Consider the following 58967-nt stretch of genomic DNA (forward strand, 5'->3'; position numbering starts at 1 on the left):
GCTGAACTTCGGCAAGACGGAGCTGCTCTTCCTCCCGGGGAAGGACTGCCTGTTCCATGATCTCGCCATCACGGTTGACAACTCCATTGTGTCCTCCTCCCAGAGCGCTAAGAACCTTGGCATGATCCTGGACAATACCCTGTCGTTCTCAACTAACATTAAGGCGGTGGCCCGTTCCTGTAGGTTCATGCTCTACAACATCCGCTGAGTACGACCCTGCCTCACACAGGAAGCGGCGCAGGTCCTAATCCAGGCACTTGTCATCTCCCGTCTGGATTACTGCAACTCGCTGTTGGCTGGGCTCCCTGCCTGTGCCATTAAACCCCTACAACTCATCCAGAACGCCGCAGCCCGTCTAGTGTTCAACCTTCCCAAGTTCTCTCACGTCACCCCGCTCCTCCGCTCTCTCCACTGGCTTCCAGTTGAAGCTCGCATCCGCTACAAGACCATGGTGCTTGCCTACGGAGCTGTGAGGGGAACGGCACCTCAGTACCTCCAGGCTCTGATCAGGCCCTACACCCAAATAAGGGCACTGCGTTCATCCACCTCTGGCCTGCTCGCCTCCCTACCACGGAGGAAGTACAGTTCCCGCTCAGCCCAGTCAAAACTGTTCGCTGCTCTGGCTCCCCAATGGTGGAACAAACTCCCTCACGACGCCAGGACAGCGGAGTCAATCACCACCTTCCGGAGACACCTGAAACCCCACCTCTTTAAGGAATACCTAGGATAGGATAAAGTAATCCTTCTCACCCCCTCCCCCCTTAAAATATTTAGATGCACTATTGTAAAGTGGCTGTTCCACTGGATGTCATATGGTGAATGCACCAATTTGTAAGTCGCTCTGGATAAGAGCGTCTGCTAAATGACTTAAATGTAAAAATGTAAATATTACCATCAGCTGTTTCCTGTATCTATTACCATAAGCTGTTTCCTGTATCTAGTAAAGGTGTCACACACACCTCTCTTTCTGGTCTATTTTAGCGCCACCCACACACACACACACACACACACACACACACACACACACACACACACACACACACACACACACACACACACACACACACACACACACACACACACACACACACACACACACACACACACACACACACACACACACACACACACACACACACACACACACACAGAGATCTATTTTAGAGTAGCGTTGTTGTATTTTTAGTGTTAAAAGGACCCTGACAAAGCGACTGAAAGGGAAACAGACATATTTTAGTACAGACAGTAACCTGGGAAGACAGGGAAGTTTAAAGTTGTGAAACGCCTGCCGGAATGAGTGAATGATGTAGAGAGAGGAGAAAGAGAGACGGGGAGGGTGTTTGGGTGTTGTTTTAGAGAGATGATATAAACGTTGGTAGTAGATGTGACAAATGAGAGGTAATCTGAGGATATTGTACACACACACACGTACACACACACACAATAATAATAACTATATTTGTATAGCGCTTTTCAATACAAGTAACAAAGTGATTCACATCATAAAACAATGAAAAAAAAGTACAAACAAATAAACAAAAACAAGAGGAGGGAGAAAAAAACATAGCTTATTAAAATCATTCATTAAAAGCATCTCTATAAATGTGTGTCTTCAGCAGGGATATAAAAAGATGCACTGAATCTGCAAGCCTTGTGTAGTTTTAAACAAGCGAGTTGACTCGTCTCAATGGTTATGTGTGTGTGTAATAATAATAATATAGCGACACACACATAAACAAACATTGAGATGAGTCACACGCACGCACGCACGCACTCACGCACACACACACACACACACACACGCATTGAGACGCGTCAACTCGTTTGTTTAAAAATACACATCAGTCACTTCGGTGCCAATTGCAGAGGTGCAGAGGTGTAACAGAGTCTATGTGTACTCTTTAAAAGACACCCACAAACACACTTGTAATCACTGTTAAATATAGCTGTTAGTTACTGGAGGTTAACGTTAGCCACATTATTCAGTACTTTGTCTGCGTGAGTCACAATGTTTCCCTGTAAATAGCCATGGACGGATCTCTACGTCTTCGCTGTTAATTCAGATGTAGGATCTTCATTTAATCATTCTGTTGCAGGTGATTTTAACTTAAGGCTTTTGAGGTTTGAAATTTCCACTTTGAAATGTCCGACTTGATTTTCCCTTCAGAGAAACGTATCAACCCCTACAAAAAAGTCCATTAATTATAGTCCATTAATTATCGTCCTTATTAATTCACATCTTCTGTTGCTGCAGGATTATTTTCCTGCTGTAGCAAACTGGCTCAAAGTAAGATCCTACATTTTTATGCTGTCAAGGAAATAGTGGTGGGGTGTAATGGCGAGAAACATAGAGGCGGGGGTGAGAGGGAGAGAGAGAGGGGGGGGTATGAGAGGGAGGGAGCGATAGGTAGAGAGGAGGGTGAGAGAGTGAGAGCTAGGAGTAAGAGAGAGAATGAGACAGAGAAAGAAAGAGATGGGGAACTGAAACGAATTCAATGGAGAGAGGGGGGGTTATAGGATCCTTCGGACCATAAATAGGACCATCTGGACCTATTGATGTTCATGGGGAATTAACCCCAACCTGAGAGAAGACAGACAGACAGACAGACAGACAGACAGACAGACAGACAGACAGACAGACAGACAGACAGACAGACAGACAGACAGACAGACAGACAGACAGACAGACAGACAGACAGACAGACAGACAGACAGACAGACAGACAGACAGACAGACAGACAGACAGACAGACAGACAGACAGACAGACAGACAGACAGACAGACAGAAGGAGACATAGAGACGAAAGGGTTTGGAGGTTCACTGGGTATAGAGAGAAAGAGAGCGGGCGGATTGAAAGGAATTGAGGTAAAAGGAAAGTGTGAATATTATAGAGAGCGAGGCTCCCAGCCTGTCCTGTGACGGGGAGAGAGTTAAAAAAAGAAAAAAAGAGATACAGCGAAAGAGAAAGAGAGAAAAGAGAGAGAGAGAGAGAGAGAGAGAGAGAGAGAGAGAGAGAGAGAGAGAGAGAGAGAGAGAGAGAGAGAGAGAGAGAGAGGGAGGGAGGGAGGGAGGGAGGGAGGGAGGGAGGGAGGGAGGGAGATATAGCACGGGATAGAGAGAGGAAAGCAGGATTACACTCCGACAGTGTCGGCAGTCGAGCGGAGCCAGACAGGAAACTCTTTGACTGTGTGAGTCAGAGCAACAGGAGTTTCAGATCCGACACGCCAAACCACCATTAGTCCGTCTGTCCATCTGTCCGTCTTCCGGTCCCAGAGACATCTGGAGCTCTTCCATATGGGAGTTTCCTCTGGACTCTACTGAACACATCAGACCTGAGGAACACAGACTGGAATACCAAGACACACATCGGAATACTCACCACGCTCCACAAAGAAACCACAAGGAATATTAAGATCAGGGAGATTTACACTTACTCCACACACTAGAACACACTACAAACACCGGAGACGCAAACACATTGGAATATTAACCACGCTTTATAGAGAGGGGACAAGAAGGAGAACACACTGGAATACTGACAGCACTCCCCAGGGACTCGGGAATACAATAACAAACCAGGAGTGGAGGAATACTCCAGGAAGAAAAAGGACGGAAACTTTTATCTTTTATCTGATGACCTGAATAACAGTCTATCCGCATGGGGAGGACCTGTACATTCCTGGAGAGAGAGAGGCAGAGGAGGAGGTAGAAAAAGAGAGTGAGAGAAATAGAGAGGTGTTATGACCAAGGTGGGGGGTTCAGAACAATTTTTTCACTTTTTAAAACCTTTTCACACTGCTTTCTCTCCTCCGCTGAGCGGACTTCTCATCGCTCTGATCTCTCCTCACCAGACCAGCAGGGAGCGAGGGAGACAGGCAGACTGACAGAGAGCTAAGAAGCAGGTTCCCACACACACACACACACACACACACACACACACACACACACACACACACACACACACACACACACACACACACACACACACACACACACACACACACACACACACACACACACACACACACACACACACACACACACACACACACACACACACACACACCGGTTGCCCCTGTAGTCCCTCACACCTCTCCCCAGTGTATCGCTCCAGTCAGGAGGAAGAGTGTATAGACAGCTTCCCTCCTCTCTATGTCATCCCCATCTTGCTTTCTCTCCACCCCCATCTAATTTTCACTGTCCTCACCTCAGTCCCACTCATTAACACCAGCTATCGTTCGCCTTCACACATGAACACACACACAGTAGCACACACACACACTCACACGTCCATATGCTGGCACTCTCCTGTTGAGTTGTGTTCTCTCCTTCACAAGAGCATGCCACCACCTCACGCACACACTTTCATACACACACACGCTCTCTCACACACGTACACACACAGTTTGAACACACACTCCTCCTTGCTGAAAGAGGATAGAGGGAAGTGAGAGACAAGCGAAAGGAGAGAGAAGACAAAGCAGGAGAAGAAGAAAAAGGGAGAGTGCACCTAGAGAAAGATGAAACAGCACAGGTAACACGCAACCTAGGTGTGTGTGAGAGAGATGGGTCTGTGAAAGTAGTGTTTCTGTCAAAAAAGCTGGGTCCTATGAGGGAGAACGGAAGAGGGAAGAAAGAGAAGAGAGTATGAGAGGTAGAGAGATAAAAGGGGGTATAGAGAGAAGAGACAGACAGACATTCCCTGAGTGCAAGATGTGTCGTAGTGGAAATGGCAGCTTATTAATATAATTTTACACTTTTCCAGAGGTGTTGGTGGATCTTAAAAGGTTGGGTTTCTGAGTTTTTCCTCTCTCTCTCTCTCTCTCTCTCTCTCTCTCTCTCTCTCTCTCTCTCTCTCTCTCTCTCTCTCTCTCTCTCTCTCTCTCTCTCTCTCTCTCTCTCTCTCTCTCTCTCTCTCTCTCTCTCTCTCTCTCTCTCTCTCTCTCTCTCTCTCTCTCTCTCTCTCTCTCTCTCTCTCTCTCTCTCTCTGTGTGTGTGTGTGTGTGTTTCTGATGCCATTTTCTTGCATTTTTAGTAGTGCCATTCACTGTCCCGTTACAGCTGTGTGCAGAAGGTCTAATGTGTGTGTCTGTGTGTGGTTATGATTGGGTCATCTCTGTTAGCGTATCCCACAGTTACTAAGTGATGAATGGCCATGACAAGTCTAATATACATGTCAGGCTGTATAACTGTTTGTTACAATCACAATTACATCCTATCTGACAGGACACAACACTGTCTTTGTATGTGTGTGTGTGTGTGTCTTCTGAAGTGTGTGTGCATGTCTGTGTGTGTGTGTGTGTGTGTGTGTGTGTGTGTGTGTGTGTGTGTGTGTGTGTGTGTGTGTGTGTGTGTGTGTGTGTGTGTGTGTGTGTGTGTGTGTGTGTGTGTGTGTGTGTGTGTGTGTGTGTGTATCAATCAAATTTCAATCAATCAAATGTATTTATAAAGCCCTTCTTACATCAGCTGATGTCACAAAGTACTGTACAGAAACCCAGCCTAAAACCCCAAACAGCAAGCAATGCAGGTGTAGCAGCACGGTGGCTAGGAAAAACTCCCTAGAAAGGCTATTACTAACCAGGTATGGCCTGAACATAATCAGACTTAATGTAAAGATAACAGTTTTGAAAACACAGCTTTTCCCAAAAAAGTGGTCTCTTGGCACAACTTACCCTGGGAACGGGGTAAGATGAGCATAGGGACATGCTTAGTTGAGCTGCCTCGGGGTAAGTGGGTGAGGATGTCCTGTGACAGTGGGTGATGATGTCCTGTGACAGTGGGTGATGGTGCTGGTTGATCAAAGTGTAATTCATGGAATGGGGTATTTTGTATATCTTGAATGTATGCCTATACATTCAGATATAGATCTTTCTGTTCAATATCACTTAGTCTTCCACTTCATGAAGAGCAATTCATGGGCTGGTTCTCTGGATTTGAGCTTACTAAGCCCGTGAAACTGGTCCACAAGAATCTTGATGTTTAGCAAGATCAGACTATATGTCGTCCTGCTCTCGAGAACCCAAGGTGGCATTTTGCCTTATCCCTAGGGTTCTCAGCTGTAAGTGTCGCCCACAGCTGGGACCATGTGAACTACACTCCCAACGTTCAGTTTTAACGTTTACAAAAGTCAATAATCGTCTTTTACGATGCGATTTTACTTTAACATCAGTCATTTCATACTTACTGTACGTACACTGTTTTAAAACTTTTTTTTTACACAGCCGACAGTATTTTTCAGTTGCAACACTTTTCTGGCGTCCGTCTTCACAGGTGTTCATCACCACCCACTGTCACACACAGTCTTCTGTCTGTCTTCCGTAAACAAGCGCTGTAACATGGAAATATGGCTATGAGGGAACCTTATAACACTAGAGTCTCAAAACAACATGATTGTGTAATGAAACCATGAAATGCACCTAAGCTGAGATCTGGTGTTTGGAGGGTGTTTGAATGTAAACCCTATGTAAGTGTTTTACTACAGAGAATGTGTTTAAAAAAGAGAAATATAGTACTCTGAAACAAGTTATACTTCAACCTGAATATTTATGTTTTTAAGACGGCGTTGTGAAAACAGGCAGCATCAAAATACCAAAACTGCAAATGGTTTATAGCCTAACTGCCCCAAAGCGATATAAAAAACAGTATAAAAACAGTATGGGAATGAGGTAGGTGAAAATGGGTGGGCTATTTACCAATAGACTATGTACAGCTGCAGCGATCGGTTAGCTGCTCGGATAGCTGATGTTTGAAGTTGGTGAGGGAGACAAAAGTCTCCAACTTCAGCGATGGGGTTTTTTTGCAGTTCGTTTCAGTCACAGGCAGCAGAGTACTGGAACTGATATGAGATAAGGCTGGCCAAATGAGGTGTTGGCTTTAGGGATGACCAGTGAGATACACCTGCTGGAGCGCGTGCTCACGGATGGGTGTTGCCATCGTGACCAGTGAACTGAGATAAGGCGGAGCTTTACCTAGCATGGACTTGTAGATGACCTGGAGCCAGTGGGTCTGGCGACGAATATGTAGTGAGGGCCAGCCGACTAGAGCATACAAGTCGCAGTGGTGGGTGGGTATGGCGCATATTTTTGTGTGTTCTGTTACGCCCGATGTCATGCCTTTTATTTCTCTATTGGATAGATTAGGTGTGAGTGGCTAGCCGTTCCCAATAGGCATGGATCATGCTTCTCCACCCGGACTATAAGGTGCTTTAGTGACAAAACGGATGGCACTGTGATAGACTGCATCCAGTTTGCTGAGTAGAGTGTTGGAAGCCATTTTGTAGATGACATCGCCAAAGTCGAGGATCGGTAGGATAGTCAGTTTTACTAGGGTAAGCTTGGCGGCGTGAGTGAAGGAGGCTTTGTTGCGGAATAGAAAGCAGACTCTTGATTTGATTTTCGATTGGAGATGTTTGATGTGAGTCTGGAAGGAGAGTTTGCAGTCTAGCCAGACACCTAGGTACTTATAGATGTCCACATATTCAAGGTCGGAACCATCCAGGGTGGTGATGCTAGTCGGGCATGCGGGTGCAGGCAGCGATCGGTTGAAAAGCATGCATTTGGTTTTATTCGCGTTTAAGAGCAGTTGGAGGCCACGGAAGGAGTGCTGTATGGCATTGAAGCTCGTTTGGAGGTTAGATAGCACAGTGTCCAATGACGGGCCAAAAGTATATAGAATGGTGTCGTCTGCGTAGAGGTGGATCAGGGAATCGCCCGCAGCAAGAGCAACATCATTGATATATACAGAGAAAAGAGTCGGCCCGAGAATTGAACCCTGTGGCACCCCCATAGAGACTGCCAGAGGACCGGACAGCATGCCCTCCGTTTTGACACACTGAACTCTGTCCAAAGTAATTGGTGAACCAGGCAAGGCAGTCATCCGAAAAACCAAGGCTATTGAGTCTGCCGATAAGAATATGGTGATTAACAGAGTCGGAAGCCTTGGCGAGGTCGATGAAGACGGCTGCACAGTACTGTCTTTTATCGATGGCGGTTATGATATCGTTTAGTACCTTGAGTGTAGCTGAGGTGCACCCGTGACCGGCTCGGAAACCAGATTGCACAGCGGAGAAGGTACGGTGGGATTCGAGATGGTCAGTGACCTGTTTGTTGACTTGGCTTTCGAAGACCTTAGATAGGCAGGGCAGGACGGATATAGGTCTATAACAGTTTGGGTCCAGGGTGTCTCCCCCTTTGAAGAGGGGGGATGACTGCGGCAGCTTTCCAATCCTTGGGGATCTCAGACGATAAGAAAGAGAGGTTGAACAGGCTGGTAATAGGGGTTGCGACAATGGCGGCAGATAGTTTCAGAAATAGAGGGTCCAGATTGTCAAGCCCAGCTGATTTGTACGGGTCCAGGTTTTGCAGCTCTTTCAGAACATCTGCTATCTGGATTTGGGTAAAGGAGAACCTGGAGAGGCTTGGGCGAGGAGCTGCGGGGAGGGCAGAGCTGTTGGCCGAGGTTGGAGTAGCCAGGCGGAAGGCATGGCCAGCTGTTGAGAAGTGCTTATTGAAGTTTTCGATAATCATGGATTTATCGGTGGAGACCGTGTTACCTAGCCTCAGTGCAGTGGGCAGCTGGGAGGAGGTGCTCTTGTTCTCCATGGACTTCACAGTGTCCCAGAACTTTTTGGAGTTGGAGCTACAGGATGCAAACTTCTGCCTGAAGAAGCTGGCCTTAGCTTTCCTGACTGACTGCGTGTATTGGTTCCTGACTTCCCTGAACAGTTGCATATCACGGGGGCTATTGATGCTATTGCAGTCCGCCACAGGATGTTTTTGTGCTGGTCGAGGGCAGTCAGGTCTGGAGTGAACCAAGGGCTGTATCTGTTCTTGGTTCTGCATTTTTTGAACGGAGCATGCTTATCTAAAATGGTGAGGAAGTTACTTTTAAAGAATGACCAGGCATCCTCAACTGACGGGATGAGGTCAATGTCCTTCCAGGATACCCGGGCCAGGTCGATTAGAAAGGCCTGCTCACAGAAGTGTTTTAGGGAGCGTTTGACAGTGATGAGGGGTGGTCGTTTGACTGCGGCTCCGTGGCGGATACAGGCAATGAGGCAGTGGTCGCTGAGATCCTGGTTGAAGACATTAAGTTTACTGATGACACAACAGCAGGTGGGCCTGATCACCGACAATGATGAGACAGCCAGTAGGGAGGAGGTCAGTGACCTGGTAGTGTGGTGCCAGGACAACAACCTCTCCCTCAATGTCAGCAAGACAAAGGAGCTGATCGGGGCTACAGGAAACGGAGGGATGAGCACGCCCCCATCCACAAAGATGGGGCTGTAGTGGAGCGGGTCGAGAGCTTCAAGTTCCTTGGTGTCCACATTACTAAGGAATTAACATCGTCCATACACACCAACACAGTTGTGAAGAAGACAAGACAACACCTCTTCCCCCTCATGAGGCTGAAAAGATATTGCATGGGCCCTCAGATCCTCGTTCCTCAGCACCATTGAGAGCATCTTGACTTGCTGCATCACCACTTTGTATAGCAACTGCTTGGCATCCAACCACAAGGAGCTACAGAGAGTAGTGCATACGGCTCAGTACATCACTGGGGCCGAGCTCCCGGCCATCCAGGACCTCTATACCAGGTGGTGTCAAAAGAAAATCAAAGACTCCAGCCATCCATATCATAGACTGTTCTCTCTACGACCACACAGCAAGTGGTACCGATGCACCAAGTCTGGAAACAACAGGACCCTGAACAGATACTACTCCTAAGACATAAGACTGAGCTTAGTATTGACCCTTTTGCATGAACTCATTAGCTGCTGCTACTGTTTATTATCTATCCTGTTGCCTAGTCACTTCACCCCAACCTATATCTACATATCTACCTCAACTATCTCGTACCCCTGCACATCGATTCGACTTTATTCCTACCTCGTGTAGATAGCCAAGTTATCGTTACTCATTATGTATTTATTCCTAGTGTTATTATTTCTATTATTATTTCTATTTTTTCGATTATTTTACATGTTTCTCTCTGCATTGTTGGGAAGAGCCTGTACTTAAACATCTCACAGTCTGCTCCTGTTCTTTACAAAGCACGTGACAAATAACATTTTATTTTATTTGACCATACATTTATTTGACTTTTTGAAAATCCGTTTTCTGTAACTAACTTGCTTACCACATGATGACCACTCCCATAATATTTGGTTATGTGATTCATTTTGTGTAGGGTTTTCTAGAAACAAGGGGTGGCTCAACTTAACCTTTAAATCGACTTAACCCACGTTTCCCAATAGTGATCTGAGTTTTACACTGTACAGGGAAACGACTAGCATAGCTTTGATTGGTTCCATACTGCTGTATCATACCCCCCCCCCGACACACACACTTCTCTCTCTCTTTCTCGCCATCTACATATAGGCAGTAACATTTATCTGCAAGCGCCATCAAACCTTTATGCCTCAGAAAAACATGGTCCAATAGAGACTGCTGCAGAATATATGACTAGCTGTGCTATGTTGGCTATGTTACAATGGAGAGGCGTAGAGACACAAAGTTATGATGAATTATAAAACACTAAAGTGAAGAACAACGTAATATGATTTACAAACCGTAATGTGGGGTATTGTTTATTCAGATTGTGTGTGTGTGTGTGTGTGTGTGTGTGTGTGTGTGTGTGTGTGTGTGTGTGTGTGTGTGTGTGTGTGTGTGTGTGTGTGTGTGTGTGTGTGTGTGTGTGTGTGTGTGTGTGTGTGTGTGTTTGTGTGTGTGTGTGTGTGTTTGTTTGTCTGCATCTCATCAATCACACTGTCTCTGTCTAGGAATCCTTGACTGAGGGAAGGATGTAGGGAAGGAGAGAGAGAGAGAGAGAGAGAGAGAGAGAGAGAGAGAGAGAGAGAGAGAGAGAGAGAGAGGGAGAGTGAAATAGTAATGTATCCAGTCCTCTCTCTCTGCTTCCCTACAGAATAATATATCCTGTAACAGTGGTCACCAACCTTTTTGAGTCAATTATTTTTTTACTGAGTCAAGCCAAAAGCCAAGCCAAAATATACAGCTCCATTTTTTTTAAACATGACTTGTGTTTTGTAAGCCAATACAACATTAACCTATTAATAACAGTACTGTACTAATGAGGTTTGTGCAGTAGACTATTGGCCTAAATTGTTATCACCGCATATTGGCTTTGCCTGAATATTCCTGCCAATATTGTGGTTCTTCTCAGACCATTTTAAAAAATAAATACATTTCAACATTTGAGGTAGGCTGCATGATCCCACCAATAATAGACCAGTTGTTGTATTACTTGTGAGGCACAACTGAGTGAGCATACGTTTAAATTATTATTTACATTTACATTTAAGTCATTTAGCAGACGCTCTTATCCAGAGCGACTTACAAATTGGTGCATTCACCTTATGACATCCAGTGGAACAGTCACTTTACAATAGTGCATCTAAATCTTAAGGGGGGGGGGTGAGAGGGATTACTTATCCTATCCTAGGTATTCCTTAAAGAGGTGGGGTTTCAGGTGTCTCCGGAAGGTGGTGATTGACTCCGCTGTCCTGGCGTCGTGAGGGAGTTTGTTCCACCATTGGGGGGCCAGGGCAGCGAACAGTTTTGACTGGGCTGAGCGGGAGCTGTACTTCCTCAGTGGTAGGGAGGCGAGCAGGCCAGAGGTGGATGAACGCAGTGCCCTTGTTTGGGTGTAGGGCCTGATCAGAGCCTGGAGGTACTGAGGTGCCGTTCCCCTCACAGCTCCGTAGGCAAGCACCATGGTCTTGTAGCGGATGCGAGCTTCAACTGGAAGCCAGTGGAGAGAACGGAGGAGCGGGGTGAAGTGAGAGAACTTGGGAAGGTTGAACACCAGACGGGCTGCGGCGTTCTGGATGAGTTGAAGGGGTTTAATGGCACAGGCAGGGAGCCCAGCCAACAGCGAGTTGCAGTAATCCAGACGGGAGATGACAAGTGCCTGGATTAGGACCTGCGCCGCTTCCTGTGTGAGGCAGGGTCGTACTCTGCGGATGTTGTAGAGCATGAACCTACAGGAACGGGCCACCGCCTTGATGTTGGTTGAGAACGACAGGGTGTTGTCCAGGATCACGCCAAGGTTCTTGGCGCTCTGGGAGGAGGACACAATGGAGTTGTCAACCGTGATGGCGAGATCATGGAACGGGCAGTCCTTCCCCGGGAGGAAGAGCAGCTCCGTCTTGCCGAGGTTCAGCTTGAGGTGGTGATCCGTCATCCACACTGATATGTCTGCCAGACATGCAGAGTTGCGATTCGCCACCTGGTCATCAGAAGGGGGAAAGGAGAAGATTAATTGTGTGTCGTCTGCATAGCAATGATAAGAGAGACCATGTGAGGTTATGACAGAGCCAAGTGACTTGGTGTATAGCGAGAATAGGAGAGGGCCAAGAACAGAGCCCTGGGGGACACCAGTGGTGAGAGCGCGTGGTGAGGAGACAGATTCTCGCCACGCCACCTGGTAGGAGCGACCTGTCAGGTAGGACGCAATCCAAGCGTGGGCCGCGCCGAAGATGCCCAACTCGGAGAGGGTGGAGAGGAGGATCTGATGGTTCAAAGTATCGAAGGCAGCCGATAGATCTAGAAGGATGAGAGCAGAGGAGAGAGAGTTAGCTTTAGCAGTGCGGAGCGCCTCCGTGATACAGAGGAGAGCAGTCTCAGTTGAATGACTAGTCTTGAAACCTGACTGATTTGGATCAAGAAGGTCATTCAGAGAGAGATAGCGGGAGAGCTGGCCAAGGACGGCACGTTCAAGAGTTTTGGAGAGAAAAGAAAGAAGGGATACTGGTCTGTAATTGTTGACATCGGAGGGATCGAGTGTAGGTTTTTTCAGAAGGAGTGCAACTCTCGCACTCTTGAAGACGGAAGGGACGTAGCCAGCGGTCAGGGATGAGTTGATGAGCGAGGTGAGGTAAGGGAGAAGGTCTCCGGAAATGGTCTGGAGAAGAGAGGAGGGGATAGGGTCAAGCGGGCAGGTTGTTGGGCGGCCGGCCGTCACAAGACGTGAGATTTCATCTGGAGAGAGAGGGGAGAAAGAGGTCAGAGCACAGGGTAGGGCAGTGTGAGCAGAACCAGCGGTGTCGTTTGACTTAGCAAACGAGGATCGGATGTCGTCGACCTTCTTTTCAAAATGGTTGACGAAGTCATCTGCAGAGAGGGAGGAGGGGGGGGGGAGGAGGATTCAGGAGGGAGGAGAAGGTGGCAAAGAGCTTCCTAGGGTTAGAGGCAGATGCTTGGAATTTAGCGTGGTAGAAAGTGGCTTTAGCAGCAGAGACAGAGGAGGAAAATGTAGAGAGGAGGGAGTGAAAGGATGCCAGGTCCGCAGGGAGGCGTGTTTTGCTCCATTTCCGCTCGGCTGCCCGGAGCCCTGTTCTGTGAGCTCGCAATGAGTCATCGAGCCACGGAGCGGGAGGGGAGGACCGAGCCGGCCTGGAGGATAGGGGACATAGAGAGTCAAGGGATGCAGAGAGGGAGGAGAGGAGGGTTGAGGAGGCAGAATCAGGAGATAGGTGGGAGAAGGTTTGAGCGGAGGGAAGAGATGATAGGATGGAAGAGGAGAGAGTAGCGGGGGAGAGAGAGCGAAGGTTGGGACAGCGCGATACCATCCGAGTAGGGGCAGTGTGGGAGGTGTTGGATGAGAGCGAGAGGGAAAATGATACAAGGTAGTGGTCGGAGACTTGGAGGGGAGTTGCAATGAGGTTAGTGGAAGAACAGCATCTAGTAAAGATGAGGTCGAGCGTATTGCCTGCCTTGTGAGTAGGGGGGGAAGGTGAGAGGGTGAGGTCAAAAGAGGAGAGGAGTGGAAAGAAGGAGGCAGAGAGGAAAGAGTCAAAGGTAGACGTGGGGAGGTTAAAGTCGCCCAGAACTGTGAGAGGTGAGCCGTCCTCAGGAAAGGAGCTTATCAAGGCATCAAGCTCATTGATGAACTCTCCGAGGGAACCTGGAGGGCGATAAATGATAAGGATGTTAAGCTTGAAAGGGCTAGTAACTGTGACAGCATGGAATTCAAAGGAGGCGATAGACAGATGGGTAAAGGGGAGAAAGAGAGAATGACCACTTGGGAGAGATGAGGATCCCGGTGCCACCACCCCGCTGACCAGAAGCTCTCGGGGTGTGCGAGAACACGTGGGCGGACGAAGAGAGAGCAGTAGGAGTAGCAGTGTTGTCTGTGGTGATCCATGTTTCCGTCAGTGCCAAGAAGTCGAGGGACTGGAGGGAGGCATAGGCTGAGATGAACTCTGCCTTGTTGACCGCAGATTGGCAGTTCCAGAGGCTACCGGAGACCTGGAACTCCACGTGGGTCGTGCGCGCTGGGACCACCAGAGTAGGGTGGCCGCGGCCACGCGGTGTGGAGCGTTTGTATTATCTTTTACATTTATTTTACTGGTCTGATGGAGCCTGCATCTGATGGTCAGAATCAAGTCATGGTTTTAAAAGTTTAGAAATCTCACAGTATCAATTTTGCTGTAGCTTTCATTTGCACCTGCTGTGTTACTGCAGACATGGGCATCTGAGACATCCAATTGGCCAGTGGTAGGCCTACAGCACACTTGATTTTCTCCCCCCTGGAAGGCAGAGTTTCTACTTTCAGACACATGAAATGGTACAAAATGCGAACATGTCGTCTACCCGGCACCTGGCAGCTGAAATGGGTGAACCTAGTGCCAACAGTGCAAGACAAATAGAAACAATAGGAGCGCAAGGCCTATCATTTGGTTTTCTACAGAAATGTTTGGCGATCTACTAAGAATGCCTTGAAGATCGACCGGTCAATTCCAGTCAACCGGTTGGTGACCACTGTCCTATAGCATACTGCTGTGACTTGTGAAACCTGAATATATTGCTTCGCCATAGGTTGTGGAAGCGATATTGTGGGGTCAGCTGTCATTGAGTGTGTTGTGTACATCCAATCTTGTTGGTGTCATATGGACTTAGATATGATAGTAGGGAGTAGGGCTGTGGCAGTCATGAGATTTCGTCAGCAGGTGATTGTCAAGCAAATAACTGCCGGTCTCATGGTAATTGACCGTTAATTAACATAAACACATTTAGCAGCTCCTGGCTTCCACACACTACAAGCCACTGATGCAGACCTTTGGAGCATCTGCATGTTGAAAAGTCTAATAAATCCATGTAATATAACCTACACCTTCACAATAAATCCATGATTTATTTTAGACAGGTCTAAAGAAACATGATATGAAGAAAATGTAGTCTATTTCAGAAGAACAGAATAGAATACTCTGAATTGTCCTTATATTAGGTCTTCATCTGGCTATGCCATATGGCTGTGGGCTACACTAGTTAATTAGCAGACGAGATTTGGTTAGAATTCAATAGCATTATTTTATAGAATTTTATAGTATGAAGAATACAATTCAACAGAGCTGAATAAAATAGAAAGGATATTTGAGGGAGTGTGCATTCTGTGTTGAGAGGTTAACGAAGAAATAGTTACTCCTATATGCTTAACTTAGAGTTTTTCATGTAACTTCAGTTGTTCTACAAATGTTGGGCTATATGTTTAGATATGTTATACATTATAAGGCTGCATGATGTGACTCTAAAGATGATTTGAAAAAAGTAGCATGAAAGGCATGAGCTCTGCTTAGTTTTTTTTGCACAGGCTGTACAAACTTCATCAGTCTCTCTTCCACAATTTGACAAGCACTTGATAATGCCTTGAATTTCCCTGGGGCATCCGCTTTGTGTGGCCAAAATGCCCATTAAAAAAATCCATGCCTTTGCGGCCAGTGTGCTGCTTGCTCCCAAGCCCATCACATTCACATGGCTCTTCATCACTTGATCGGGTCTTTCTCAAGTGAAGACAGACACATAGTGGACATAACTGTGCGCGTCGTTATCCTATCCCGAGGTGCATATTGAAGATATTGGAAGAACTGTTCACATTTTCTTTTTGTCAACCAACAAGATGAGTAGACCTAACGAACAACAAAAGCACTAGCTTATGTCAATCTACTATCTCCCATAGTACAAAAGTTAGCCTATTTTATTCTGTGTGAAAAACAAATATTCCAAACATACTCTGACTGGGACAGTTATGCGATAGATTCCAAATGAATACAACCACTAGCATCAAAAAACGGTTTTACACAATGAGGCTGATGCAGCAGACCAGAGCGTTTAGATGAACATGTTGACAACAATTAGGCTATTTCTTCACTATATAAGTGCAGTAATGACCACACGGCAGTAGGCTATAAGCGTGAATGTTCCATTAGTGGAAAACACCATTATCAAAAGTCACTGCAAATGTGATTATGCAGATAATGCTTTTACTATAAAGGTGCATTTTTATTGTGAAAATTATCTTCCCCAAACTTGAAACTCACACGCTGCTTATGTATGGTTGGCTCTACACCCCTTGTAAAGCGGATTACTGTCCTTCATTTGAAGAAGTTATTTGGCCACTTTAGTTGTAATACAAACCTTATCAAAGCATATAGGCCTACGGGCTAGGCTACATGATGTATGAGACTATGATTAGAAAAACGAGCCAAAAAAAGGCATTGTTTCTTGCCTTAGGCTGGGAATCATTCACAAGTAATAATATGTAATTCACAAGTGATAGGCTGATATTGTCACCCATCAGACTATTCTTGATTTAATCTTGTCTTTACATATACTAATATATGTGTGAAATTTGTTTAGATTTAGAATGGCTATTGTCATGCAACGGTCTAGAAAACAGGGGCAGGGGAAAAAATACATGTCGTCTCTGCACTTAAATAGAGAATGAATTAACAAATGGAGCACCCTTTTCCCGTGGTTCGTTTTTTAATGCCAGCCAGGGAGGCTATACTCCTGTTATAAAGATAAGCAATGTGCTTAATATTAGGAAAGTTGATATATATATATATATATATATATATATATATATATATATATATATATATATATATATATATATATATATATATATATATATATATATAGTAGGCCTAGCCTATAGAAAGCTGATGGGATCCTCCTTTTTTTAATAGAGGCCACCACTCTGTTTACGCACACAATTGCATAGCCTATAGAAATGTTGCACAACATGAGCTCATGGACTATCATGAAGTGTTTGATTCGATTTTTGATTGCATTTGCATTGATGTCAGAGTGATTTTTCAAGGCAAAACTGCTCCAGCTCCTTCAAGTTGGATGGGTTCCTCTGGTGTACAGCAATCTTTAAGTCATACCACAGATTCTCAATTGAATTGATGTCTGGGTTTTGACTAGGCCATTCCAAGACATTTAAATGTTTCCTCTTAAATCACTCAAGTGTTGCTTTAGCCGTATGCTTAGGGTCATCGTGCTGCTGAAAGGTGAACCTTCGTCCTAGTCTCAAATCTCTGGAAGACTGAAACAGGTTTCCCTCACAAAATTCCCTGTATTTAACGCCATCCATCATTCCTTCAATTCTGACCATTTTCCCAGTCCCTGCCGATGCTAAACATGCCATCAGTATGATGCTGCCACCACCATGCTTCACTGTGGGGATGGTGTTCTAGTGGTGATGAGAGGTGTTGGGTTTGTGCCAGACATAGCATTTTCCTTGATGGCCAAAAAGCTCAATATTAGTCTCATCTGACCAGAGTACCTTCTTCCATATGTTTGAGGAGTCTTCCACATGCCTTTTGGTGAACACCAAACGTGTTTGCTTATTTTTTTCTTTAAGCAATGACATTTTTCTTGCCACTCTTCCGTAAAGCCCAGCTATGTGGAGTGTATGGCTTAAAGCGATCCTATGGACAGATACTCCTATCTCCGCTGTGGAGCTTTGCAGCTCCTTCAGGGTTATCTTTGGTATCTTTGTTGCCTCTCTGATTAATGCCCTCCTGAGTTTTGGTGGACGGCCCTCTATTGGCAGGTTTGTTGTGGTGTCATATTCTTAAATTATTTAAATAATGGATTTAATGGTGCCCCGTGGTATGTTTTTAATGGTCCCCCGTGGTATGTTCGGATATTATTTTATAAGCCAATCCTGATCTGTACTTCTCCACAACTTTGTCCCTGACCTGTTTGGAGAACTCCTTGGGTCTTCATGGTGCTGCTTGCTTGATGGTGCCCCTTGCTTAGTTGTGTTGCAGACTCTGGGGGCCTTTCAGAATAGGTGTATATATACTGAGATCATGTGACAGATCATGTGACACTTAAATAAAGTACACCTGTGTGCAATCTAACTAATTATGTGACTTCTGAAGGGAATTGGTTGTACCAGATCTTATTTAGGGGCTTCATAGCAAATGGGATGAATACATATGCACGCACCCCTTTTCCATTTGAATTTTTTTTTTATTGTTCAAACAAGTCATTTTTGACATTTCACATCACCAATTTGGACTATTTTGTGTATGTCCATTACATGAAATCCAAATAAAAATACAATTAAATTACAGGTTGTACTTATTTTCCACCATAATTTGCAAATAAATTAATTTAAATGTGATTTTCTGGATTTTTCCCTCATTTGGTCTGTCATAGTTGAACTGTACCTATGATGAAAATGACAGGCCTCTCATCTTTTTAAGTTGGAGAACTTGCACAATTGTTGGCTGACTAAATACTTTTTTGCCCCACTGTATATATATATATATATACACACACACTTTGTTGAACACCTTTGGAGCGATTACACCATCGAGTCTTCTTGGGTATGACACTACAAGCTCGACACACCTATATTTGGGGAGTTTCTCCCATTCTTCTCTGCAGATCATCCCATGCTCTGTCAGGTTGCATGGGGAGCGTTGCTGCACAGATATTTTCAGGTCTCTCCAGAGTTGTTCGATCTGCTTCAAGTCCGGGCTCTGGCTGGGCCACTCAAGGACATTCAGAGACTTGTCCCGAAGCTACATCTGCATTGTCTTGGCAGTGTGCTTAGGGTCGTTGTCCTGACTAGTCTACCAGTCCCCGCCGTTGCTTCTTTTTTACTCAGCGGTGGCTTATGTCTGGTCACTCACCATAAAGGCCGGATTGATGGAGTGCTGCTGAGATGGTTGTCCTTCTGAAAGTTTCTCTCATCTTCACAGAGGAACTCTAGAGCTTTGTCAGAGTGATCATCAGGTTCTTGGTCACCTCCCTGACCAAGGCCCTTCTCCCCCGATTGCTCAGTTTGGCCGGGCGACCAGCTCTAGGAAGATTCTTGGTGGTTCTTAACTTTTTCCATTTAAGAATGATGGAAGCCACTGTGTTCATGGGGAACTTCAATGCTGCAAAACATTTTTGGTAAACTTCCCCAGATTTGTGCCTCGACACAATTTTGTCTCGGAGCTCTACGGACAATTCTTTCGACCTCATGGCTTGGTTTTTGCTCTGTCATGCACTGCCAACTGTGGGACCTTATATAGACAGGTGTGCCTTTCCAAATCATGTCCAATCAATTGCATTTAACAGAGGTGGGTTCCAATCAAGTAGAACCGGCCAAAGGAAGATCAATGGAAACAGGATGCACCTGATCTCAATTTCGAGTCTCATAGCAAAGTTTCTGAATACTTATGTAAATAAGGTATTTCTGTTTTTTATTTTTAATACATTCGCAAACATTTCTAAAAACCTGTTTTCACTTCGTCATTATAGGGTATTGAGTGTAGATTGAAGACTTCCAAAAATGCAATCCATTTTAGAATACGTGTTATTTGTGTCTTATGAAGAGTTTGCTGCCCAAAACGACAACATCAAACAATGGACACTGTGTGTCACGGTTCTCATAATGAGGAGACCAAGGCGCAGCGTGATAAGCGTACATTTTATTTTATTAAACGAATGCAATACTGAACAAAACTATACAAAATAACAAAAACAAACCAATATGACTAGTGCAAACAGGCGACTAAACATAGAAAATTAACCCACAAAACCAAACTGGAAAATGGCAACCTAAATAGGATCCTCAATCAGAGACAACGATAAACAGCTGCCTCTGATTGGGAACCAATTCAGGCCACTATAGACCTACATATACCTAGACATACAAAAACCCATAGAATTACAAAAACCCTAGACAGGACAAAACTAAACCAACCACCCTTGTCACACCCTGACCTAACCAAAATAATAAAGAAAACAAAGATAACTAAGGTCAGGACTTGACACTGGGACAATATATTTCAACATCCGAATGTTGGGAATGATGAGAGATGGAATATGGAAAATGTATGTATATTTTGTGATGTCATTAAAATTGTTATAAAGACATTATAATGGAAACATTGTAACTTGAAGAGCTTTTACACTGTGTATATCAGATTTACATACTTTAATTTGTGTAGAAAATATCCAGGGTAAATAGAATGTTTTTGTGACAATAAGATAGTGATTTTAGTTCTCTAACGAGATCATAGTAAATTATGTACCTTGCCTTTTAACCAGCCACGCCCCAGGGAGCCCAGAGAGCGTGTAACCAATGACATTAAGGCCCCCTTTTTACGCAATGGTATACAGCATTTGAGTTAAGAATGAACATATCAGACTAAAACGGACCAAAGTTGCAGCGAATTCTACAATAGTCCGGAATGCAACACGAGGTTGACGAAGACAAAATAACCTCTTAACAATCAATGCTGCGGTTGAGTCGTTGTTCTAAGTACTGTTACTCTCTTCAAATCATCCTGCCCTACACTGCTTTCATCACCACTCTGTGATCATCGACATGGCTGATTAGCTGTCCTCAGGAGACCACTCTTCCAGAACGAGTGCAAGTAACAGACAACTAAGAAGGACATTGTGGCCTCTTGTGGACAATCAGAGACTTACACCAGAGAACGAAGGAGAAGGCCATTCGAAATAAGAAGGCCCAATCGAACCCTCCTCTCCAAGCGGAAGGCTAGGGTCCAACAGAGATACACGACGAAGACCTTCAACACTTAAATACATGCATTACTTCTTACCCATAAGAGCAGCAGTTCGGGGAAAGGTATTAGGGTTATTGCCGGTGTAGTTCCCAAATGTATCCAAGTGTTGCTTCTCTTTTTCTCTCTCTTTCTTTAAATCTCCATCTTGTGTAACAAGTGTCATATTGTGTTAGTCCGCTAGGGACTTGTTGTTATCGTATTAAGTTTCTAATCAATAACCTATACCATATGTGTGTGTGTGTGTGTGTATCCTATGTTATCACTTAGTTTGTTAGTAAATAAATAATCAAATCAATTTGTGTGGTATGGAATGATCAGTAAGTCTCAGGTTTGTGCAGATTTATGAAGTCTACGATGTTCAGAATGAGACTAACATGAGGAATTGATTATTTAGTGACTGTTATGATATCTATACATTCTTGAGTTAATTTGGGAGATGGTAACTCATTAAACAAACTTTTACTGTGGTGCCCCAAATTCCTGATGTGTTGTTACATGATTAATTTAATTGTATCAATTAAACATAGTTGGTTGATAAAATAAATAACAGTCATCAGGTTAACGATAGTCACGTCACGACAGCATTGTTGGGAAGGGCCCATAAGTAAGCATTTTGCTGTTAGTCTACACCTGTTGTTTACGAAGCATGTGACAAATACACATTTATTTTGTTTTAACCTTGGTTGTCTGGGAACCAGAAGACTGTGTAAGGCCTCTAAGCTAAAGCCTGGGCATTAACTTCAGGAGCTAATGAATGTCCAGGTCTAAGGATTCATGCTACCGTAGGTCATCAAACCAAGTCGGTTACACTGTATGTCTCTAGACATGCTCATATCCTGTCCTATACCTTATCCCACTCTCCCACACACATTCTGTTGTTAACCTGCTTAGTCCATCACCGCCCAGCCCAGAGTGGAGAGATTATCGTGCTATCAACACACTATAACAGAAAACTGTGAAAATAGACAAATGACTTATTTGAAATTTGTGACAGGCACACAAAAATGCATTCTTGACCAGTACACGATTTCCTTCATAAAGACTTCCAACTTGTTGCGGCTAATGTTAGCTAGGTTAACTAGCTGGCTAACGATAGCTAGGCTGGGGGTTAAGGTAGTGGTTAGGTAACATGCTAGCTAAGTAACTAAAGGGTTAGGGTTAGCTAAATAGCCAGTTAAAAAGTAATAAGAAGTTCCTAACTATTTAAAATACTAAAGTTGGCCATTGTCATTCGAACACACAACATTTGGGTTTTTAGACCTTCGCATTATACGCCCACCCATCCTCACTGACCATTCTCCCTCCTATCGCTTCTGTTTCGGGTAAGACCCAAATTTAACCAGGGTAGGGGCAAAGGAACAGGACGGCAGGCAGGCTCAGGGTCAGGGGCAGGCAGAGTGGTCAGGCTGGCGGGCTCAGAGTCAGGACAGGCAAGGGTCAAAACCAGGAGGGTGAGAAAAAGGGAGACTAGGGAAAAGCAGGAGCTGAGAATAAAACGCTGGTTGACTTGACAAATAAGACAAACTGGCAACAGACAAACAGAGAACACAGGTATAAGTACCCAGGGGATAAATGGGGGACACCTGGAGGGGGTGGATATAAGCACAAGGGCAGGTGAAACAGATCAGGGTGTGACAGTTTTAAGTAACCTACTACCTTCATCTATGATTGAAGTGCACTGTATACAAAATTGTGTGGTGAACATAAGTAATTTGTGTCTGTTTCACAATATTTCTTTTTACAGTGGGTTGAGTGTATCTGCAACCAGCATCTCTAATCTCCAGTCATCTCATCTAACTAACCCACACACTCTCTTTTTTCCATTTTCCCTCCCCCTTGTCTGCATTTCTCTCTAATCTTTCTGTTTCTCTATCTTTAAATGGTTCTTTCGCCTTCTTGCTATTTTTCTGTCATACTCTCTCTCTCTCTCTCTCTCTCTCTCTCTCTCTCTCTCTCTCTCTCTCTCTCTCTCTCTCTCTCTCTCTCTCTCTCTCTCTCTCTCTCTCTCTCTCTCTCTCTCTCTCTCTCTCTCTCCCCTCTCTATGTATTTGGCCTTGGGTTGTGACTAGTTTCAATCATATAACTGTAAAAATACAATGTATTTTTCAAATGAAAAAGAATGAGACCTTGTCTTCGATTACTGTCCGCCACCTTGCTCGCCTCTCACACACTCATGCTCACGCCGGAACAAACATAAGCGGAACGCACACGCAGGCATGCATGTGCACACTTTTGACACATTGTGCACGTTGAGAGCACTTCTTCTTGTCTGTGGGATTTTAAAGTGGGCATTACAAACTAACCAGGCGAAGCCTTTGGTGTTTGATAACCTCTGCACAATCCCGTTCCTGCTTTACACACTCACACGCAAGCACCCACCCACACGCATGCACACACACGCACACGCTACGCCCTCCCTCCCTCCCACACCATACACTCACCTCTGTCAGATGTGCTGTTGGGGTGTGGTGTGTTTTTGCATTGCCGCTGGAAGATGCTAAATTGGTCCGTTAATACTAGTACTAGTAACTAGTAACTTTACTAGGATTAGTAAAGGCCCAGTGCACTACTAAAAAAAACAACAAAAAAATGTTCTTGTAGAGGCCTGCAGAGGCCTGCAGCACACTCAGCACCCCTACGTCTCGCGGCTATGTGTCTATGTAGTGACCGCTGGCTAATTAATCTGTGTGATCTCTGGTCATCAGAGAGGCCTTCACAATCATCTCACATCCCTCACACTTCCCTATCTCTTTGTTCCAATACAGACCAAATGGCCCAATGTCTCGATGCTGGGATATTGTCGTTTTGGTGTGCAAATGAAGAACGAGACTAAAAAACAAAAGATATTAAGCTCTTAGAATAGAACTGTCATCAGACGTATCCTTTCAACTCTCTTTCAAGCCTCTTTTCTAAGGTGATTTTTGTCTGTTTCCTTCCGTATGACTTCGAATGCTCCTGCCGTTGAAGATGGGTACTATATTTTATTCATGTACCTGCAGTTGTTCAGCACTAGTTGTTGTTGAAAGCAGTTGCCCAAAAGATAAATACATCTAATCTAATTGAAATGTTTCTAGATGATATCTTGTAGATATCAGGCTAGAGACTAAAATGTTCATGTCTGATGGAGGTCAGGTGCTGGTGTCAGTGTCAGTGGGCGTGTGTGAGATTGCAATGAACAGGGATGGAGAGAGAGAAAAATATATAATACTTAAACAAATGCACTGAAGTATTATGGGTTTCAGGGTCAATCCACAAAATGAGTTAATTTCTGGTAGTTTAATTTAACTCTCTGTCATGATGAGCACATGTTCAATTTATAGGTCCAATGCGGTCGAAATGTCAGGCGCTCTTTTCAAACAGCTCTTGCACTAAATAGGAATTATCACAATTTTCACAGTATTACTCCAACTTGTGGAAATATATATAAAATGACAACAAAAAAACTAACATTTTTGACTGTACTGGGCCCGTGCAATGAACACGATGGGAGACAGAGAGCTGGTTTCAAGCGCAGGGCGTAAGCAGGTGTTTATTTGTAAAGGACCACAGGCAGAAGGTCATACACAGGGTTTAAAAAGGCAACAGTACAGGCAGTGAAAAGGCTAGTAATGTCATCTGGGAGATCAGGCAATAGGTTGATAACAGGAATAACAGGATAACAGGCAGGACTAGGCAAAAGGCGCCGTTAGTGAGGCAGACAACAACTATCAGACACGAGAGGATTAAATTACAGGAAACCCAAACACTCTGAAGAGAAGTGTGTCACAAAACAAACAATAGCGCACAGTGATGGGTGCAAGGAACTGAACTAAATAGTGTGTGCTAATGACATACAGGTGTGTGAACAGGTGATCAGAATTCAGGTGATTGGGATCTGGAGAGTGAGTTGCGTTCAGGGCATCGATGTGTTTGAGCGTGTGAGCTGGAAAGTGGGCTGGAAAGTGAGCTGCGTTCAGGGGATCTACATGCTTGAGAGTGTGAGTTGGAAGCAGACATTAAACTTAATATGTTACCCCATCTAAATAAAGATGATAGTAAGTGCCAAATAAAGTAACAGGGTTAATTTAGGTTTAATTTCATCTTAACTCAGCCATAACTCCCATTATGGCAGGGGGAATGGAAGCTTGTGTGCAACAAGGAGGGGAAATTGAATGCAAGTTTCACCCAAAATGTAAATTGGTAAAACATTTTAAGCCTGTCTATCTATGGGTAACAGGGTTGACATGTTATGCCCGACGTGCTCAGTTTTCCACCACAAAACACCATGGGGAAAAAGGAATAGTTTCACAATATTAAAATAAGGAGTTTGTGTCACAGGGTTGACCATAAAATGAGGGATTTGTATTTTATTTTTAGCAATCACTAATCACATTAAATAAATGATAATCTTCAGAAAATACTTTGTCAAAGCAACAAAATAAATAGGGCTTTACAATTATGGGGGAAAATGTGGGCTTAAGTGGGTTAAAATCTTCCCGAGAAGTCACAGAGAGTGCACAAAGGGACATTAGCAAATGTTTATTCATATAAAAATGTTGGATTTATTGAATTGTCCATGTGGTCTATATTAAAGGACACTTCATTTAATATAACAGACTTTTAAAATCCAATACTGGTGCACAATTTCTACTTAAAATATCAAAGGGACGCAAAAGAGACTAGTTTCGTGGAGCGACACATCAATTGTCACAGACAAAAGCTGCTTGCATGTCTGACTACTGCTCTCCATCTTTCCCTCTCCTACCCCCTCTCTTTGAACCTTCTGTCCCACCCTCACCTCTTCCCCCTCTCTATATCTCCCCCCCCCCTTCTATTTTTACTCCTCTTACTCCTCACCAGGCAGTAAGGTGCTGACATGGCTGCTCCTCCAGGACAGCCACCTTCTTCTCCGCGATATCCTCCTCTTTTCCTCCTCCTCCTCCTCCTCTTCCTCTCCTCCCTTCCTCCCCTCCTCTCCCGCCCTCTCATCCCTCATCCCTCTATTAACGTGGCGGTGGTGTTCTGTGGCTCTGCTTACCAGAATGAAGTCAGGGGTCATTTGAGCAGAGAGGACTTCGCTGATCTTCCCCTAGGTATGCTAGGCTTTGCCACTGTATGTTCTTGACATGAATACTTATGTGCAAAAAAGCACTAAAGCACTAAAGCACATTCTATGTTCACTTTGGAGTGCAACATTCTTTCTTCTGCTTTTGTCTTCTTCTTCTTCTTCTTAGAGGTGAACCCGGTCACTGTTCTGGTTAACGACACCAACCCTCGCGCCCTGCTGACACGTCTCTGTGAAACCATGGCGACAGAGAAACTGCATGGGGTCGTGTTCGAGGACGATGTGGGATCAGGAGCTGGACATCAGGTCAGTCAATCGATGGATCAATAAATCAATCAATCAATCAATCAATCAATCAATCAATCAATCAATCAATCAATCGTGTTAAACAAGGCGGAAGGTTAACTCAGATACTGACCTCTGTCCTTTGGGGATAGTGAAAAAACGGGATAGATATGAGATGCCAGATTCCTTGGTAAAAATCATCTATATGTTGTGTGTATCTATTTGACTATCTCCTTTGACTGAATAAAAGCAGGTGGCAGAAGTGGCTCAGATCCTAGACTTCCTGTCGACTCAGACAGCTCTGCCCATCGTTGGCATCAGTGGAGGATCTACCGTTGTCATACCTCACAAGGTAAGACAACACATAATACTGTATATATACTCAAGCTACCACACAAATTACAAACAACCCTAGCATAACACATCATGTAGTACTAAAACCCCTCTAGACACCACATAATGTGAGACAAATCACCTATACTGTATATCCCTCAAACTCAACCCTGGACCTTGAAGTCAGTTCCACTGTTTTTTTTCCCAGTCATTCCTGCTAATCAGGGACTGATTTAGACCTGGGACACCAGGTGGATGCAATTCATTGTCTCGTAGAACAGAAAACATCAGTAGGATATGATTCGATACTCTGCTGTACAGGGTACCAATTCAAACACCTACAGACAGCAATGCAACACCACAACACCTCTACAGATATAATGTTTAACACCAGTCTGTAAATAAATGTGTGTGTTCTGTCTAAACATGCAACACAGGGCATGGATGAGAAATAGAAATATGTCTTCTACCTCATCTCCATCAACCTTAATCAGATAATAGCTGGGAAAGAGCTGTTCTGCTAGGAAACAAGCAGGAAATAATTCTGAGAATCTGAGATGAGAAATACTGAGAGGGATATATACCTCAATCAGTCATCCTTATACAGACAAATTATACCATAATGATGTGCACAGTGTTTCACAGAAATACATTGACAGACACATTGAGCTCGATGCTTAGAGTGTAGAGAGATGATCAATCATCAGATCACTTCTAGTTCTGTTGTAGCCTGATCACCACAGTGCCCACCGAACCTCACCCTCTCTTCTTTATCTTCACTTTGTCCCTCCTCTTGTCCCTAGCTCATCCCTCACCCCACTTCAAACTCATCTTCCCACTTTCGCCTACTATTCCTCCCTCTCATCTCTCTCATCCCTCCTTCCTTCCCCTTTTCCTCTCCCCCCTCCCCTCACCCAAGAGATGTGAGGCACCAACACCTGTCATCAACACCCTGTATTTATAGTACTGACAGTAGCACTCACACACATACAATACAGATGCACACACACACACACACACACACACACACACACACACACACACACACACACACACACACACACACACACACACACACACACACACACACACACACACACACACACACACACACACACACACACACACACACACACACACACACACACACACACACACACACACACACACACACACATACTCCCTATCAAATCACATTTTATTGGTCACATGCACATGGTTAGCAGATGTTATTGCGAGGGTAGCAAAATGCTTGCGCTTCTAGTTCCAACAGTGCAGTAATATCTAACAGTAATCTAACAATTCCACAACAACTACCTAATAGCTGTACACACAAATCTAAGTAAAGGGATGGAATAAGAATATATACCTCTCTCACTCACGTGCACATGCCTAGTGTAACGGATGTGAAATAGCTAGCTAGTTAGCGGTGGTGTGCGCTAAATAGCGTCTCAATCGGTGACATCACTTTCTCTGAGACCTTGAAGTAGTGGTTCCCCTTGCTCTGCAAGGGCCATGGCTTTTGTGGAGCGATGGGTAATGATGTTTCGTGGGTGACTGTTGTTGATGTGTGCAGAGGGTTCCTGGTTCGAGCCCGGATAGGGGCGAGGGGACGGACTAAAGTTATACTGTTACATTGATGCGGTTGACCCGGATCACTGGTTGCTGCGGGAAAAGGAGGAGGTCAAAAGGGGGGTGAGTGTAACGGATGTGAAATGGCTAGCTAGTTAGCGGTGGTGCGCGCTAAATAGCGTTTCAATCGGTGACATCACTTGCTCTGAGACCTTGAAGTAGTGGTTCCCCTTGCTCTGCAAGGGCTGCGGCTATTGTGGAGCGATGGGTAATGATGCTTCGTGGGTGGCTGTTGTTGATGTGTGCAGACGCGCCCGGGTATGGGCGAGGGGACGGTTTAAAGTTATACTGTTACACTAGGAAGATGTTCGGATTTAACAGGGAATTAGTAAAGAGTGGTCGAATGCGTAGACAAGTCAATGAATAGAGCATCGCAGTATTTCTTCCTATCCAAACAATTTACCACATCGATTAATACCAGTGATGCTCCCGAGATGGTGCTCTGCCCTGGGTCTGAAGCCTGACTGATGCACATTTAGAATAGATTTTAAAGTAAAGAAATATCTTAGCTGAGCATTAATCAGGAATTCCAAATGTGTTTCGAGGCAAGAACGTTTAGAAATAGAGTGATAATTATTAAGGTCACAAGGGTCACCACATTGCCGAAGACCAAAACGAAGAAACACATCTCAAAATGTCCTAATGTATGCAGGAACAGTTCCGAACGGTTTCAGATGGGAAGCATGCGGACGTCTTAAGTCATCCCTGCGATCGGGTCTGGTGACTCGTATATCTGTATTTTAACAACGAAGTAAGGTACGGTGGAAGTTTGCGCAAGAGTGCTTTATAAATAAAAAGAGATCAGTGTGTCGATTTACAAGACTTCAGAGAGGGCCAGCCTACTTTCTGATATAAGACGCAATGATGTGTACTGAACCTGTCGCCCGTAATAAAGCTAAGTGCATTGTGGTAAACTGCGTCTAATGGTTTCAGTGCAGAGGCAGCTGCATTCATATCAATGGTTTTGATCTATTTCTAAAGAAGAGGCCCATCTTTATTCTCAACTTCTTTAACTAACTCATCCATATGCTTTTTCAAAGATAACTTTTCATCAATTCAGATGCCCAGATATTTATCAGAAATCTTAACATCCATGGTTTTGTCTGCATTAAGTATACATTTCAGCTCATGCAAATGCTTTCTGCAAAGCAACAAAGGCAGATTGCAGCTCTGAAAAAGCCTGGTCAACCATGCATACACAACAGTGTTATCTGCATACAGGTGTACGTTACAATTCTTTGCAGATAGACCAATATTTATATAGTAAAAAGTAAAAAGTACAGGACATAAAATCGACCCATTTAGGTTGTTTTATTTAACCCTATTTTACCAGGTAAGTTGACTGAGAACACATTCTCATTTTACAGCAACGACCTGGGGAATAGTTACAGGGACCAGGAGGGGGGATGAAGGATGGTATGAGGGCGCATCTGTGGTGGAAGGTGGCCGAGCTACAGCAGTGTTTGTCAGACCATGAGACGTCCCAAAAATCAGTCTTCTCACGAAAACATCTGAAGTGTCCAAACAATTTGGCCTACAAACTAATGAGACTCTCACAAACACGATGGTGTTCTCAGTTTTGCTCTACGACCCCCACAAGTGTCACAGGACTCGTCGGAAGGTAACTCATACATATGAATGGAAGTATGGAGGTAGTTTTGTGTGAATAAATATAAGGGATGTAAAAAACAAAATATTTCCTAATTCCTTATGATTTATTTGATGACTGTCTTTTTGTCATTTATAAATGTGTTATTCAATACGTTTCTATGGCTTGTAGTAGTAAAGGCCAAATTCAATATTTTATGAAATATTTTTTTATATACATTTTTTTAGACCTAAAGGGATCTTAAAATTTCTAAATAAAATAGATACATGATCCATGGTATGACCAACTCTAAAATGATTCCATATGTTAGCTTAGTAAAACCTTACCCTGATTAAATGCATCACTTATCTCTCTTATCAGTGACGGACAGAACTTGCTTAGGCAGAGAGTGAGTGGATCCCTGTTACAAACAAATGCATATTTTGGCATAGGGCTACATTTCTGATCAAAAACACAAACTTTTGGGGACCGTGACACTTAGAGAACATGTTGCCACAAGTGTTGATATCGCATACAGTACCAGTCAAAAGTTTGGACTCACCTACTCATTCAAGGGTTTTTCATTATTTTTTTACTATTTTCTTCATTGTAGAATAATAGTGAAGACATCAAAACTATGAAATAACACATATAGAATCATGCAGTAACCAAAACAAGTGTTAAACAAATCAAAATATATTTGAGATTCTATAAAGTAGCCACCCTTTGCCTTCATGACAGCTTTTCACACTCCTGGAATTCTCTCAACCAGCTTCATTAGGTAGTCACCTGGAATGCATTTCAATTAACAGGTGTGCCTTGTTAAAAGTACATTTGTGGAATTTCTTTCCATCTCATTGCGCTTGAAACAATCAGTTGTGTTGTGACAAGGTAGGGGTGGTATACAGAAGATAGCCCTGTTTGGTAAAAGACCAAGTCCATATCATGGCAAGAACAGCTCAAATAAACAAAGAGAAATGACAGTCCATCATTACTTTAAGACATGAAGGTCAGTCAATCCGGAAAATGTAAAGAACTTTGAAAGAATCATCAAGTGCAGTCACAAAAACCATCAAGCACTATCATGAAACTGGCTCTCATGAGGACCACCACAGGAAAGGAGGACCCAGAGTTACTTCTGCTGCAGAGGATATCGTCATTGGAGTTACCAGCCTCAGAAATTGCAGCCCAAATAAATGCTTCACAGAGTTCAAGTAACAGATGGACATTAGACCTGTGGAAATCTGTCTGATTAGTCCAAATTTTAGATTTTTGGTTGCAATTTTTGATTCAGTGTCTTTGACGCAGAGTAGGTAAATGGATGATCTCTGCATGTGTGGTTCCCACCGTGCAGCATGGAGGAGGAGGTGTGACGGTGCTTTGCTGGTCAAACTTAACCAGCATGGCTACCACAGTATTTTGCAGCGATATGCCATCCATCTGGATTCTGCTTAGTGGGACTATAATTTTTTCACAGCAGGACAATGATCCAAAACACACCTCCAGGCTGTGTAAGTGTTATTTGACCAAGAATGAGAGTGGTGGAGTGCTTTATCAGATGACCTGGCCTCCACAATCATCCGACCTCAACCGAATTGAGATGGTTTTAGGATGAGTTGGACCGCGGAGTAAAGGAAAAGCAGACAACAAGTGCTCAGCATATGTGGAAACTCCTTCAAGACTGTTGGAAAATTATTCCAGGTGAAGCTGGTTGAGAGACTGCCAAGAGTGTGCAAAGCTGTCATCAAGGCAAAGGGTGGCTACTTTGAAGAATCTCAAATATAAAATATATTTTGATTTGGTTAACACTTTTTTTGTTACTACATGATTCCATATGTGTTATTTCATAGTTTTGATGTCTCTACTATTATTCTACAATGTAGAAAATAGTAAAAATAAATAAATAACCTTTGAATGAGTAGGTGTTCTATACCTTTTGACCGGTAGTGTAGTAGCTACCCCTCCCCCTTTTCAGTATATAACACCTGAACATTTCGAGCCAGGTCTCCGTGAGAACCAGAATATCAGGGCTCGTGTCTATACTCAGACATCAAGAAGGTCCATCTTTGACATCAAGCTTTGCATGTTTATGTGTAACAGCCCCAAGCCCTCTATATAATTTGAAAACAGAGGGGGTATCAATACTTACGTTATTTTAAATAATAGTACTGGACGAGTTGACCACAGTGGGCTTCCCATTTGGGCTAACAGTAGCAGAGCTAACAGTGGAATTTAAATGTATGTGCACAGGAATATTACTAACAACAATGCTGGGAATAGAGATAACTGTAGTAGCACAATGACAATGCTGTGAAATAGTGGGAATGTGAATAAATACCTGAACAGGGGTTGGGCTGTTGTTGATTCAATGTTTTAGATAGAAATGCATCAAACACAAAGACGTGATGGCGTTATTGAGAGAGAGCGATTGATTGAGTGGAAATAAATCAGTCATAATCTGGTGTCTATATGAAGCTGTAGCCTACTGACAGAAGTCAGTACTTCAGTTCAATCGAGTACAGGCTTAACTGAACGAATAACAAAGACAGAATGCAATATTACATTTTATTAAATAGTTTGGGGAATGACCTCGGAAGGTAAGATCCTCGGAGACAGATGACGTGATGGCAGGTAGCAAGCACTATGCTGAGCTGATGGCATCGCGTGAGTGTGTGTGTCTGTCTGTGCGCTTGTGTGCTCACGTGGTGCGTGTGGGTGACACAGTCAGCCAGTGGTCTCTCAGAGCTCTGCCACTCTATTAAACACTTAATTAGACCCTTTAGGAGGTAGACTCCCTTCTGCCCCTGTCACTCTCTCATCTATTACACTCTCCATGTTCTACCCCCCCCCCTTCTTTCTCCATCTCTCCTCCACTCTGTTTTTTTCTCTCTCTCAGTTTCTCCCTCTCCTCTCCACCACTCTCTCTCATCCACTCTCGCGCTCCATTCCTATCTCTTTTCCTCTATCCCTCTCTTTCTTTCTCTATTCCCCCCACCTCTCTCCATCTCACACTTGCGGATAGCTGATAGCCTGCGAGTGAGTATTTGGCTCTATCTGTAATTAGAGTATAGATAACCCTTGTCTCTTCTTTAAAAGGGTCTAATTGACAGCTTGTTAAAGACTCAGAGATGAGTCACTCGCTGACACACAAGCAGCCATGGCTCTTCAAGCGAAGGTAAGGCTTTGAGACATCTAAAATGTCTTCGAAAAAATGGTGCTATCTAGAACCTAAAAGGGTTCTCCGGCTGTCCCCATTGGATAACCCTTTGAAGAACCTTTTTGGTTCCAGGTAGAACGCTATTGGGTTCCATAGAACCGGCAAAGAAACTCATTAGTAGGGTTTCTTCCAATAGACTAAGATTAAGATCACTTTATTGGTCAATTGCACCCAACCTAGGGTCCAACCAAAATGTTACTTTAGCTTTTATCCCAATCCCACCGAAAGACACACATACTGTTCATACACATAGCCACATATATAGGTTTTGGAGAGGAGTGGAGGGCTGCCACACTGGGTGCCCCAGAACAGTTTTTGTGGGAGGTTAAGTGCCTTGCTCAAGGGCACAACGGCAGGCAATGACATCTAGGATATGATACAAGCAACCCTCCGGTTGCCAACTAATTTCCAGACAGATTTTTCCCCGCTGGCTACTCTCTCTAACCTGCAGGTGGGAAGGGAAGTGTGTGTGTTTCTGCGTGTGTGATCCTATTCATAGATAAAAGGGTTCTTGATTATCAATGGCCCTGATGATGAAGATAATGATGAGGAGGAGGCATATCTTTGATGTCTTTGGTGTATTTTTTAAAGGACCCTGCTATTCAGTCTGACACCTATTCCTGGTTCCTTTATTTTGTCCTTCATCCCCTGTCCCTGATATATCCATCACTAAACAAGGAACGATGAAAGGAAGATGAAAGATGAATAAAAGGAAAGGAGCTGCATGTCTTTTGTCAGGTTATGCATGTACCAATCAAGTGATCAAGAGGGTATGATATAGAGGGGGGAGGAAGACAAAGTGTGTGTGATCGTATATATTCTGGCTATTGGTGTGTGTGTGTGTGTGTGGGCTTGCTTGCATGTGTTATCGTATGCTTTCTTTTGGTGAGTGTGTGTGTGTGATTGTATTTGATTGCTATTGGTGTGCGTGTTTTATGTTCACGGTCGGATATGCTATTTGTGTGTGTGTTTGCGTGTGTTTGTATCCGCGTGCATACGTGCGTGCCTTTGTTTTCCAGGCTATGAGTCATTTGTTGGTTGTGTTCAGTAGACAGTGGTGTATCCAGATGTTGTGTTGAGGGACTGGTACACACGCTAACATCAGTATCGCCTAACGAGGGAGACAGCTAGTGTCCCCTGAGGAATACTCACACAACTGCGTGATAAACACTCATAAACACGTACCGTATCCCAGCCAGGGCTCCATATGGAAAATAGCTCTGGTCTATCCAGAAACACATGGTCATCATAATCAGTGGTCATATAGTGGAACAGTAAAATAAACAGTTGTGGCCAATAGTTTTGAGAATGACACAAATATTCATTTTCACAGTCTGCTGCCTCAGTTTGTATGATGGCAATTTGCATATACTCCAGAATGTTATGAAGAGTGATCATATGAATTCCAATTAATAGCAAAGTCCCTATTTGCCATGCAAATGAACTGAATCCCCAAAAAACATTTCCACTGCATTCAGCCCTGCCACAAAAGGACCAGCTGACATCATGTCAGTGATTCTAATTAACATAGGTGTGAGTGTTGACGAGGACAAGGCTGGTGTCAGCAATTAGGTGAAGGGATAAGAGGAGTCAGGTGCAGAACAAAGGTATGAGTCATCATCTGAATTTACTCAAAATGTAAGCAATGTTCCAACAAGGAAATATACAAATATCCAGAGCACAAAGAACGAACCCACATGACAATGACAATCACTCACAAAACAGAAAGGGAAGCCAGAGAGTTAAATAAGGAACATTGATTATGGAATGGAAACCAGGTGTGTATAATGAAGACCAGACCCGGTCCCCCAGTGTATACCGCAGGAGCCTCGATCTGGCTCTGATGCCACGGTGCCAGGACCGGCTGATAACCTAGCACACACCGAAAATGTGATAGGTTAGTGGAAGAGTGGCGGAGGGAGTTTTGGGCCATCTCTGCCCAGGGGATGAAAACCGCCCACTCCCCCTGCTGGGCCTGCAATAGGACCGCAGAAACCTACCCACATCCTGGTTGACTCTCTCTACCTGCCCGTTACTCTCTGGGTGAAAACCTGAGGTGAGGCTGACCGAGACCCCCAGGCGTTCCATAAACACCCTCCAGACTTTAGATGTGAATTGGGGACCCCAATCAGAAAATGTATCCTCAAGCACCCCGTAGTGCTGGAATACATGGGTGAACAGGGCCTCTGCAGTCTGTAGAGCCGTAGGGAGACCGGGCAAAGGAAGGAGATGGCAGGACTTAGAAAACAGATCCACAACGACCAGGATCGTGGTGTTGCCCGGTGACGGGGGAAGATCCATCACGAAATCCACCGATAGGTGTGACCACGGTCGTTGTGGAACGGGAAGGGGTTGTAATATCCCTCTGGGCAGGTGTCTAGGTGCCTTGCACTGTGTGTACACCGAGCAGGAGGAAACATAAACCACCATGTCCTTAGCTAACGTGGGCCACCAGTACTTCCCAGCAAGCGCACTGTCCGACCGATGCCAGGATGACCAGAGGAGGGTGACGACAGGTGGATGATCCAAAACCGCCCGGAAGCGGCGGGTGAAATCCTCGTAATTGTCCAACGTCTGGCCTTTCCTTCCCCAGATGGCATTGGCCAATTCCAGGGCTTTACCAGTCAGACAAGAGATGAGGGCGCACACTCTCTCGCGTCCCGAAGGGGCCGGCTGAACAGCTGCCAGGTAGAGCTCCAGCTGGAGTAGGAACCCCTGGCACCCGGCAGTGGAGGTTGTTGTGGGAGCTGAAGTGGTGATGATGGATTAACCGGAAAACCCCCTCTCTCTCATCTGTCCATGGTTTGCAGTATGCGATCCATGGCTGTATCGAGACTCTGTAACATTTGTCGCGTGCTGCTGAACGCACTCTTCCACTGGGAGAGGAGGGCTGGCTGACTGCACCTGCTGACTCCATTCTATGTTGAGTGATTCTGTCAGCGATTAGGTGAATGGATAAGCAGAGTCAGGTGCAGGACACAGGTATGAGTAATCACTGAATATTCAAAATGTAAGCAATGTTCCAACAAGGAAAAATACAAATATCCAGAGCACAAAGAACGAACCCACATGACAATGACAATCACTCACAAAACAGAAAGGGAAGCCAGAGGGCTAAATAAAGAACATTGACTATGGAATGGAAACCAGGTGTGTTTAATGAAGACAAAACAAAATGAAAGTGAAACATGGATTGATGGTGACTCGATAGCCGGTGACGTCGACCGCCGAACGCACCCGAACAAGGAGAGGGACCAACTTCGGCGGGAGTCGTGACAGCTGGAGATCACTCTGTCATGCTGATTGAGTTTGAATAACAGACTGAAAGCTTCAAAAGGAAGGTGATGCTTGGAATCATTGTTTTTCCTCTGTCAACCATGGTTACCTGCAAGGAAACACGTGCCGTCATCATTGTTTTGCTCAAAAAGGGCTTCACAGGCAAGGATATTGCTGCCAGTAAGATTGCACCTAAATCAACCATTTATCGGATCATCAAGAACTTCAAGGAGAGCGGTTCAATTGTGTGTGAAGAAGGCGTCAGGGTGCCCAAGAAAGTCCACCAAGTGCTAGGACCGTCTCCTAAAGTTAATTCAGCTGTGGGATCGGGGCACCACCAGTACAGAGCTTGCTCAGGAATGGCAGCAGGCAGGTGTGAGTGCATCTGCACGCACAGTGAGGCAAAGGCTTTTGGAGGATGGCCTGGTGTCAAGAAGGGCAGAAAAGAAGACACTTCTCTCCAGGAAAAACTTCAGGGACAGACTGATATTCTGCAAAAGGTACAAGGATTGGACTACTGAGGACTGGGGTAAAATCATTTTCTCTTATAAATCCCCTTTCCGATTGTTTGGGGCATCTGGAAAAAAGCTTGTCCAGAGAAGACAAGTTGAGCGCTACCATCAGTCCTGTGTCATGCCAACAGTAAAGCATCCTGAGACCATTCATGTGCGGGATTGCTTCTCAGCCAAGGGAGTGAATAAAGAATGGTACCGACACATCCTCCGAGAGCAACCATCCAGGAACAGTTTGGTGATGAACAATGCCTATTCCAGCATGATGGAGCACCTTGCCAGAAGTTAAAAGTGATAACTAAGTGGCTCGGGAACAAAACATCGATATTTTGGGTCCATGGCCAGGACACTCCCCAGACCTTCATCCCATTGAAAATCAAATCAAATCAAATCAATTTTTATTTATATAGCCCTTCGTACATCAGCTGATATCTCAAAGTGCTGTACAGAAACCCAGCCTAAAACCCCAAACAGCAAGCAATGCAGGTGTGAGAACTTGTGGTCAATCCTCAAGAAAAAGGTGGACAAACAAAAACCCACAATTTCTCAACTCCAAGCATTGATTATGCAAGAATGGGCTGCCAACAGTCAGGATGTGGCCCTGAAGTTAATTGACAGCATGCCAGGGCGATTTGAAAAATAAGGGTCAACACTGCAAATATTGACTCTTTACATCAACTTCATGTAAATGTCAATAAAAGCTTTTGACACTTATGAAATGCTTATAATTCTACTTCAGTATTCCATAGTAAAATCTGACAAAAATATCTAGACACTGAAGCAGCAAACTTTGTGGAAATTAATATTTGTGTCATTCTCAAAACATTTGGCCACGACTGTACATTTTTGAGTCATTGTTAGTTTTACACTTAAGACATGACTGCTGTTGTGCTGAAGAAATTGTGAATTTTATATGTAATAAATTATATGCATTAGTAAATAATGGATTAATTCTCAAATATTTCTTTAACTGATATTTCGTTAGTTATGTTTCAATATTCCCCCCCCCCATCTTCTGCCAATATCAGTTATTTTTAAGTCTTGGTTCCAATAGTTAATCTTTTTTCGAAGACACTGTCAGTTGGATAGGCTGTCTGCAAGTTTTTATATATCTTATGATATGAAAATCCTTTTCTGACTCCTAGGGTTCCTTCAAGACTGCTCTGATGTCCAAAAGATTTCAAGTCAACATTTCTTGATATGAAACTTTTAAGTTGCATGTATTTATTTACACTGGCCATTCTAAAATGTATTTTTGGTTTCTATGCCTTTAGTTTTCCATGTGGACCAATTTATGGGTGAATTCTGACAAGCCATACAAGAATTGTAACATGGGGTTGTGTTTTTAGGGAGTAATATTGGTTCTTGTAGAATACGTTTCATTTTCTTCCATATTGTTGTAGTGTTCTTAACGATGACGTGGTCAATGTTCTTAGCTTTATCCTTTGAAAATAGACAAGTGAAAAGTTCTGGGGATGAGCATGCTCATCTTAAATATGCACCCATGGTTCCTCTTTAGTGCATTTAACAATATGTCACAAGTAAAAGCCTTGGGTGGCGAGTTGATACAATTCCAAGTCCGGAAGGTTAAAACCACCAGCACCTCTTCTCCGGGCCATAACTCTCCCAGACAAGCAGGTACTGGAAAACCCTGCCCTGTGGTCGAACACTCAGGAGGCGTTTCACCGTGTATGCCGGATGGCCATCGATGACACGGGGAGGAGGGTTGAGCCTGGAGACAGCAGACAAAGGGCTGTGAGACACGGGCTTAATCCTAGACACATGGAAAGCAGGGTGAATGCGGAGGGTACGGGGTAACAAAAGATGGACAGCAGTGGAACTAAGGACTCGAGAGTTGGGAAAAGGACCAATGAAACAGGGGGACCGTTTGCGGGACACCACCCAAAGGAGCAGGTCCCGAGTGGAAAGCCATACCCTCTGCCCAATGCGGTAACGGGGAGCTGGGGTCCCCTTTTGTCACATTATAACCTACCCGCTTACATCCACACTTACATCCATCAACTTACTCATCCATTCTCATCCAACATATACCCTATGGATCCACCCACCCGTCCTCTCCCACACTCCTATTCACACACACACACACACACACACACACACACACACACACACACACACACACACACACACACACACACACACACACACACACACACACACACACACACACACACACACACACACACACACACACACACACACACACACACACACACACACACACACACACACACACACACACACACACACACACACAAATCTCAGCAATTCTAGGGTTTTCTGTACAGTTGTCTAATGTTGGTGGAACATATTATTCTGTTTTAATGTTACTCCTGAATCACTATGGTGAATAAAATTGAGTGTATTTCAGTGCTTAATTTGTAAATTGGGAGGTGCCGGAACAGAAAATGAGCACGCAAGGGGGGTAATCTGGGGAGCTCTGAGGTACCGGAAAATCACCTTTATAATAAATCATTGCACGCGTGTCATTGCATTTGCGTAGTGGTCTAGACTAGAGCAGTAGAGTGGAGGCGCTTGCTGAATTATTTTTGTAACCTAGGGTGTGGAAAAGATTGGGCCTTTTTATAAACACATTTTATGCAATTCTATGTAATTTGACATGACTGGAGACTTCAGCAGAATATTTTTGAATACTGCACAAATGATTGAAATGTCAGGCTACTTTGACACTGACAAACTGAGAATGAGAGATCATAAAACATGACAATCTTGAATCCATCAATAGCCTAGGCCAAGGTGTGTGGAAGAGACACAATCTTGAATCCATCAATAGCCTAGGCCAAGGTGTGTGGAAGAGACACAATCTTGAATCCATCAATAGCCTAGGCCAAGGTGTGTGGAAGAGACACAATCTTGAATCCATCAATAGCCTAGGCCAAGGTGTGTGGAAGAGACACAATCTTGAATCCATCAATAGCCTAGGCCAAGGTGTGTGGAAGAGACACAATCTTGAATCCATCAATAGCCTAGGCCAAGGTGTGTGGAAGAGACACAATCTTGACCAATATGAGTAGGAAATTATAGTCCTTAAAAAGCTTTCCAGTTTCACTGACTCACCCAATGATGTGCAGCTCACTCAACGGCAATGGCCGATGAGCTCGTGCCATGTTCCATGAGTATGTGTCCATATACGTTTGGTCATGTGCAGTAGTGTACTTACAAAAAGCGTGCTTCTGATGATGAGCTACAAAATTAAGTAAATCGTCTTATTAGGCTGAACGATATAAGGTCATTTCATCAACTTGGGAGGCTCTCCATACTTATTAGTTGCTCATTTGATATATTTGCTGCTACTTCACTCAATACCATGTTAAAAGTCTCCCATCCTAACTCTTTTACATTCCCTGAGACCTACCAGAAATGTTTCAATACCATGGCACGGACTATAGTGATATATTGTGACATGAGAATGATTAGAATGTGGCAAATATTAGTCAATTATACAACAGGTGGGTCTAATCCTGGATGCTGATTGGTTAAAAACGCATTCCAGCCAGTGTCTATTCCACAAGTTACCACCGGCTAAAGATATGACTTTGAAATACATATTTATTCTGTTCCATCTCACTGAGCAATCCACTGTATCCAAATAAATGTCACTAGAAAACAGCTTAAACAAATGCAGCTACTTTTCTGTTATTCTGGCTGCCCTTTCGACGTGACCGTAAATTAGCCGTAGTTGGCTAGCTAGCAAAACAAGGGATAAGAACGTTGCCAACATTTAGATGTAACGACGGGGTTGCGTCCATAGATACAGAACAAAAGACTTAACAAATGGGTCGAATCTCTGGCAACCGAAACGATAGAATGAAAGATCAGCTGGCTTGGGTAGCAACCTTAGATTTGTGTCTAGACTATATCTCATGGAAGGATTAAATAATATCAATAAATTCACCAAAATATATTTTTTATGAAAATAAGTCTATCATTATTTGAATATGTTGGTAACCCTTTGCATAAAAGTGATAATGCCCTCGAACCCGGTGTTTTGAGGATACATTGGCATATAGAGTGTCAAGAAAAAGTATGTGAACCCTTTGAAATTACCTGGATTTCTGCATAGATTTGTCATAAAATATGATCTGATCATCTAAGTCACAACAATAGACAAACACAGTCTGCTTGAACTAATAACACACAAACAGTTATACGTTTTCATGTCTTTATTGAACAGACTGTATAAACAATCACAGTGCAGGGTGGGAAAAGTATGTGAACCCTTGGATTTAATAACTGGTTGACCCTCCTTTTTGCAGAAGTAACCTCAACCAAACATTTTCTGTAGTTGCGGATTAGACCTGCACAACGGTCAGGAGTAATTTTGGATCATTTCTCTTTACAAAACTGTATCAGTTCAGCAACTTTCTTGGAATGTCTGTTGTGAACCTCTCTTTTGAGGTCATGCCACAGCATCTCAAATCGGGTTGAGGTCAGGACTCTGACTGGGCCACTCCAGAAGGCGTATTTTATTCTGTTGAAGCCATTCTGTTGTTGATTTACTAATGTGTTTTTTGTCGTTGTCCTGTTGGGCTTCAACTGGCGGACAGATAGCCTTACATTCTCCTGCAAAATGTTTTGATAAACTTGTGAATTCATTTCCCCATCGATGACAGCAAGCTGTCCAGGCCCTGAGGCAGCAAAGCAGCACCAAACCATGATGCTCCCTCCACCATTCTTTACAGTGGGGATGAGGTTTTGATGTTGGTGTTCTGTGCCTTTTTCCTCTCCACACATAGTGTTGCGTGTTCCTTCCAAACAACTCAACTGTAGTTTCATCTGTCCACAGAATATTTTACCTGTAGCGCTGTGGAACATTCAGGTGTTCTTTTGCGAACCTCAGATATGCAGCAAAGTTATTTTTGGACAGCAATGGCTTCTTCCGCGTTGTCGTCCCATGAACACCATTCTTGTTTAGTGTTTTATGTATTGTAGACTTGTCAACAGAGATGTTAGCATGTCCAGGAGATTTATGTAAGTCTTTAGCTGACATTCTAGGATTCTTCTTAACCTCATTGAGCATTCTGCACTGTGCTCTTGCAGTCATCGGCCACTACTAAGGCGAGTAGCAACAGTGCTGTACTTTCTCCATAGACAATTTGTCTTACATTGGACGGATGAACATCAAGGCTTTTAAAGATACTGTTGTAACCATTTCCTGCTTTATGCAAGTCAACAATTGTTCATCTTAAATCTTTTGATCTCTTTTCTTCAAAGCATGGTTCACATCAGGCAATGCTTCTTATTGAATTCAAATTGCGTGAGTTTTTTTATAGGGCAGGGTAGCTCTAACCAACATCTCCAAGGTTAGCTGACTCCTGACTCCAATTAGTTTTTGGAGAAGTCATTAGCCTAGGGGTTCACATACTTTTTCCAACCTACACTGTGAAAGTTTTTAAATGATGTATTAAATATAGACAAGACAATTACAATAATTTGTGTGTTATTAGTTTAAGCACACTGTGTTTGTCTATTGTTGTGACTTAGACGAAGATCAGATCAAATGTTATGACCAAATTATGCAGGAATCCAGGTAATTCCAAAGGGTTCATACTTTTTCTTGCCACTGTATATACAGTGGGGCAAAAAAGTATTTAGTCAGCCAATTGTACAAGTTCTCCCACTTAAACAGATGAGAGGTCTGTAATTTCCATCATAGGTACACTTCAACTATGACAGACAAAATTAGGAAATAAAATCCAGAAAATCACATTGTAGGATTTTTAATGATTTTATTTGCAAATTTTGGTGGAAAATAAGTATTTGGTAACCTACAAACAAGCAAGATTTCTGGCTCTCACAGACCTGTAACTTCTTCTTTAAGAGGTTCCTCTGTCCTCCACTCATTACCTGTATTAATGGCACCTGTTTGAACTTGTTATCAGTATAAAAGACAGCTATCCACAACCTCAAACAGTCACACTCCAAACTCCACTATGGCCAAGACCAAAGAGCTGTCAAAGGACACCAGAAACAAAATTGTAGACCTGCACCAAGCTGGGAAGACTGAATCTGCAATAGGTAAGCAGCTTGGTTTGAAGAAATCAACTGTGGGAGCAATTATTAGGAAATGGAAGACATACAAGACCACTGATAATCTCCCTCGATCTGGGGCTCCACGCAAGATCTCACCCGTGGGGTTAAAATGATCACAAGAACTGTGATCAAAAATCCCAGAACCACATGGGGGGACCTAGTGAATGACCTGCAGAGAGCTGGGACCAAAGTAGCAAAGCCTACCATCAGTAACACACTGCGCCGCCAGGGACTCAAATCCTGCAGTGCAAGACGTGTCCCCCTGCTTAAGCCAGTACATGTCCAGGCCCGTCTGAAGTTTGCTAGAGAGCATTTGGATGATCCAGAAGAAGATTGAGAGAATGTCATATGGTCAGATGAAACCAAAATATACCTTTTTGGTAAAAACTCAACTCGTCGTGTTTGGAGGACAGAGAATGCTGAGTTGCATCCAAAGAACACCATACCTACTGTGAAGCATGGTGGTGGATACATCATGCTTTGGGGCTGTTTTTCTGCAAAGGGACCAGGACGACTGATCCGTGTAAAGCAAAGAATGAATGGGGCCATGAGAGTTTGAGTGAAAACCTCCTTCCATCAGCAAGGGCATTGCAAATGAAACGTGGCTGGGTCTTTCAGCATGACAATGATCCCAAACACACTGCCCTGGCAACGAAGGAGTGGCTTCGTAAGAAGCATTTCAAGGTCCTGGAGTGGCCTAGCTAGTCTCCAGATCTCAACCCCATAGAAAATCTTTGGAGGGAGTTGAAAGTCCGTGTTGCCTAGCAACAGGCCCAAAACATCACTGCTCTAGAGGAGATCTGCATGGAGGAATGGGCCAAAATACCAGCAACAGTGGGTGAAAAAAGACTTTTGACCTTTGTCATTGCCAACAAAGGGTATATAACAAAGTATTGAGATAAACTTTTGTTATTGACCAAATTCTTATTTTCCACCATAATGTGCAAATAAATTCATAAAAAATCCTACAAAGTGATTTTCTGGATTTATTTTCTCATTTTGTCTGTCATAGTTGAAGTGTACCTATGATGAAAACTACAGGCCTCTCTCATCTTTTTAAGTGGGAGAACTTGCGCAATTGGTGGCTGACTAAATACTTTTTTGTCCCACTGTACTAGCAACACCCGTGCCAACATATCCCCAAACAGTGGCTTCTCTGGCTTTTTCACTTAATTATTGCATTCTATCTTGCAGACATTCATGGGCTACCTGAGACATGAGACAGATACAGTACTGCAGGTGGGAGGGCATACACGCTTTTGCTTGTATGGACCCATCAGCCTAATTGGACAGCTTCAGTCACACACACAGGAAGTTGACAGAAAGTATGCAGCGTGACAGTGTGTAGCATGTCTGTGTGTTTGTGTGCAGCCAGGTGGTTCAAGATTCACAACGAAATTGGACGTCTATCCATGTCCTGAGGATGTTAGGAAATGCATTCAAAACCAGCCACTAGGGGCAACATTGAGTGCTATTTCCATCAAGTAGCCCTGGGTTTTGCTAGGATGGGTGTAATTCCATGACTCTGGATCAGAAAGTTGCATGTTCGGTCCTAGTCATAGAAACTGCTTTTGTATTTTGTATTTTAACCATATCCCAAACCTTGACCCTTACCATAAACATTTGGAATGAGTGCCTAAATGTAATGTTTTATGCCTATCCTGAACCTCAACCCTTACCTTAACCCTTCAGAATGAGTGCCTAAACTTAACCATTAACTTCGCAATTTGATGTTTGGAGAAATGGAAAGATACAGCAGGAGCAACAACTTTTGTTGTTGAAATTTGACGTTGTAGAACTTGGATGAACATCTAATTCTGCAGTGAGACTGTTAGAGCTTGATGGTGTGTCTGTGTGAGAGCATACTTGTTGTGATCTTGTTGGAGTGCTGCTATGTCCACAAAGTACTCCTGAAGTCATATGAAGTTGCGTGTGATGACTTGCACAAGCTCCACTCTTTCTTGTGGACTCTTGAAGTAGTTATACATGTCCCATTTCCAACTGGAAATAGTGCCAACTGTCAATTAGTCTTATCAAATGTCAAATAATGTCATACAACTAATAATGAATGAATGAAAATCCATGAGAAAGAAAACTAACACAACTGAGTTGGACTTCTTTTATTACTATTGGCTCTGGTTCGTGAGGTTGACAACATCAAAAATATTAGCAATACAAACATTCTTCTTGTCCTTGCAACAGATGTTTTTTGGATTATGATCAGGTAATGGGTAGTAAACTGCTAACTTATTTTTTTTTACCTATTGTGTATATAATGTTTCTGCTACCGTCTTATGACCGGAAATAACTTCTGGACATCAGAAAAGCGATTACTCACCGGGGACTGGAAGAAACTTTTTCTTTTAACAAGTCCGATGAGAAGGATATTCTGCTTTTAATGGAACAGGCCCAGATCCACGCCTTTTGCGCAAAGAAAAGATGCCGGAAAAGGGGTTCGCAGATCAGGGAAGCGTTCTGAGAATCTGGAGGAAACTCCTAATGCCTTCCATTCTCCTTGATAACATGCAATCATTGGAAAATAGAATTAATGACCTACTGTTAAGATTATCCTACCAACGGGACATTAAAATCTGTAACATCTTATGTTTCACCGAGGCTGAACTAAGAAACGGACAATAATAGAGCTGGAGGGATTTTCCATGCACCAGCAAAACAGATATGCTACATCTGGAAAGACGAGGGGTGGGGGTGTGTGTCTTTTTGCCAATAACAGTTGGTGTGCAATGTCTAATATTAAAGAAATCTCGAGGTATTGCTCACCTTAAGTAGAGTACTGTATGATAAGCTGTCAACCACACTATTTACCAAGAGAGTTCTCATCTGTATTATTCATAGCCGTCTATTTACCACCACATAGCGAAGCTGGCACTAAGACCACTCTCAACAAACTCTATAAGGCCATAAGCAAAGAAGAAAATGCTCACCCAGAAGTGGCACTCCTAGTGGCCGGGGACTTTAATGCAGTCAAACTTAAATCAGTTTTACCAAATTTCTACCGGCATGCCACATGCAACCAGGGAAAAAAAAATCCTAGACCACCTTTACTCCACATACAGAGATGCATACAAAGCTTTCCCCCACCCTCCATTTGGCAAATCTGACCATAATTCTATCCTCCTATTTCCTGTTTACAAGCAAAAAATAAAGCAGGAAGTACCAGTGACTCACTCAATGCGGAAGTGGTCAGATGACGCGGATGCTACACTACAGGACTGTTCTCCTAGCACAGACTGGAATATGTTCCAGGATTTATCCAATGGCATTGAGGAATACACCACCTCAGTCATCGGCTTCATCAATAAGTGCGCCGATGACGTCGTCCCCACAGTGACTGTACATACATATACCCACCAGAAGCCATGGATTACAGGCAACATCAGCATCAAGTTCATGGCTAGAGCTGCCGCTTTCAAGGAGCGGGAGACTTATCCGGACGATTATAAGACATCCCGCTATGCCCTCAGATGAACCATAAAACAAGCAAAGTGTCAATACAGGATTACGATTGAATCCTACTACACCGGCTCTGACACTCAGATGTGGCAGGGCTTGAAAACTATTACAGACTACAAAGGGAAACCCAGACGCGAGCTGCCCAGTTACGCAAGCAACACTGAAGCATGCACGAGAGCACCAGCTGTTCTGGATGACTGTGTGATAACGCTCTCGGTAGCCGATGTGAACAAAACCTTTAAACAGGTCAACATCCACAAAGCCACTGGGCCAGACGGATTACAATTACGTGTACTCAAAGTATGCGCGGACCAACTGCCAAGTGTCTTCACTGACAGTTTCAACCTCTCCATGACCGAGTCTGTACCTACATGTTTCAAGCAGACCACCATAGTCCCTGTGCCCAAGGAAGCGAAGGTTACCAATCTAAATGATTACAGCCCTGTGGCACTCACGTTGAAAGCCATGAAGTGCTTTAAAGGCTAGTCATGGCTCACATCAACAGCATCCTCCCGGACTACCCTAGACCCACTCCAATTCGCATACCGCCCCAACAGATCCACAGATGACGTAATCTCAATTGCGCTCCACACTGCCCTTTCTCACCTGGACAAAAGGAACACCTATGTGAGAATGCTGTTCATTGACTATAGCTCAGTGTTCAACACCATAGTACCCACAAAGCTCATCACAAAGCTAATGACTCTGAGACTGAACACCTCCATCTGCAACTGGATCCTGGACTTCCTGACGAGCCACCCCAAGGTGGTGAGGGTAGGCAAAGTCTGCCACGCTGATCCTTAACACTGGGGCCCCACAGGGGTGTGTACTTAGTCCCCACCTGTATTCCCTGTTTACCTATGACTACATGGCCAAACACGACTCGAACACCTTCATTAAGTTTGCTGAAGACACAACAGTGGTAGGCCTGATCACAGACAACGATGAGACGGCCTATAGGGAGGAGGTCAGAGAGTTGGCAGTGTGGTGCCAGGACAACAACCTCTCCCTCAATGTGAGCAAGACAAAGGAGCTGATTGTGGACAACAGGAAAAGGAGGGCCAAACAGGCCCCCATTAACATCGACGGGGCTGTAGTGGAGTGGGTCGAGAGTTTCAAGTTTCATCACCGCCTGGTATGGCAATTGCTCGGCCTCTGACCGTAAGGCGCTACAGAGGGTAGTGTGAACGGCCCAGTACATCACCAAGCTTCCTGCCATTCAGGACCTATATAATAGGCGGTGTCAGAGGAAAGGCCATAAAAGAGAGAATCCAGTCATCCAGTCATATAGACTGTTTTGTCTGCTACTGCACAGCAAGCGGTACCTGAGCACCATGTCTAAGACCAAAAGGCTCCTCAACGGCTCCTACCCCCAAGCCATTAGACTGCTGAACAATTCATAAAACATGGACCCCCTTCTTGTACACTGATGCTACTAGCTGTTTGTTTGTTAACTATGCATAGTCACTTAGCCCCCACCTACATGTACGGATGACCTCAACTAGCCTGTACCCCTGCACACTGACTGGGTACCGGTGCCCCCTGTATATAGCCTCATTATTGTTACTCTTATTGTGTTATTTTTTTATTATTACTTTTTATTTTAGCTTACTTAGTAAATATTTTCTTCTTCATGAACTGCACTGTTGGTTAAGGGCTTGTAAGTAAGCATTTCACGGTAAAGTCCACACAGATAAAGTTTGATTTGATTATTCACAATCACAGATGCAAGCTTTTTCAGGGGACAGTAGCCTAGCATTACAGATTAGTTATACGAAAGTAAACAACAACCTGAAGCATGTCTGACGATGAAATATTTGCGAGTGATGAAGAAAACTACTAGAGGGGTGGCAATGGTGGCATCGAACCGTATTTATTTGAGCCTGAGTATTCTGACAAGGAATTGAGGCAAACCTGAGTTTCAGATGGCCACCACCACTCTAGTCACCGAGGCCGGAGAAGCAGCAGGACCACAGCCCCAGCCCACCCCCAAGATGAACGCAGATCGGTAGTGTAATTGTGCTCCAATGCAGACTCACGAAGAATGTGATTATTAATGTTGAGAAACAGTTTGCTTGCTTTCGCAACAGGGATTTTTCTGCCCAGAACAACTCTGGTGTCCTGGATTTTTTTCTTCTTCTTTCATATCCCAAATATAAATTGGTAACCCATTACATTACATTACATTTAAGTCATTTAGCAGACGCTCTTATCCAGAGCGACTTACAAATTGGTGCATTCACCTTATGACATCCAGTGGAACAACCACTTTACAATAGTGCATCTAAATATTTTAAGGGGGGGGGGGGGGTGAGAAGGATTACTTTATCCTATCCTAGGTATTCCTTAAAGAGGTGGGGTTTCAGGTGTCTCCGGAAGGTGGTGATTGACTCCGCTGTCCTGGCGTCGTGAGGGAGTTTGTTCCACCATTGGGGAGCCAGAGCAGCGAACAGTTTTGACTGAGCTGAGCGGGAACTGTACTTCCTCAGTGGTAGGGAGGCGAGCAGGCCAGAGGTGGATGAACGCAGTGCCCTTATTTGGGTGTAGGGCCTGATCAGAGCCTGGAGGTACTGAGGTGCCGTTCCCCTCACAGCTCCGTAGGCAAGCACCATGGTCTTGTAGCGGATGCGAGCTTCAACTGGAAGCCAGTGGAGAGAGCGGAGGAGCGGGGTGACGTGAGAGAACTTGGGAAGGTTGAACACTAGACGGGCTGCGGCGTTCTGGATGAGTTGTAGGGGTTTAATGGCACAGGCAGGGAGCCCAGCCAACAGCGAGTTGCAGTAATCCAGACGGGAGATGACAAGTGCCTGGATTAGGACCTGCGCCGCTTCCTGTGTGAGGCAGGGTCGTACTCTGCGGATGTTGTAGAGCATGAACCTACAGGAACGGGCCACCGCCTTGATGTTAGTTGAGAACGACAGTTTGTTGTCCAGGATCACGCCAAGGTTCTTAGCGCTCTGGGAGGAGGACACAATGGAGTTGTCAACCGTGATGGCGAGATCATGGAACGGGCAGTCCTTCCCCGGGAGGAAGAGCAGCTCCGTCTTGCCGAAGTTCAGCTTGAGGTGGTGATCCGTCACTCCACCACTCCAGATGGAACAAAATGACAGATATCCAATGAGTAAGTAGCTAAACTTTTAATTTTTTATTTCACCTTTATTTAAAACCAGTTAGGCAAGTTGAGAACAAGTTCTCATTTACAATTGTGACCTGGCCGAGATAAAGCAAAGCAGTTCGACACATACAACAACACAGAGTTAGTTACACATTGAGTAAAACAAACATACAGTCAATAATACAGTAGAAAAATAAGTCTATATACAATGTGAGCAAATGAGGTGAGATAAGGGAGGTCAAGGCGAAAAAAAGGCCTTTGGTGAAGTAAATACAATATAGCAAGTAAAACACTGGAATGTTAGATTTGCAGTAGAAGAATATGCAAAGTAGAGATAGAAATAATTACAGTAGTTCCAGTCATTGGCAGCAGAGAACTGGAAGGAGAGGCGGCCAAAGGAAGAATTGGTTTTGGGGGTGACCAGAGAGATATACCTACTGGAGCGCGTGCTCCCGTGCTACAGGTGGGTGCTGCTATGGTGACCAGTGAGCCCCTAGCAGGGTCTTGTAGATGACCTGGAGCCAGTGGGTTTGGCGACGAGTATGAAGCGAGGGCCAGCAATCGAGAGCCTACAGGTCGCAGTGGTGGGTAGTATATCGGGCTTTGGTGACAAAACGGATGGCACTGTAATAGACTGCGTCCAATTTATTGAGTAGGGTATTGGAGGCTATTTTGTAAATGACATCGCGGAAGTCAAGGATCGGTAGGATGGTCAGTTTTACAAGGGTATGTTATGCAGCATGAGTGAAGGATGCTTTTTTGCAAAATAAGATCCTGATTCTAGATAGAATTTTGGATTGGAGATGTTTGATGTGAGTCTGGAAGGTGAGTTTACAGTCTAACCACACACCTAGGTATTTGTAGTTGTCCACATATTCTAAGTCAGTACCATCCAGAGTAGTGATGTTGGACGGGCGGGCAGGTGCAGGCAGCGATCGGTTGAAGAGCATGCATTTAGTTTACTTGTATTTAAGAGCAATTGGAGGCCACGGAAGGAGAGTTGTATGGCACTGAAGCTCGTCTGGAGGGTTGTTAACACTGTCCAAAGAAGGCCAGAAGTATACAGAATGGTGTCATCTGCATAGCGGTGGATCAGAGACTCACCAGCAGCAAGAGCGACATCATTGATGTATACAGAGAAGAGAGTCGGTCCAAGATTTGAACCCTGAGGCACCCCCATAGAGACTGCCAGAGGCCCGGACACACATTGGTGCGGTTGGCTTCCGGGTTGGATGGTGCTGTGTTAAGAAGCAGTGTGGCTTGGTTGGGTTGTGTATCGGAGGACGCATGACTTTCAACCTTCGTCTCTCCCGAGCCCGTACAGGAGTTGTAGCGATGAGACAAGATAGTAGCTACTAAACAATTGGATACCACGAAATTGGGGAGAAAAAGGGGTAAAATTCACAAAAAAAAACAAAAAAAAGCTAGCCTTGGCTTTTCTAACTGCCTGTGTATATTGGTTTCTAGCTTCCCTGAAAAGTTGCATATCACGGGGGCTGTTCGATGCTAATTCAGAACAACGTAGGATGTTTTTGTGTTGGGTAAGGGCAGTCAGGTCTGGAGAAAACCAAGGGCTATATCTGTTCCCGGTTCTAAATTTCTTGAATGGGGCATGCTTATTTAAAATGGTGAGGAAGGCATTTAAAAAAAAACAGGCATCCTCTACTGACAGGATGATGTCAATAGCCTTCCAAGATACCCCAGCCAGATCGATTAGAAAGGCCTGCTAGCTGAAGTGTTTCAGGGAGCGTTTGACAGTGATGAGAGGAGGTCGATTGGCGGCTGACCCATTACGGATGCAGGCAATGAGGCAGTGATCGCTGAGATCTTGGTTGAAAACAGCAGAGGTGTATTTAGAGGGCAAGTTGGTAAGGATGATAACTATGAGGGTGCCCGTGTTTACGATTTTGGGGTGGTACCTGGTAGGTTCATTGATAATTTGTGTGAGATTGAGGGCATCAAGCTTAGATTGTAGGATGGCTGGGATGTTAAGCATCTTCCAGTTTAGGTCATCCAGTTTAGGTCGATAGATGGGGGGCAATCAGTTCACATATGGTGTCCAGAGCACAGCTGGAGGCAGAGGGTGGTCTATAACAGGTGAGAGACTTGTTTTTAGAGAGGTGGATTTTTAAAAATAGAACCTCTGAGATTGACGGTTGTGGGTTTATGTTTCTACATGATCTCAAACACTGTCCAGATAGGTTTTCAGCATCTTTTATTTGAGTAGGATATAGGAAATATAGGCCTACACATTGAACTTGAAATAACAGCCAAATCTAAGAACAGAAAATGAAAACCTGTTTCCATATATTGTCCAAAGAAATGAAATGTTATGAGTACATGTGTAACGGCGTTCGTCTGTTGAAGGAAGAGTGTCGGACCGAAATGCAGCATGTTGGTTACTCATGACTTTAATGAATGAAATGCGGTACATGAAATAACTGAAAGACGAAAACAACAAACGGAACGTGAAACTATTACAGCCTATCTGGTGAACACTACACAAAGACAGGAACAATCACCCACGAAATACAAAGCGAAACTCAGGCTCCCTAAATACGGTTCCCAATCAGAGACAACGAGAATCACCTGACTCTGATTGAGAATCGCCTCAGGCAGCCAAGCCTATACAACACCCCTAATCAGCCGCGATCCCAAATACCATGTCACACCCTGGCCTACCAAACAATTAACAAAAACACAAAATACAATGACCAAGGCGTGACAACATGACTTCTGCTCCAGATTCTCAAATCCACAATGCCCTTTGGTCTATTGTCATTCCAGACAGTTGAGACTAGTCTCCTACCACATAATTTTGGAGTGGGTCCTCCACGTGAGACATTGGGTCCAGGAGTCCAGATCCCTTTCCCAGCCTGCGTGGTAAATGCCATCTGAGCCAAATATCAATCGCATTATGGGGTCTACACTGGTTTTCAGGAAGTGGAAGACTCCCAGAACTTGTGAATAGTCAAAGTTCCAGGTATTCGCTGCTCCCAGACTGTGATTTGTCTGTTGTGTATCATGTTAGGAATGTGACTGCAAAAATAAAGAATATCCATGCAAATGGACCAATAAAGCATGAATTGTATTGTCATTTTTATAACATATATTGAACAGAAATATAAACGCAACATGCAACAATTTCAAAGATTTTTTACTGATTTACAGTTCATATAAGGAATCAGTCAATTGATATAAATTCATTAGGCCCTGATCTATGAATTTCACATGACTGGGAATACAGATATGCATCTGTTGGCAACCTTAAAAAAAGATGGGGGTGTGGATCAGAAAACCACTCAGTATCTGGTGTGACCACCATTTTCCTCATGCAGCAAGACACATCTCCTTCTCATAGAGTTGATCAGGCTGTTGATTGTGTATTGACTAAGAAAAACTACCACCCTAACACACAAGTCAAGTGATACCATGTTTACTAACCTGTACTAAACTCGCATCTGTGATGTCAAGCTCCAAATAAGGGCATATACGTTACAGAGTTTGCTGCACGAGAGCGCACATGCACAGTTGTTTCCCAACTCCACTGTTGTTGCAGTTGGCCACATAAAATAATGATATAACATCATTGCAACCACTTTAGGTGGAAAGGTACACATTTCCTGACGAAAAAACATTAGTTCTTTTGGTAAAAATATCAAATTCGTCTGTATTCTTTCAATAAAACAACAAATTTGCCCATAATTCGCAGATTTCTCAATTGTTCTTAGTAGTGCACAAAGAAACCTCATGAGTCACATGAACCGTTTTTTGCAGCTTTCCAGTTCAAGACTGCAGGGAGAGAAGGCAAAGTCCACCTAACGAGTTTTAATGTATGGAATCACTTGGGAAATTTGTGATTTAAGGTACTTACCCTTTAAGGTACTTACGCCTGCCCTAAGACAGTTTAGCCTTTTATTCATTTTATAACATATTTTATCCACATTTTATCCCCAATTTTGTGATATTCAATTGCAATCTTGTCTCATCACTGCAACTCCCCAGTGGGCTCTGGAGAAGCGAAGGTCGAGTCATGCATCCTCCGAAACATGACCTGCCAAACCGCGCATCTTACATCCACCGGCTTAACAGGGAAGCCAGCCGCATCAATGTGTCGGAGGAAACACTGTTCAACTCACGACCAAAGTCAGCCTGCAGGTTCCCGGCTCACCACAAGAAGTCGCTAGAGCGTGATGAGCCAAATGAAGCACCCCCGCTCAAACCCTCCCCTAAACCGGACGACGCTGGGCCAATTGCGTCCCCCTATGGGACTCCCAGTCACTGCCGGTTGTGACACAGCCTGGGATCAAATCCTGGTCTGTAGTGATGCCTCAAGCACTGCGATGCAGTGCCTTAGACCGTTGCGCAACTCAGGAAGCCCTACGTTTTGCCTTTTCACAGTGTGTTATTACATCAGGTGCTATGTCATTTTCATAGGATTGTTGTGTCGGATTTATGACAGCTCATATAGTCTGCTCACAGTCGCCTGCTGAGAAGGTAATATTTAATTAACGGTTTCACATATAGTGCATTCGAAATGTATTCAGACCCCTTGAGTTTTCCACATTGTGTTACGTTACCGCCTTTTTATAAAATTGATTAAATACATTTTTCCCCTCATCAATCTACATAAATTACAATACCACATAATGACAAAGCAAAAACAGGTATGTAGAAATTGAAAAATTAAAACATTCAGGCCATTTACTTTGTTGAAGCACTATTTGCAGCAATTACAGATTCAAGTATTCTTGGGTATGACGCTACAAGCTTGGCACAGCTGTATTTGGGGAGATTCTCACATTCTTCTCTGCAGATCCTCCAAACTCTCTCAGATTGGATGGGGAGCATCGCTGCACAGCTATTTTCAGGTCTCTTTAGGGATGTTCGCTTGGGTTCAATTCGTGCTCTGGCTGGGCCAATCAAGGACATTCAGAGACTTGTCCCGAAGCCACTCCTGCGTTGTCTTGGCTGTGTGCTTAGGGTCATTGTCCTGTTGGAAGTTGAACCTTCGCCCCAGTCTGAGGTCCTGAGTGCTCAGGAGCATATTTTCATCAAGGATCTCTCTGTACTTTGCTACATTCATCTTTTACCCTGTCCTGGCTAGTCTACCAGTCTCTGCCACTGAAGAACACCCAAAAAACATGATGCTGCCACCACCATGCTTCCCAGTAGAGATGGTGCAAAGTTTCCTCCAGATGTTACGCTTGTCAATCAGTAAAAGAGAGAATCTTGTTTCTCTTTGTCTGAGAGTCTTTTACAGTAGGTGCCTTTTAGCAAACTCCAAGCGGAATGTCATGTGCCTTTTACTGAGGAGTGGCTTCTGTCTGGCCACTCTACCATAAAGGCCTGATTGTGGGAGTGCTGCAGAGATGGTTGTCCTTCTGGAAGGTTCTCCCATCTCCACAGAGGAACTCTGGAGCTCTGTCAGAGTGACCATCAGGTTCTTGGTCACCTCCCTGACCAAGGCCCTTCTCTCCCAATTGCTCAGTTTGGCCGGGCGGCCAGCTCTAGGAGGATTCTTGGTGGATCCAAACTTCTTCCATTTAAGAATGATGGAGGCCACTGTGTTCTTGGGGACCTTCGATGCTGCAGACATGTTTTGGTACCCTTCCCCAGATCTGTGCCTCGACACAATCCTGTCTCAGAGCTCTGCTGACAATTGCCTCGACCTCATGGTTTGTTTCTTGCTCTGACCTGTCTATATGTGGGGCCTTATATAGACAGGTGTGTGCCTTTCCAAATCATGTCCAATCAATTTAATTTACCACAGGTGGACTCCAATCAAGTTGTAGAAACATCTCAAGGATGATCAATGGAAACAGGATGAACCTGAGCTGAATTTCGAGTATCATAGCAAAGGGTCTGAATACTTATGTAAATAAGGTAGTTCTGTTTTTTCGCTTTGTCATTATGGAGGATTGTGTGTAGATTGACGAGAAGAAAAACGTGTGTATTTAATACATTTTAGAAGAAAAATGTCTGAATAATTTCCCGAATGCACGTGTTCATAGCGTGGCTTTAATAGAGATAGAATCGACCCTGACAGCCCGTTGTTTACGTGTGTGTCTATAGGTGTGTAGGTGTGTATAGGTGTTATAACAGCGATAGGATTGACCACACATTATTTACCTCCTCTGGGTGTGGAAAATGTCTACTTGAGAGTTTGCGATTGCTTGTGAGTGTGCTCACCTGAATAGTGTACAGTATTATTGGATTGAGTTAACATTCTCATTCCCCCCTCCCTCTGTCATGTTTGTCATTTATTATCATGTCTTGTCCCTGTGCTCCCCATTCTATTCGTTTCCCTCTGCTGGTCTTATTAGGTTCTTTCCCTCTTTCTATCCCTCTCTCTCCCCCTCCCTCTCTCACTCTCTCGCTCTCTCTTCTCTCTATCGTTCCGTTCCTGCTCCCAGCTGTTCCTATTCCCCTAATCATCATTTAGTCTTCCCACACCTGTTCCCGATCCTTTCCCCTGATTAGAGTCCCTATTTCTTCCTTTGTGTTCCGTTCCTGTCCTGTCGGTTCCTTGTTTAGAATTCACCATGCTGTGATTGTGTATCGCCCTGTCCTGTCGTGTTTTTGCCTTCATCAGATGCTGCGTGTGAGCAGGTGTCTCTGTCAGCTACGGCCTGCGCCTACCCGAAGCGACCTGCAGTCTGTGGCCGCTTCTCCTGTTATTCCCTCTACAGACTAGAGGATTTCTGTTATTCCCTGTTTGGACATTTCCTGTTAAGGATTCAGGATTTGTCGTTTTCTGTTTGGACTTGAATAAACTCTGTTTCTGTTAAGTCGCTTTTGGGTCCTCTTTCACCTGCATGACAGAAGGAACCGACCAAGGAATGGACCCAGCGACTTCAGACGCTCGTTACACTGCCGTCGAGATCCAAGGAGCCATGCTCGGCAGACACGAGCAGGAATTGTCTGCTGCTCGCCATGCCGTGGAGAACCTGGCCGCTCAGGTTTCCGACCTCTCTGGACAGTTCCAGAGTCTACGTCTCGTGCCACCTGTTACTTCCTGGCCTGCCGAGCCTCCAGAACCTAGGGTTAATAACCCACCTTGCTACTCCGGGCAGCCCACTGAGTGCCGCTCCTTTCTCACGCAGTGTGAGATTGTGTTCTCTCTCCAACCCAACACATACTCTAGAGAGAGAGCTCGGGTTGCTTACGTCATTTCACTCCTTACTGGCCGGGCTCGAGAATGGGGCACAGCTATCTGGGAGGCAAGGGCTGATTGCTCTAACAAGTTCCAGAACTTTAAAGAGGAGATGATTCGGGTTTTTGACCGTTCAGTTTTTGGTGGGGAGGCTTCTAGGACCCTGGCTTCCTTATGCCAAGGTGAACGGTCCATAACGGATTATTCTATTGAGTTTCGCACTCTTGCTGCCTCTAGTGAGTGGAACGAGCCGGCGCTGCTCGCTCGTTTTCTGGAGGGACTCCACGCAGTGGTTAAGGATGAGATTCTCTCCCGGGAGGTTCCTTCAGATGTGGACTCTTTGATTGCTCTCGCCATCCGCATAGAACGACGGGTAGATCTTCGTCACCGGGCTCGTGGAAGAGAGCTCGCATCAACGGTGTTTCCCTGCTCCGCATCGCAACCATCTCCCTCCTCTGGCTTTGAGACTGAGCCCATGCAGCTGGGAGGGATTCGCATCTCGACTAAGGAGAGGGAACGGAGGATCACCAACCGCCTGTGCCTCTATTGCGGAGTTGCTGGACATTTTGTTAATTCATGTCCAGTAAAAGCCAGAGCTCATCTGTAAGCGGAGGGCTACAGGTGAGCGCAACTACTCAAGTCTCTCCATCAAGATCCTGTACTACTTTGTCGGTCCATCTACGCTGGACCGGTTCGGGTGCTACATGTAGTGCCTTGATAGACTCTGGGGCTGAGGGTTGTTTCATGGACGAAGCATGGGTTCGGAAACATGACATTCCTTTCAGAGAGTTAGAGAAGCCTACGCCCATGTTCGCCTTAGATGGTAGTCATCTTCCCAGTATCAGATTTGAGACACTACCTTTAACCCTCACAGTATCTGGTAACCACAGTGAGACTATTTCTTTTTGATTTTCCGTTCACCGTTTACACCTGTTGTTTTGGGTCATCCCTGGCTAGTATGTCATAATCCTTCTATTAATTGGTCTAGTAATTCTATCCTATCCTGGAACGTTTCTTGTCATGTGAAGTGTTTAATGTCTGCCATCCCTCCCGTTTCTTCTGTCCCTACTTCTCAGGAGGAACCTGGCGATTTGACAGGAGTGCCGGAGGAATATCATGATCTGCGCACGGTCTTCAGTCGGTCCCGAGCCAACTCCCTTCCTCCTCACCGGTCGTATGATTGTAGTATTGATCTCCTTCCGGGGACCACTCCTCCTCGAGGTAGACTATACTCTCTGTCGGCTCCCGAACGTAAGGCTCTCGAGGATTATTTGTCTGTGTCTCTTGACGCCGGTACCATAGTGCCTTCTTCCTCTCCGGCCGGGGCGGGGTTCTTTTTGTTAAGAAGAAGGACGGTACTCTGCGCCCCTGCGTGGATTATCGAGGGCTGAATGACATAACGGTTAAGAATCGTTATCCGCTTCCCCTTATGTCATCAGCCTTCGAGATTCTGCAGGGAGCCAGGTGCTTTACTAAGTTGGACCTTCGTAACGCTTACCATCTCGTGCGCATCAGAGAGGGGGACGAGTGGAAAACGGCGTTTAACACTCCGTTAGGGCATTTTGAGTACCGGGTTCTGCCGTTCGGTCTCGCCAATGCGCCAGCTGTTTTTCAGGCATTAGTTAATGATGTTCTGAGAGACATGCTGAACATCTTTGTTTTTGTCTATCTTGACGATATCCTGATTTTTTTCTCCGTCACTCGAGATTCATGTTCAGCACGTTCGACGTGTTCTACAGCGCCTTTTAGAGAATTGTCTCTACGTAAAGGCTGAGAAGTGCTCTTTTCATGTCTCCTCCGTTACTTTTCTCGGTTCCGTTATTTCCGCTGAAGGCATTCAGATGGATTCCGCTAAGGTCCAAGCTGTCAGTGATTGGCCCGTTCCAAGGTCACGTGTCGAGTTGCAGCGCTTTTTAGGTTTCGCTAATTTTTATCGGCGTTTCATTCGTAATTTCGGTCAAGTTGCTGCCCCTCTCACAGCTCTTACTTCTGTCAAGACGTGTTTTAAGTGGTCCGGTTCCGCCCAGGGAGCTTTTGATCTTCTAAAAGAACGTTTTACGTCCGCTCCTATCCTCGTTACTCCTGACGTCACTAGACAATTCATTGTCGAGGTTGACGCTTCAGAGGTAGGCGTGGGAGCCATTCTATCCCAGCGCTTCCAGTCTGACGATAAGGTTCATCCTTGCGCTTATTTTTCTCATCGCCTGTCGCCATCTGAGCACAACTATGATGTGGGTAACCGTGAACTGCTCGCCATCCGCTTAGCCCTAGGCGAATGGCGACAGTGGTTGGAGGGGGCGACCGTTCCTTTTGTCGTTTGGACAGACCATAAGAACCTTGAGTACATCCGTTCTGCCAAACGACTTAATGCCCGTCAAGCTCGTTGGGCGTTGTTTTTCGCTCGTTTCGAGTTTGT

The 58967-nt window shown here is 44.4% G+C and overlaps 1 protein-coding gene across 1 annotated transcript; it reads left to right on the forward strand.

Annotated features, from left to right (window-relative positions):
• The first annotated feature begins 24729 nt into the window (after positions 1–24729).
• LOC124040081 (glutamate receptor ionotropic, NMDA 2C-like) lies at positions 24730–38360 on the forward strand. Its single transcript, XM_046356872.1, has 5 exons — positions 24730–24821; positions 25684–25916; positions 26058–26194; positions 26427–26525; positions 37877–38360. Exons 2-5 carry the CDS (start codon positions 25700–25702, stop codon positions 37928–37930), a joined length of 507 nt encoding a protein of 168 aa, XP_046212828.1. The 5' UTR covers positions 24730–24821; positions 25684–25699; the 3' UTR covers positions 37931–38360.
• Positions 38361–58967: the final 20607 nt, after the last annotated feature.

The sequence above is a fragment of the Oncorhynchus gorbuscha genome, linkage group LG07, assembly GCF_021184085.1.
Source record: "Oncorhynchus gorbuscha isolate QuinsamMale2020 ecotype Even-year linkage group LG07, OgorEven_v1.0, whole genome shotgun sequence".
NCBI lineage: Eukaryota > Metazoa > Chordata > Actinopteri > Salmoniformes > Salmonidae > Oncorhynchus > Oncorhynchus gorbuscha.

What these genes read in the sequence shown, in the direction of transcription:
- LOC124040081 (XM_046356872.1), top strand. Translation starts at nt 25,700, where the DNA reads ATGGCTGCTCCTCCAGGACAGCCACCTTCTTCTCCGCGATATCCTCCT. An exon ending in CTTCGCTGATCTTCCCCTAG is followed by an intron (nt 25,917 to 26,057) that starts GTATGCTAGGCT and finishes TCTTCTTCTTAG; the next exon opens with AGGTGAACCCGGTCACTGTT. An exon ending in GATCAGGAGCTGGACATCAG is followed by an intron (nt 26,195 to 26,426) that starts GTCAGTCAATCG and finishes GAATAAAAGCAG; the next exon opens with GTGGCAGAAGTGGCTCAGAT.